This window comes from Manihot esculenta, chromosome 13 (assembly GCF_001659605.2).
Source record: "Manihot esculenta cultivar AM560-2 chromosome 13, M.esculenta_v8, whole genome shotgun sequence".
Taxonomy (NCBI): Eukaryota; Viridiplantae; Streptophyta; class Magnoliopsida; order Malpighiales; family Euphorbiaceae; genus Manihot; species Manihot esculenta.
The window spans coordinates 14,828,937-14,901,025 of NC_035173.2; the positions used below are offsets into that span (position 1 = coordinate 14,828,937).

The 72,089-nt window shown below is 34.4% G+C and overlaps 4 protein-coding genes, 2 long non-coding RNA genes and 1 other non-coding gene across 8 annotated transcripts; all 7 read right to left on the minus strand.

Moving 5' to 3' along the window:
- Nucleotides 1-4,545: 4,545 nt before the first annotated feature.
- On the minus strand, nucleotides 4,546-5,852 carry LOC110629333 (50S ribosomal protein 5 alpha, chloroplastic). Of its 2 annotated transcripts, none has more exons than XM_021776247.2 (3): nucleotides 5,691-5,852; nucleotides 4,968-5,334; nucleotides 4,546-4,821 (listed from the first exon to the last, which is right to left on the minus strand). In XM_021776247.2, exons 1-2 carry the CDS (start codon nucleotides 5,782-5,784, stop codon nucleotides 4,991-4,993), a joined length of 438 nt encoding a protein of 145 aa, XP_021631939.1. In that variant the 5' UTR covers nucleotides 5,785-5,852; the 3' UTR covers nucleotides 4,546-4,821; nucleotides 4,968-4,990. The 2 variants fall into 2 exon arrangements, with proteins under 2 accessions (XP_021631939.1, XP_021631941.1); XM_021776249.2 differs by having other exon boundaries at nucleotides 4,546-4,839.
- A 2,637-nt stretch (nucleotides 5,853-8,489) lies between these two features.
- Nucleotides 8,490-8,638, minus strand: LOC122721663. Its single transcript, XR_006348367.1, has one exon. It is a non-coding gene; the product is annotated as a small nucleolar RNA snoR145 (small nucleolar RNA).
- Nucleotides 8,639-18,799: 10,161 nt separating this feature from the next.
- Nucleotides 18,800-20,515, minus strand: LOC110629590 (U-box domain-containing protein 27). Its single transcript, XM_021776624.2, has one exon. The coding sequence runs from the start codon at nucleotides 20,341-20,343 to the stop codon at nucleotides 19,087-19,089; it is 1,257 nt and encodes a 418-aa protein (XP_021632316.1). The 5' UTR covers nucleotides 20,344-20,515; the 3' UTR covers nucleotides 18,800-19,086.
- Nucleotides 20,516-27,438: 6,923 nt separating this feature from the next.
- LOC122721613 lies at nucleotides 27,439-28,679 on the minus strand. The gene is made up of 2 exons (XR_006348302.1): nucleotides 28,616-28,679; nucleotides 27,439-28,028 (listed from the first exon to the last, which is right to left on the minus strand). It is a non-coding gene; the product is annotated as an uncharacterized LOC122721613 (long non-coding RNA).
- Nucleotides 28,680-28,882: 203 nt separating this feature from the next.
- LOC122721497 lies at nucleotides 28,883-29,700 on the minus strand. The gene is made up of 3 exons (XM_043949336.1): nucleotides 29,369-29,700; nucleotides 29,119-29,236; nucleotides 28,883-29,023 (listed from the first exon to the last, which is right to left on the minus strand). Exons 1-3 carry the CDS (start codon nucleotides 29,698-29,700, stop codon nucleotides 28,883-28,885), a joined length of 591 nt encoding a protein of 196 aa, XP_043805271.1.
- Nucleotides 29,701-40,170: 10,470 nt separating this feature from the next.
- On the minus strand, nucleotides 40,171-40,462 carry LOC122721626. The gene is made up of 2 exons (XR_006348330.1): nucleotides 40,363-40,462; nucleotides 40,171-40,277 (listed from the first exon to the last, which is right to left on the minus strand). It is a non-coding gene; the product is annotated as an uncharacterized LOC122721626 (long non-coding RNA).
- Nucleotides 40,463-41,769: 1,307 nt separating this feature from the next.
- Nucleotides 41,770-44,460, minus strand: LOC110629188. The gene is made up of 4 exons (XM_021776100.1): nucleotides 44,015-44,460; nucleotides 43,057-43,920; nucleotides 42,815-42,972; nucleotides 41,770-42,551 (listed from the first exon to the last, which is right to left on the minus strand). The coding sequence occupies exons 1-4, from the start codon at nucleotides 44,458-44,460 to the stop codon at nucleotides 41,770-41,772; spliced, it is 2,250 nt and encodes a 749-aa protein (XP_021631792.1).
- Nucleotides 44,461-72,089: the final 27,629 nt, after the last annotated feature.

Sequence of the window (72,089 nt, forward strand, 5' to 3'; positions counted from 1 at the left end):
AGGCTAATAGAGCTTGAGGCCTCCCCACTCCCGAAACGTTCTCGTAGTGCCCAATTGAGTAACTTGGAAAGCGGAAGTATAGAAGCATGACGAAGTTTGGCACGCATGGATGCCTTTAAGAGAAGGGTTGAGAACCTTGCGGCCATGTTGAATGTCTATGCCATTCAAGAGGAGATAGTGTTGGAGATTGACTCCGTTTATGAGTGCCTTGAGGCACTAGAGAGGGAAAATGAACATTGTTGGTGGTGATAGCCAAATTATAGAGAGATTGAGCCCACCTAAAAACCTCTTTGTATGCGAGTGACATCTGGTGGGGTGATCTTAAGAGTAAAATGATGAAAGGGGAGGCAGTGACTTCCTAATTGAAAAGCGGTAATCTTGAGAGTAAAATGATGAAAGGGGAGGCAGTGACTTCCTAATTGAAAAGCTACAAGGAGTAGCACGAATAGGTGTGAGGCAGAGAAGACAAAAAGCGTATACATTCTGGCTATAGTGGCCATGTTAATCAAAGGTGTTGCACGCTCTACTAAGGGCACTATTGAGAGAGGGGTAATGACTAGGTGCTACATACTCCCTTTTAGTGATTTTTGGAGAGAGAGAGTAATGACCTCGAGGTATAGTGATCAGGGGGAGGATGAGCCAATAGAGCTTGAGGCCATCTAAGAGTCCTGAGTTCATTTCCCTCAAAATTGAGGCAAGAGGCCTCCTGAGACAAAATTGAGGCAAGAGGCCTCCTGAGACAAAATTGAGGCAGAGGCCTCCTGAGACAGAATTGAGGCAGAGGCCTCTCATGTAGTTTGACAGGAATGGTTGAGGCAAGAGGCATCTTGAGACAAAATAGAGGCAAAAGGTCTCCTGAAACAGAATTGAGGCAAGAGGCCTGTTGAGACGGAATTGAGGCAGATGCCTTTCAGGTTGTTTTTTATTTTATATATAGGAATGGTGCAAAAATATTAGGTATGACATAGGAGGGACAATGAGCAGTACTTTGAAAGTGAACCAGATGAGCAATCATCAATGGCATGAATTACGTGCTAATGCCTATGAAGTAGGCAAGGGTGGAATCTCAAAACCTCAATCCTTGTCGCGGGTTGGAGGTAAATAATTTTCTCTTCAATATGAACTTATTTATTAACATTATTGAGGATTGTGACTGTGCAGACATATAGAGAATAACATTTATGTGGTCAAACTATAAAGCTAAATCTGTTCGAAGAAGGGAAGTGTAAAATCCTGTGGATAAAGAATGCTCACACTTTACATGAGAAAAGGGTGATGTGTAATGAAAACTTAATGAGAGGGAACACTCGCATCAAATGGGCATAACTTTTCTTGTGTTTCCTGTCTTAACTGTGTGGTTGAACAGGAGAAAGAGACCTTATAGCCAAATAAAAGTCTTGCACGTGGGACAATGTGGAGGACTGAGATAGGTCAAGAAGTACAGATTGCTCAAGGCAAGCGATGAGGCAAATCAATTTGGTGAGTTATGCTGAAGTGACATTTGGGTAAACTAATTCCTAGATAAAGAGAAAGGAGATAAAGTGTGCAAAATGGTAGAGCTTACGAAGGGGAGGACTGTAAGACGTACAAAGGAGGAGGAGAGTGTTGAGTGAGTTCTTTTGAAAGTGGGGACATCATTTTCATAGGAGGATCCGCTGAGCTTCGCTACATGTGGGATAAGGTTGTGTTGTGTCGAGGAGAGAGGTAAAAGGCAGTTCAAGTCTTAATGGTCAAGTGCTGTTGGCACACTTGTTGATTCATACTGTGTTTTGTTTTATATGACTTGCTATATTAATTAGTATTTGAATCTAACTTGGTTAGTACTAACCTTTCTTGTGAGACTATTACAGGTGAATCATGATGTCATGTGGCATAGGTTATGCCGGGGGATAGATTATTGAGGCACAGAGTAAGGTCAACATTTAAAGACAAGCAATGGTGAGACAAGTTAAGGAGAAAAGAACCAATGATCAATGAGTTCAGGCAGTAAGTTCGTGCAGAGGAGTAAAGTGACAACTTCTTACGATATCTTCAGCAGATTAAGGAATCAAGGGCGAAACATTTACCAACCAGAGATAGAGCTTTCGTAGTTTCATCATCAATAGGAGCTAGAAGCCCACAAGGATCAATTGAGCGAGACACCAATAGCTGAATGACTTCATACCAAAAACTACGACGATCCAACAATTTAATCAAGCAAGATTGGGATCAAGTCACAGTACGAGAAGGCATAAAAGCGTCGAACTTGAAGATTGAAGAACCCCAACAAGCTCAGTCGACGAGGACGTCGACCGTTTAAGTGGGAGAGTGTCACAATCATAGAGTTTCCAGGGACCAAAAGTATAATTTTCCAACATTGGAATTCCCAGTAAGTAATATTGGGATAAATTAGTGGAAAGATAAGAGTCGAGACAATTTGTTGTAATTCCTTTCCATGTATTTATTTTGGGGGTGTCATATGAAACATGTTGATATCTCCTTCTGCAACAAGCCTATTTGTTTTTAAGACTCTTTAGGGGGAGTAACTAGTTGGCCACCAGTGAGGACTGAGCCCAGCTAACCATCGTAGGCCTACAGAGATCCTAAATAGTGCCTCCACTCCTTGTAGATCATCCCCCAGTCTATAAGTTTTGAGAGGATCGTTGCTACAATTGTGTAATGATTGTTTTACCTCTGGAATAAAATAAGTAGCCCATTCATTAAATCACGATATTGAGTTGCCATGTTTGATGTGTTGGTGTTGCTGTGATTATCGATTAATGATATTAGATTAAATATTTGTAGTTTAACCTCATTTTTATGATAACAGGATGGGAGGTCCTAACCCAAATATTCCGTTGGGCAAGTAATTATGAACAGTACAGGAAATTCTAAATAAAGAATCTAAGCATAAACACCGGCAACTCGAGAGGCAAAATTGGAGGAATTTTGGCCTCCAAAACTATACTTGAGTCTGAGGATTTGGACTCAGAAGATGAATAAGAAAAAAGGCTTCAATGTAAAAGTTGAGATTCTTAAAACCATCTAGACAACACTACAAAAAAATTTGGAAGTTGCATCAACTTCCTATCTAAGATTTATCATCATGAATTACGCTGTATCTACTTACCTAGACAGCAACCCCAGGTCCCTTGATTATTATCAGAATCCCTGAGCACCAAAGTATTGGTCATTGCATAAATTTCCCAGCTCTCTTAATATATATTATTAATCATCAATTCTATGAGCAATCGAACCTTTAAGTTTATTGACAATTTGTGCAGTCCAGAAATTATGGAATTAATATATCTAGAATCAAACTTTAGTGTAAATCTCTACTTGAAGCTTCTATAGGAAGAGATGTAAGAATAAAGATAAAGCTGTAATCAGTTAGTTTTGGAGGGAGTTTCAGTTGTGCCAGCTGGCTTTAGAGGGAAGAATCTTAAGGTTGTTAAGAGTATGTTACAATAAGGGGAGTACTGCTATAATTTGTAAAAGGACTCACGAGTAAAGGCATTCAAGTATATCCAATAATATCTCTACTTTCCCTCTCCTAAATTTCTCATTCTCTCCTCTCTTCTTCCTAAATTCTATCTCTAATCTATCTCAATTCTTCTCTTCTTCTCTAATCTTCTTCTACTGAGTGCAATCTTCTGTTAAGGACAAAACCCTAACATGAGTTGAGAACAAGAAGAAAATACAACAAAGTGCATCAAGGACCGACCATGGTTTCATATAAAAAGTTTGAAATATAGTTTTCATAAATGTTCTCAATAAGCCTTAGAGGTGGTCAATTTCATCCATGTAATCCCAGACCATAAATCTTCTACTAGTTTTGCTAGCAGTTCATCCTTTCCCCAAGCTCCATATTTTCCCTCTCCTCTCTTTCAATACTCGTATTCTTAAGGAACCAAAAACAAGAAAATAGCACAAAGTGCATCAAGGACAGAGCAAAAGTTCATAGAAAGTTTGAAATTTTGATTTTCAAACATGCGCCCAACAAGCACCAGACATTGTTAATTTCATGTATATAATCCCTAAAATGCATTTGCTAAAGACCATCAAGGTTCTACTAGTTCTGTTAGCAATTCATTGTTTCCCCAAGCACCGTAATTCACTCTCCTCTCTTTCAATAATCTTATTGTCAAGGAACTTCTCACATTCTCTTGTTCAAATGTCCAAGTTGGAAATGATGAGATTCCATGCTCCAACTCAAGGCTAGTGTTATGGAAAGTTTATATATTTTTTATGATCCTAATTAGTTGAAGAACCCTTTAATGTATGATATCAATTATGATGCCATATATGGCTTGGGTCTTCCATTATAAATATGAAAATGCCTATGTATTCTGAGGAATAGAATACTATTAAATAAAGATATAGTCATTTGAGGTTGTGTGTTTGTAGATGTAAAATCCCATAGCAACCCACATAAATCTTCTGTCATTTTCTTTTTCTTCTATATTTCTAATTTTAGCTGTCAGCATTTTCATCTTCTAATTTCAAAAATGTATAGACTGTTTCCCTTTTATCAATCTACCAACTAAAATCTAACTTATCCACATCTACAATCAACCGTCGGTTCCATTTGAACCCATCAAGCAACATTGACTATTGTCCTTAGATGTATATCAGCCAATTACAAATCTTTCTTTTACATGATTTAGCACCAGTTGTTTCAGGGATATAACGTACCACCTGCCGATTCTAACTTTATAGTTCCTGATCTAACTCAATCCACTTGATTCTCACTACATCCAAGCACTTAGTCTGCAATTTTCCAGGGAAAGTCCACCTTAAACTCGCAGAGCTTCAGGAATCTCCTGAGTTTCAGTTGTCTCCCTATATGAGCAAAAAAACCTAAGTTTTATTATATAGACTATAACTTCAGGAAAATGTGAGAACTTAGAACATTCATCAACAAAATCACACCAAAAGCTGCATAACCAAAATACATGGAATAAGGTCCCAGAAGGCCAGCAATATACCTAAAAGATAAGAGGATTCAATATCAAACATTCTTCAACTTGTTTGCCTTTGAAGGTGGCCATTGTCCCTTTTTCCTCATCCTTCGCTTCCGAACAAGTTTCTTTCTGCGAAGCCTTATCTTCTTTGCCAATTTCATCCTCAACTTCTGCTCAAGCTTCTGTTGTAGCTTTGCATCAAGAGGAATTTTCTCCGATAGCAAATTCTCTTCATCATCACTTTCTGACACAGACTCCCCAGCATCAGAACCCGTCCCCTTAATATCCGTCGATGCCTTCACAGTCACCGTACCCTTTCTCACAGTCGAAAAGGAAATTCCAACGAAGGACTTCGAGAGCAGAGAGACGGATTTCAAGTGCAACCTGGAAACTAAAAATTGAAAAACAAAATCTGTAATCCATAAATGGGTTTTTACAGGTGGATACAACGGTGGGAAATGCAGAACGGGAGACTTATTTTGTGCTTCAAAAAGAACCCAAAAAGGGGGGTTACAGAAAACAGCAATTGAAATTACAGGTTTTCCATAAAGCAGCAACCACAGATTGTACATTGTTTGAACCAAAACCAGCAATACTAAGTGAAAATGCGATCAATATAACAAATGGGTTTATGGTTTTCGATCAATATGTCAAATGGGTTATGACGTTTCTCTCTTTTTTCTACTCTTAAAAATCTTATTATTTCCCAAAAGCACAGGTTTTAAGCAAAGGAGAAAATAGAGATACCTGGAGAAGTAGAAATGGCCTTCGTTGATAAAGGTAATGAAGCACAAAGTGAAGGCAGCAATGGAGGGGGAGAGATTATGGTAAGGACAGCCATTCTTCTTTCGTGTCTGTTTCTCTCCCTCCCCACTCTCAGCTTAGAGGGATATAGGATCTTCACATTTTGATGGGGAACAAAGCTTATCCACAGATTATTTTGGGCCAAAGCCCATCCACAGTAGTAATTTTGATAAATTATAGCCCTGTCCTGTTTTTTTATAATGGAAATAAGTTAGAAATATGTTCTTATACTTTTTATGAGGTGAAATAAAATTTTTTAGACAAATAATCTCATAATTTAAGATTTAAAGTAAAATATATTCTACATATTAAAATATTAATTTTCAAGTAATTTTTGGGTTGCTATTCTTGATTTCTTATAATTTTTTATTTTTATTTTTATTAAAATAGTATATAAGTTTCAATATTTAAAACATTAAAATTATGAAAATAATATTTTATTATTAATATTTATAATTTTAAGATATACATAACTATAAATTTAAAGTTGTAAGTATAATCTAAATAATTAAAATTGACTTATTTAATTCTCAATAAAAAATAGAGATATAAATAGATAAAATATCTGCAAAAATCACCCTACTCAAACTTCAAACTCAATTAAACTTCCTAATATTATTTATTAAAATTTTTCTAAAACTATTTGAACCGGTTTCAAATATGATTAAATTATTTAAATAATATTTGAATCGTTTTAATTTTATATATTTTAATTAATAATTTTATTAATGATTTTCATTTTAAAAAATTAATGTTTTTTAAAAAATAATAGAGAATTAAATTTTAAATTTAAATCCGTTTCAAGTTTATTATATATTATCTAAATTAATCCTATTAAGTTTAGCAAGGTGGGATGCCTAAAAATTGGCAATCGGTTGCCATTTATATTAAAAAATATAGATGTAGACTTAAACTTATTGAGACAAACAAATATGAATTATCTTCATTATATCTTTCATTCACAAGGAAAAGATTATTTGGTTGCTTTATTTTGGAGTGTACAATTCTGGTTTTGATTTCAATTAAAAGTTTACTTAGAAATTAAAATCAAATCAAAATTTGATACTGTGTGGGTTCGGCTCTTTGTTATTTTGAATTTTCGATATTTTCGATTCTTCAATTCTAATTTAATTCAATTTATTACGGATGATTTATATAATTTTTTCATGAAAAAGTCATATTTGAAATGTCATTTACATTTTAAACTTAATTATTATTACAAATTATATTATATATATAATACACATTTAAATTATTTGAAAGTTGTATGATATAAGCAAATGACATTTTTTTAACTCTTGATAAATTTTAAAAAGTTGACTTATGCTCTCGATAAAATTTTTGGTTCAACAAACTCCTTAATTTCCGTTCACCTTCCGTTGAATGAGTAAGAAAGAACCCATGAGTTCAGCCATTCCTTTGAATATATTTCATGTCAAGCTCACATAGGCTACTCAACCTCATTGCTGGCAATGTCACTCCTTAATAATCATCCACAAATAAATACGCCTATCTCCCTTGTTCTCTCATTCATCCTCTTGAAAATGAAAAGAAACTTTGAAAGAAAAGAGTTGGCCAGCAGAGGATGCAGGTGCCGTAGGAGTGACGAAAGGAGCTCCATTTTAGAAGAGGATAGGCGATTTTTGGAGGTTTTAAGACAAAGGCAGCCTCATATTTTCTTGCAAAGAGGCAATACATTTATCGTGTTTTTATTTGGGGAACTTGTTCATAGCACGCACTTGGACGACTTGCTCAGGGTATATCTCTCCCTTTCTCTCCCTCTCTGCGTTTCTCCCCCTCTCTCTTTCTCGAGAGTTGTTAAGGTGTCTCAAATTTTCCATCCATCATCTCATGCTTGTTAATATTCATAGGCTGAAAGCAGACTTAATTTAGGACGACGCTAAGCACATCCTTGGCATCCCCATTAGCTCGTAGCCTAGGAATGACCTATCGAGTCCCTTCGAGGATAATTATCAGTATTCGGATAGAGTTACAAATTACCTCGCCATATCCAACTCTCAAATTACCAGTCATTACATGGCAAGCCAGGCCCTAACATTCACATTCAAAAATCAACCTAGAATCTTCGTATAGAGGCTACCATTATCAGCGCTGAAAACGTATCGCGCCGTTACTGCAATTTCTGCGGTAACAAAGAGACCCTCAATCATCTCATGTCCTCAAGTAGTTGCTATTTGGATCCATTCCCCACGAAGGACTAATATGATGAATTGTTGCTCTGAATTATGAATTTTCTCTAGCAATGGAGTTCATTTCCTTATTAACTTCTAAATTTATGTAAATCTTGATACTCCAAATCCCTTAACTATACATGTATAATCTTTTACTTTGTTCCGCGAGAAAACAGAGGATTATCCATTAGAGCCGGCTAAAATTTGATTCAGGAATTTCTGAGAAAGTTTCTGATCCACCAACACTTAAACATAATTTCGAATAAAAATTTAATAATATAAATTTAAAGGTGTGACCTACATCATTTTAACTGTCATTCATTAAAATATCTGCCCAAATCACCGTTGTTAAACAAGGCTTGTGGACAAGAAAGGTCTGGTTAGGCCTTAAAATACATGCCATACCTCATCAATTCAATCAAAACATGAAAGAGAAGATGGCAAATCATCTTGTCGAATTAACGAAGCAAATTCGAAAGATTTTGAAAGGCATATATGAGCAACCTATACTCGAGAACAAATGAAAATAAGAGGAGTTAAACATTCAAGTATAGATATAGCCGAGGGTTCCAGATGCAACAGAAATGGAAAATAATTCTGGGCATCCTACGATTCGGCAAATTAATCTGCGAAGGTTTGTATTATAGTTCGAGAGGCCTCAATTCAGAGTCTCTTACCTCTCTGCTGGGACCTTCGCTCATAAAATTACTATATTTCATAAAATATACACATTCTATGTGTACGACAAATCGGATCTAAGAACCAATCATTTCAAAGAGATCACAGCTCACCAGATCCTCCATCGACACCGATCTTCGAAGGTAAACTTGGATAAGAGTGCATTTCTCATTGCACCCCCTCCATAGGTCCCCTCGTTTCCTCTCTAATGGAAAATTATTGAAGAGAAAAGAAAAAGAAGAAGAAGAAGACATAGAAGAAGACGCTCAGTGAATACGAACCAGAACTAGAGATTCATCTTGCGGTATGGTTATGAAACCATCACACAATCGATAATGAGATTTCTCAACTCTATTATCGTCATCGCATCTCTTCCATTCTTTTTATCTCTTACGACAAAGCCGCCGGAAGCGGCGTATAAGAGGCGGATAAGCGGCGTAACCCTAGATGCTAGCGCTGGGCTATGTCCTAAAGCAGTGAATATAGGAAGAACGGTATGGTTGTCTTTTATAGAGGGAGTTGCTGAAGCTGGGCCAATATTTCTCGTGGCTAAGTCCATCAAGTTATCAGCCTCTTCGTATGGGCCCCAAAACCCATATGGTTATTGACGACCGTTGGTTTAACGTTTTGCTGGGCTGTTTGGCAAAGTTCTAAACACATGAATAAAGAGAAACTTATTGAATAACAATATTGATCCTTATTGTTTTTTTTTTTAAATATCGATCCTTAATATTAAATAATAATTTATTTTAAAATATTAACTACAAAATAAACGAAATAATTAAACTTACAACAGGAGTAAAATGAAACAATCTCCATATTAGTTATTACTGCTCTTCATTATTAGTTTCTAGATCCTTTTATCAAGCCATCCTTCACTCTATGCAATGGCAACATTCCACATATGTACAGTTTGTGTGGTGGATGCACACAAGGGCAAATGGGATATGGCCTGAACAAAATAAGGAAATATAGGCAAAAAAAAAAAATCTAATTTTATATTTGAAAGATTTTTGCACGTATACACGTTTAGGGAAGATTCTAGACTACAACAACTAAGATGAATTCTCCAAAACAAATTACAGAAAATTTGTTACAACAATTCTACAAGTTACACTATTTTTCATTAACGGGAAAGAATTGCACCTAGCTGATTGAGCTAAGAGAAGGAAGGAGAGGAGAAACACTGGAAGTATTACGCACTATTTTACTTAAATAGTGTATCCCATTTTGGCTTCCCATCAATGCATTGTGTTATTTATTTTGATATTTGTCTTATCTTTATGTTCTGTTTTAATAATTTTGCAGCCCCCCAATCCTTCCGCAAGATAGAGATGGTTAGAGGCTAAGGAGGTTTTTACGAGATTTAATTTTTAAAATTAGGACAACAAAAATTTATCTCTAATTTATAATTTAGCATAAAATATAGAAAAGAGAGAATAAAAAAAAATAGAATTTTTATTTTATAAAAATGGAAGCTATTTATTAAAAAAAATGAACTTTGCAAGCGATTATAAAAATTTTAAGATAATATAATAAAATCACAACGGTCAAATTTAATATTAAATTTAAATATCAAACATGTAACTGTGATGTTCATCTGCTAGCTTAGAAAATCATTCCACATCGGCGGAATACAGCAATTTCGAATTGCGGAATAGACAATTTCGAATTGCGGAATATGACAATTTCGAATTGTATATAATAGCTAGCACGAAACTACTAAATAACTAACTTGGGTTAATCATTTTGAATTAAGTGGAAAGTGGGTCTAAAAGTTATTTAGGTCAATTTGGGCCGGACTGTTTCAATCGGTATCAGCCACCTTGAGTCAGACAAATTGTACGGAACTAGTAGACCTGTCAGGAAAGAGCTACCCGTGTGAGACGAGGTTTAACCGCCCGAAATACTAACGAACCACAATACCTAAAGATCCGGTCGTGGTTAGCAATTGTATCTGATTTAGTTGCGATGAAGATGTCGCAAATTTAGTAGAGGAGAGTGTGATGTTCACTTGCTAGCTTGGGAAATCGTCCTACATCGACGGAGTTCACCCGCTAACTTGGGAAATTATCTCACATCGACGGAATACAACAATTCCGAATTATATACACTACAAGAAAATTCGTTACTAATTTGTTTAGTAACGGATTTATATCCGTTACTATGAATATCGTTGTTAATGCAATAGTAACCGATTAGCAATTTATTATTAATTTTGTAACGGATTAAGTAACAGATTTATAATGGAATTTAGTAACGGATTCAAAATCCGTTACTAATTTATATATATATAAATTAAATAGAAATTCATTACTAATTTGATAAAATAAAAAATATATTAAATATAACGTTATTAAATCTGTTGTTAATTTTTAAAAAATATTTAAATTATTATATTAAATTATTAATTTATTTCATTATATTTTACATTAAATTACTTTTAAAAAATATTTATATTATTATATTAAATTATTAATTTATTTTATTATATTTTACATTAAATAATAATTTAATTATGGTAAACTATTAATTTTTTTCATTGTATTTTACATTAAATATTAACTTTAATATTTTAAATTTTATTAATTTTATAAGAAAATTCTTATAAAATTACATAAGAAAAATCTAAAAAATAAAAAAATGTGAGAGAATGGAAAAAAAAATGAGATACAAAAGAGAAAATAAGAAAAAAAAAGAAAATAGAAGAAAATAATGATAAAAATGGAGAGAAAATAAGGAAAAAGAGGAAAATTAAAGAAAATGAGAAAAAAAGAAGAAAAAAGAGAAAAAAAAAAAGAAAAGAAAATGAGAGAAAGATGAAGAAAAAATGAAGAAAAATAAAGAGAAAATGAAGATATATAAAAGAATGAAAGAGAAAAGTTAGAGTATATATACATGGGAGAAAAGAAAGTAAATGAATGAATAATGAAAGAAAAAGGAAGGAAAAATGATAGAAAGTGGAAGAGAAAATAAAAGAAAGTGAAATAAAAATCAAAAGATAAAAGGAAAATTAATAATGAAAGAAAATTGAAGTGAAAATTGAAGGAAATGAAAAAAAATGGAAGAAAATGGAGTCGATCATTGAGAGAAGAAAATAAGATAAGGGAAAAATGAATGAATGAGGAGAGAAGAGAAGAAAGAAAATGAATGAAATGAAGGGAGATAAGAGAAGAAAATAAGATAAGGGAAAAATAAAGGAATGAGGAGAGAAGAGAAGAAAGAAAGTGAATGAAATGAACGGAGATAAAATGGGTGAGTGTATAAATACATGAATTAATAATAGATTTAGTAACGGATTGAATCTATTATTAAATTTTAAAAAAAATGAGGGCGAATTAAAATAAAAAGACGACATTATTCTTTAAATTTTAGTAATGGATTTCTTAATCCGTTACTAATTTTTAAATTAGTAACGGATTCAGTAACAGACTTTTTTCATTACTAAATTATAAATAAAAAAGGTGGGATTTTAAAATAATAGCGTGGTATTTTATTCTCTAAAATTTATTAACGGATTATAGAATCCGTTACTAATTTTCGAATCAGTAACGGATTTAATAATAGATTATATCTGTTACTAACTTAAAAAGAAAATATGAGATTTTAAAAAATAAAAAGTCATTTTTTTGTTAAAAAAACAATAACGGATTAAATCCGTTACTAAATCTGTTACTAATTATATAATAGATTGCATTCTGTTATTAAATTCGTTATTATTTTATTCATTTAATTTATTTATTTAGTAACCGATTTAGTAACAAATTTAGTAACGGATTGAGATCCGTTACTAATTTTTAGCTAATTTAGTAACGGATTTCAAAATCAATTATTAAATTTGTAAATAATTTTATTAAGCAACAGATTTAGTAACGGATTAACAAATAATAAAAATTAGTAACGGAATACAAAATCCATTACTAATCCATTACAAATTTATAACGGATTTAAATCCATTACTAATATCTGTTACTGTTCCGACAAATTTTTGTAGTGATATAATAGCTAGCACAAAACTACTAAATAACTTGAGTGAACCATTTTGGATTAAGTGGAAAGTGGGTCTAAAAGTTATTTGGGCCAGTTTGAACCGGACTGTTTCAACAACAGTAAAAAAATCTCATAAATAAAATTTTCAACGACCATAAAATCTTCAACGAACAGTCCCATTTTAAAGAGAAGGGATGTAAAGAGAGGAGCATTGAAAGCCTTGGTCAAGATATTAGCAAGGTAAAGGTGGGAGGAGACATGGATGGTTCGAATAAAGCTAGCCTTGAGCTGATCTTATATAATATGATAGTCAGTATCCTAGTATTTTGTGAGCTTATGAAATATTGGATTTGTTGTTATATGTTGGGCAGCTTTTTTGTCTTAATAGAGCAAATTTGGTAAGAAAAGAATAATTTGTAAATCAATAAATATATATATGATCCATTGTAGCGCGCAAGAAGTGGAAGCCATACTTTTATAATATGCTTCAGTAGAAGAGCGACTGATTATGCTTTGTTTTTTTGGTCTTCCAGGGAATGAGAAACAAGTCTAAAAAAATATAAAACGGGATTAGTGATTTTCTAGACATGGTGCAAGTTGTAAAGTCCGTGTCACAAAAGGCTTTAAGTTTGAAGATTTGAATTTGCTGGGAAGAAGAGCCTTTTGGAGAGGCATCCTTTCAGGTACATCAAGACATGTAATATTGTCTATATAATGATATGTTTGATCAAGCCAAATTTAGACCCATTTTTTATGTTGATATTTATGTTAATTTACACATTTTCTATCTAATTTTGTGGTTTTGATCTTATTTTACAGAAAATGGTATAAAAGGGTAATTTGGTAAAAATGGCCTTAAAACTGACCAAAAGAGAGTAAAAGAAAACAAGTTTGATTTGTCCAAGTTGTTTACCCAAACCGAGTTGCAGCTGAAATGGGAGAGGAATGAGGAAAGCACAGACTTGCTGTTTGACCAGCTTGTTTGCCCAAGCAAACTGGGCAAACAGACCCGCAAACAGAGTCTGCGACAGCAGACAGCAGAATAGCGAGAAATTCAAATTTTAAAACTTCAAGAAGTCTTTTCCTCCCCAAACACGTGAAGACAGCTCAGCAAATCTTCAAGACACCTCAGCACTCAATCTCACATATCTAGGAAGCCAAATCTCAAGAAGATACAATTGCCTTTCAAGAATCCAACCCCAAATAGGAAAAGAACTCCAACAAATCAAGAAATTAAGGGCTGCACATATTCAGCTATAAAAGGACAGCAAACCAGCAAACAAGGATCTTCCCATCATCGGAATTGAGACCAGCAGCTGCGCGCCACACCATCCAGCCCCTCTCCATCTTCTTCTTGTTTTCTTTCTTTATTTTTATGTTTGTTTCAGCCATGAGTGGCTGAAACCCTTTTTCTAGTTCAAGATTAGGTGAAACTTCAAGTTGTTTATGGATTGGGAGATCTCACATTTCTTTTCGTAAAAAAGTTGTGTTCATAACTAACTATCACAATCTCGTAGATACTCAAATATCTTACGTGATAGTTTGTTTTGATAAGGAAAACCGAAAAATCTTTTATCTATAATAGTTACAGATAGACTGCAGATCTTTTTTAAATATTATTATCTTATAATAATAATTAATATTAATAATAATAACATCTTTCTTATTATTAATCATACTAATGGGATTTTAGACCATTAATATGATATAGCACATCAACAATGTTCTTTTGTGTATGATCCAATAGACTCACATTAATTGGCAATAGACCCAGTCCCACAACACCCAAAAATCATAAGCGGCCTCTAACAAGACATTATGACTACCCAACTAATATGAGAATCGGTAGTCCGATAAAATCTAATAAATAAAATATGTATTAATCCCTTTGTCACACGATATCTAGTTTGAACATAAATCATGGTCAATGTCAAACTTATAATGTTCAAACTTATGATTTCTCGATCTCTAAGTAGACTGATAAAATCAAATGATAGTGATCACACTATCAATTCATTTGAGCACGGCCATGCATTTCTCAGTTTCACTTATCGAGGGGTCCAAAAGATATCTCTCTCACAGAGAAGGACAAATTCTATCTTGATTATTCAATATCCTCTACATAATTTCTATTATGCTCAATCATAACCTTTATGATTGTCCAATTAAAGACAATATTTGGTTATGTCAAAACATAACAGTCCTTATGTTGGAAACTATGACAATCTCATATCAAAGGATTAAGACATAACTACTTTGAAATTCACTTATGACAATAACCCATGTAGTGATCTCAATGCAGGTCCATTCAATACTTTGTTCTCTAACAAGTATCTATGATTATTAAATTATATCAACATATACATAATCATCTCATCATTATCAATCAATAATCATACTAGTTATATTTTATTATTATCAACATAATAATAAGTAACCCGAGATATTAATCATTATTATATAACATGCAAATAAATAATAATCATAATAAAACTGCTTTTATTAATAACCAAAATGACATACAAAAAGGTCCAAGATAATGGTTTAGGGCAAATACACTAACATGTACAAGAAGACCTATTTATACTTATCTATAGGTTTAACCCATATATACAGCACGAACTAGAAGAATCCAGAAGAACAAATTCTTTAAAGAATCTAAGCTAAACTAACGCTTTATCTTTTACAAGAATAATATGTGTAAAATAATACGGTGCCATTTAATCAGGTTGTTACACCGGTCATCAGGCTATGTACTGTCCATAAAGTGGTACGACCATTTGGTCGTTGTTCCGACCATTTGCTTAACAAGTCGTCCCACTAATTGCTTAGTTGTTGGTCCGACCATTTACTTATCAAGTCGTCCCTCTGACTACTTGGTCATTGGTTTCACCATTTGCTTATCAGGTTGTCCCACCGACTACTTGATCGTTGATTCGACCACTTGATTATCAGGTAGTCCCACCAATTCCATTTGCTTGTTAGGTCGTCCCACCAACTGGTCGTCATTAGATCGTCCACTAAATCGCCAGATCGTCAAGGTGTCTAGGTTTGCACCTCGACTTAGGCCGTCTTGTCTAATTGTCTGGACCAGGTCATATCCTTCTTTTGGGATGATCGTCTTGTCATCTTGTCTGACCAACTGGTCGTCACTGGATTGGCCAAGTGGTTGTCTTGCTAAACAAATAGTCGGCCTTATTTCAAGTGGTCGTTTTACTGACCAAATGGTTGTCATAGCAGTCGCCTGACTGAATAATCATATTTTTCTGCATAAAAATATAAATTACTGAACTAAATCCTAATTTTTATATTTATTGTAGTTAAAAGAGACATTGCTAAAAAGAACAAGAATAGAGGAGCAAAACTAGGATGGAGATTCCTTTTTCTGCGAAGTTTACCTGTGCTTTCTTCCCATTGAAACCAATTTTATTGATCTCAAAAATTGTTTTAGTTTTTCTAGTATAAATATTATTAATGGAGTTGATGATGTAAGGTCCCACTTAGAAAATCCAATACCCATTAGCTCTTTTAAGTTTTTGGAAAAGATATCATCCAATACAACATTAAAGAATAATAGAAGCTCTCTCATCGTCAATCAAATAGAAAAAGCCATAAGAGATGTATATTTTGACCCAACATGAAGAATAATGACACATCCACTAAACAACTACCAACAATTTGCAACCCTCCACACCATTTCATTAATCTAATACACATTTAAAACCCACCCACCAACCTATAATGCTTGGAAAGAGAATGAGAATAATAATAATAATAATAATAATATATTTTTTTTCATGTCATCTATTTTACTTTTTCATATATATTAGAAAATATAATATTTTTATTAATATTTTAATTATATCTATTTTAAATAGATTAAATTTTATTATATATTAAAAATATTTTATGAGATGTTTTAATATAAAAAAAAGTAATAAAAAAGAAAAAGTAGAGGAGCTCACTCAAGTGCTTAGACAACTATCGTTCCCAACTTTGTATGTGCATATTGCAACCAATCACTTGCCCTTTTCAGGACACAAAAAGCCCACTGCAACAAGAAACCAAGCATTGGGTATTTCCCTTTGTTTAAAAAAATATTATTTAATTTACCTGATTTAGTGAACTAATCAAATCGGCCTTTTATTCAAAAATACATTTCTTACTTGATATCATTTCAAAATATTAATTATTTAATTTTATTAAATGGTGAAAAATTATAAAAATTAAATTATGTTTTAAAACTATAGTTATTAATTAAGATAAGCATTTTAATCATCTTAAATAATTGAAGTAATCATTAAATAATTAATTTTAATATTTATGTTATTTTATATTTTAATTTAAATATTTAAATTTTATATTAATTAATTAATTTAATATTTACCTTTGATCGTAATATTAATTAATTTTAAAATTAAAATTAAAAATAAATAATGTAATTATTAAATATATAATCTACTCTTCTAACAGTAATTAATTTTATTTTGTAGTAATAATTATAATAATTTTATACTCTATATATTATTTAATTTAAAATAGTAGCATTTATAAAATAGCCAAGAATAATCTGTTATTGAATCTTTAAAATAAAATTTATTTACTATGAAAAGTAGAGACTTCGTATTTAATCGTTAAATTATTATTTTTTTATAATTAAATATGTTAATTAATTATAATTAAATATGAGTTAACATTAGTTTATATTTAAAAAATAATAAAATATTATATATGACATACCACTTGAAATTTCATATTTTAATTTTTAAAAATTAATAAAATTCTATTAAAATATAAATATTTAGTTAATTTATTTAAAATTTAAAATATTTAAATTAAAATACAAAATGAAGTATATATTTAATTTTTTTTCAATCAAATACCCTTAATTTTTATTAAAATATAATAACTAAATAATAACTCAATGATTCTAGAATTACTTTTAAAATTGAAAGTCTCGAATTCAAATTTTAATAATTTTTAAAATCAGTAAAGAAGATACGTTGAATTATTTCTAATATGAATCTTAGATTGAGCTTTACAAGAGGGGATTGCATGAGGGGCCAATGTTTCCACTTCCGTAGAAAGATTGTAGTGGTCAAACCCTTGTGTATCTCTGTTCTAAAGAGATTTCTTTTGGGATTGTGGCTCCAATCCCTATCACTCCTTTCTGTAATCAAACAAATTTTAATTGAAAGAAAAAGGAGAGATAGATGTGTGAGCCCTTAAAAATAAAAATAAAAATAAAAGCAAACCCATTTCAGCAATTGCGGCACTTTGTCCCCTGTGTCTTGCTCTAAGCATTTTCTTTATATGTGTATTTGCTTCTTCTGCAATTAATCAAAGAAGAAAAAGTCCGTTTTGTAGTCAAAGTTTTAATATTGTTTGTTTTCTTCCTCTTGCTTTGAGTATTCAATGCCAGCTCATGGGTTTGCTTAACATATTAATATATACTCTTTCCTTAGGAATAGCACGTAACCCTAGTTGCTCATTTTTCACTTCTTATCTCTTTATGATTGCTATCTTTTTTATATATATATATATTTAAAATATTAAAATGATACTCATAAACTTCATTTAATAATAAATGTATTAAAGTGAAACTAAAAAATAATATAGCTAAACGATTTCTATATATTTTTATGGTTAATTGCATTAATTTTTTTTATCATTTTTTATTTCAAAAATCATATTTATTTATGGAAACATATGAATTTCAATCATATAAGTATAATATTCTTCCGCCACAATGTGTTAATACTTATTCAGGCACAATTTTTTTAATTGTTCTCAACTTATTTTAATTTTTTGTAATATTTTGATTTACTATGTTATGAAATATATAAATCAGTGTGTTCATAAGTTGACTAGTGAAAAGCAACAAAATGGAATCCCAAGAAGAATTCGATGAACCCTCGGCAATCTTTTCTTTTGACTTCCAAACTAAAGAAAGGGCAAAACTAAAGAGTTGAGTTGTGCTTTTTGATGTGATTATTTGAAATTCAATTTCATTACTTCATCTGGTAGAACTGGGTCTCTTGTGTACCATTGCTTCTGTTCCATTGTAATTAAACTATGAAAGCGAATTTGAGTTTTAGTGGAAAAAAAAATAAAAAAAACACAGGACATGAAATATAGACGAATTTGAAAAAATTAATAATTCATGCAACAAGACAAAGTTTCGTAAAATTAAAAATACAATTTCGTATTGGTTATTACCTTGAACTTTTTTTTGTTTACAGAATAAACAAAGAAAAAGAAGTTATTTTTCCTATTCAAAATCAAACGAATTTGATTCTCTCTTTTATATTCACTAACCAAATATATATATATAAAAAAAAAGAAAAATCCTTTTGGATTTACAATATTATGGTTTCTCTACACTCTCCTTCTCTACCTCTCAAAATTTCTTGCACCAAAAAGAGAGAAAAAGAAAAAGGTTAGAATTTGCATATATCCCATCAACATGATGCTTTGAATCAAAACGGCATAATATGGGTAGTCTTTGTATCATAACTGGAAAGGCATGACTTTGAATTCACCCTGAATATCTTCAATAAATCCCCTGCCATCTGCCTCACCGCCGGCGAGCAATTACTCTGCATAAGCAATAATATTTTTGTCAGCCCGTTGCTATTTGTCACCGCCTCTCTCGCTTTCCCGTCCCTAAATAAATAACACATGCTCCACAATATCGTCACCGCGTGCTCCGTCGCCTCAGCTGATACTTTGAACACCTTCTGAACCACAGCTTCTATGCACGCCGTATCATTGCACATCTCTACTCTCCCCTCTTTGCAGGACGACACCGTTTCGAGCAGCTTCAATGCCTTTTTGGTGATTAAGTTTGAGATTCCTGTGTTTGGCTCTGCCGTTAGTATGTTTTTTAATTCTGGAATTGTTTTCAGATGAACTAGCTTTACTTTGACGCGTTTTGCCTTTGAAATCGCGATTAAACATGACAAGCTCGCGTCGATCAATGTCGGATCGTTTTCTGGACCTATTGATTTTACCAATTCGGATAATAATTCATCCTTTTCGGCGATCGACAAATTCGATTCAGCATCCATGGCGATTAATTCTAGAATTCTCACCGATCCAATTCTGGAGTGTACTCTTCTTCCTCGTTGAAAAACGAGAAGGATAGAGGACAAGAAATCGACATGCTTGTTCTTCAATGGCAATGTCATTAACTGCTTATAATCTTCAATTGTGATTACGATCAAATCTAAAACGCTAATTACTTGCTCGATGAAGTCAATGCTTTTATTATCGGCAAGTAAATCAACAAGCATTGGCACGAATCCGGCCATTTTTGCTAAAAATTCCCGATTCTCTAGCGATTCTTCGGCGAAACACAGAATTTTCGATAAAGCATCGAAACAACAGTGATCTGGTTCTTTTTTCGTTTCAATGTCTTTAACTATGCACTTGATTTCATCCTGTGAGGGAACTGAGTTAGTTGCTGAGTCGACTCGGTGGCTACAGTGGTTCTGCACAGAGTCGGACCAGATCCGGATGAGGCGTTGCAGGGTGCGGTTGGGAACCAACTCCTTGCTCTGAAGTACCTGCATGGTTGCAGGGCAAGTGTTATTGCCGTTGTCGAGCCACCGTTGTATGCTAGTGCGGTCGTAGGTGACTCCGGTGCACAGACTAACGGGGGATTTCATCACGTCCAGCGATATCGGGCAGCGGAAAAAGCTAGGTACAGTTATGTACAAATCATCCCTCACCATTGTTTTGTTTGGTAAGAGAGAAAATCAGTTGAGAAAGTAAGAGAAAGAAGATAGTGAAAGAGAGAAAGAGAAGCAAGAAGGTGGAGGAGGTGGAGCAACAGGAAGGTTGGGTGAGTTTAAAGGGGAGAGAGAAAGAGTCAAAGGTATGGTGACGTCACCATTTACTTTCTTGCAAGGATTTTAATGTTATTAATGATATTCGGGTTGGATTTTGGTCTTTGGTCAAAGGAAGGGTTGTTTCTTTAGTTGGGGGGAATCTTTTTTCTTTGTCGTTGCGCGTGTAGCATGTGGATGGTATCTCATTAATGTAGAACCGTCGGATCATGAGAAAAAGTGTGATTGGGATGATGGAGCGATGAGATGGGGGAGAGAGTGCACGGATGGAGGAGTGCAGATAAATAAATGCGTATGATGAGGAGGGAAACGTGGGGTTGGTGATGAAAAAAAACCAACGTGGGGTTAGTGGGTCCCAACGAGCAAATGAAGGATTTGGGAGTGGGACCACAGAGGGTTAGGTTGGTCCGTCGGATTGCAGCGTTTGTACGTTGAGTAGACAAAGAAGCAAGAGAAAGAGACGCAAATGATTGTGTGGAAAGGGGCATTTTTGTAGTTTTATTAATTCCTGCCTAGCTTTTTTTTTTTTTTTAAATATAATTTTAATCTTTTATTTTTTTTAACAATAAGTCAATAATCAGTAGTTAGCCGAAAAAAAAGACATTTGATACTCAGTTTTTTTTTTTTTTTTTTTTGAATTACAGTATTATAACAGTTAACAATTAATGAATGTCATGATGAAAGCGTAACAAGTAAAAGGTTATTTTATTTAAATACTTTCAAATAATTGTATAAAGTATAATATACATTCTATTATTGTCTCAATGTGAAATGAACATTTACGTATTTCGAAATTTAGTCTGGTAAAAAGTGTATTTTAATAGATTTAAAGGGTTTAAAATTCGACTCCCCACCCCTATGTAAAAGAAAAAAAATAAACATTTACAAGAGTAAAAATATTGGAAAAAAAAAAATTCATCCAGTCCAAGCCATCCTCCATTGGAGGAGATGAGGAGATGGACATGAAGACGCAAGTGTGGAAGAGGAGAAGATCGGGATCCGGGGACGAGGAGAAATCTCATCATATAATATAATAATCCCACGGCTATATGATTGCAATTTCATCACCACCGAAAGCGTCACGCTACCCATTTATAATAACACTAATACTAATATTAATAATAATGATTGTTATTATTAGTAGTAGTGTATTTATGGGAAAAAGAGGTAGCTGCCTAGCTAGTTATCCCACTTCAATTTGTTTACGCTCATTTAAAGGTGGCAATGGTATTAGGTGAAATTATGGCATACGTCTGCCACAGTGTAGCTCTAACATAGCCAACTATATGAAAAGTAAAAGGTTAAAATTGAATTCATTCATTTCATATTAAAATTATATTAATTTATTTATGATACGTTAATAATTATATTGTATCATAAATTGGCTCATTAATTTAATTTAATATATTTTATTATTTGTGTTTCATATTAACCCATGATTTCTCAATTCATTTTTACTCTATAACCCACAATTATACTATTACAAAAAAATAAAATGTATTATTTAAACTCGATTTTTTTTATAAAGTTAGGTTGATTTTTTAACTTTAACTTTTAAACTTGTTTAAATTTTATTTTTTAATATTTTACTTTCCAATAAGCAATGTTCATATACTTAGTTATCTAAAAAAATTCTACTATACTCACATATATAAATTGATTTATATATTTAATTAATAAAAAATGAGCATTTCATATTAATATATAGGTCTCATTTTATTATATTTTAAATATTTTTTTTAATTTTAAATTATGTGTTATACTTTTATTGGACAAATGTATACACCCGAGTGTGTAGTAGAATTTTCTAAATTATTTATATATGATTAATAAAAGATGCAAGTGATCTGACCTGGAAAAAAATGCTTAGTAGATGTGTCGTCTCTCTTTGGTACCACAACAAACACTTGACCTCTCCACCTTCCTTGACACTCTCCTTTGCTCTCATGTCATACAACTCCTTCCCATCTTCAATTGTTGCATCACCCAACGGGCGCACATCAAACCTATCACCCCAGCACTGCAGTCTCCTAAGGCATTCACAAATGGCATTGTTGGCCCGCTTTGCTTTTTTAGCCCCGATGTTATTATGGAGAGGTTCATGGGCTTCAATCAACTGAAGCTTGGCAATTAAGTAGACAATGTCTAGGTGGAGATGACATTCCAATGGAATGGCATTTTAATCGGACTAAATGCAGCGAAAATAATAAGAAAAATAAATGAAAATAATAAGAAAAATTTTTAAATGAATAAAGTAATAAAAATGAAAAAAATAAATATCTTTTATTTTATTTATAGCTAAATGTGAGATCGTTCGTCTCGATTGGACCGTTGCAAATTACAAATTGTCTAAGTATATGGCCTCTAATGATATTCACATGAAATAACAATCGAAAAAATTTAGAATAGTTCTAAGAGTTGAGAAGGAGAAAGAATTTAGTGGTAGCTCTCTATCTTTTCTTACAAATTCTATAGACTCTTAAAAAGTTCATCTTTCGGCTCTCATAAGAGGCCCTTTTACACTTAAATCCTAGAATTTTATTATAATAATATTTATTTATTTATTTATTTTTTATCTATTTTAGACAATTTTAATTAAGTTTCTATTTTATTAATTAGGTCAAAATCATAATTCTTTCAAATTACAATTTTATCTTGATGTCATAAAACTTATATGCAATCAAGTCCTACTTGATTTAACTTCTCATCTTATTTTCTCATACTATTTTTTATGTGTGTGATCTATCAGATTCCAAATATATTGGCAAAATATAATTAACTCATATATTAATTTGAAGGTAAGAATATTGTCTAATAACATGCTAAAACTATCCACATATTTGAAATGTCAATAATGGTTTGACTTAACTTTTCCATGCATGGTTTCTCACTATAATTAATATCCCTTCATCACAAATGTCTTGATTTAATATTTAATGTATAGAGCGCGACTGTTATATTAAATCATAGTAGTCCTCATTTATTAGCCTATTGAATGAGATTTCAAATATAATTTGCTAATTTCATTTCACTTTGTGCAAAAATTTCATGATCAATGCTAGTAGAGAACAAATAGAACATTAATTTCCTAAGAAATTTAGGGTGATGAATCCTATCTCAATCATATAAATACTTCATACAGTTTCTTTTATACCAAAGTCATCCCCATTTATTACTCAGGAATTAAGTAATATGTAAAATGAATAAAAACATATAAGTCCCTATATAAGGTGACTTATTAATTTCAAGTCAAAGGACCAATCACAACCATCACTTGAGTAATTTATAGACACATATTATTCTCCATATAGATTTATTAGGCGAGTCAATTCAGTGTACTTGTTTATAAAATAAGCACCTACATACTAGTTGTAGATATCTCATATATCTCAACTTATGAAATCGATTGCTTTCTCTAAATTGAAAGAATATAATATATACTAGTTTTAATAATTTTAATCACTAGAACATAATATGTACTAGTCTTTTTAACTCTAATCACTGTCCAAATAATGATAAGAATATTGACCAGAAATATTTAAAGATATTACTTAAATGTTTAAATGTTCCTTACAACCAAGGCTTATTTGACCTTACAACCAAGGCTTATTTGACCAAGTAAGGAGATGGGGCATTCTTTATAATTTCTAAAGTTTAAGGGAGAATCCTAGAAGTCTAAATGGATTAGATGAGTACAATATCTCCTTGATTTGGAGAGATATTCCAACTATGGAGATATGGTTGGCTATGGAGATATGGAAAGGAGAGTTTGATTTAAACTAACTACGGTTAGGCTTTCTTAGCATATTTAATCTTCAAACTTTCGGTCACACCAATAATAACATGATGTACTCAAGCCATTGGACAACCATACTTAAACTTAGTAGTGAAAGACATCTCAAAGACTCCAAACGACATTCCAAAGCTCTATATGCAAAGCACCATTGACATCCACATCTTCTTCTTCCTTCTTATTGCATATCTCATGTTCTTGTTTTTAGTTTGTTTAGTGAGGCTTAATCTGTAAGGTAATAATATTTCAATCTAATTAACATGGCATAAAATAATCATTCTTCATCTATTTTGATTTGTTTTACATGTTTAGAGTCTCTACTAATATATTTGGTAAGGGATTTTGAAGGCACTCTGGGTATGAGATTAAAAGACCTACCATCAAACTACCTGAGTTTTTATCTCGATTGGCAGGAGCAATAGACTCTTGTATTTTTCCTAGATTCTTCATTAAATTCAATGCTTTTTTTTATTTATTATCTATTAAAATCCTATTTTCTGCTATTAGTTATAGTTTTTAAAAGTTACATAGGTAACAGTTATAAGTCTTTAAAAAAAGTTTCTACACTTGATGTAACTTCAATGACCTATAACTTATTCTTTGAGACATTTTTCTTTTGGAATTTATTAATTTTAAAAGCTTTTTGGGAAGTGCTTAACAATATTTATATTTTGAATTTTTACGTTATGGCCTCTAGCTTTATGTTAAACAAGATGTACAATCGGTACCCATAAACTGAGTTTTCATTTGGGATAGCTAATTTCTAATCCAATATCTCTTGATTTAAAATAGCTTTTGCTTTGATTATTCTTTCATTATTTTATTTTATATTTGGCTAATGTTTCTACAAACTTTTACAATTTTATCAAATCATTAACCTTGTGAATCAAAATTAAGAATTTGAGTGCAAGAATCTAGAAACTATTGAACTAAAGCTATGGTAGGACTTTCTTTACTCCTCCAAGTTCTCTTTTTCTTTTTTTATCTTTCATTGATTATGTGTTTTAATGTTGTTTTAGCTTCATGCTAGATCTCTTTTCGTTCTCTTTGGTTAAATCCTAATTGGTTTGGCATTTCCCTTTCCTTTTGCTTATGACACTAGGATTTCATATTTTTATTGAGTTTTATTTGTGGAATGCTTTTAAATTTTTGTTCTTTCTTTTATTTCATGTTTTGTGAGTTCTAAGTCATAAATGAACAACCTGTTAAATTAACATATTTTATAGAGAGAGATGTGACAGGATAGACTGACAGAGTTTCTTCTGAAGATATGCTAATTAACATAATAACCTGTTGAATTTTAAAAAATATAAATATATGTGGAAAATTGCTCTATGCCAAACATTCATAATTTTATCATAAATACATTCTCGTTCTCACTGTGAGGATAAAAAATAATATATATTTACTACTTCAAAAATAATACTATCAACCTAGGAAAGTATAAATGTATATACATTCATTCCAAAATAATTAAAGCTTACAAAATAAATTCTAGTTGGTCCGACCCCACTAAATTATGCAGCTGGTGAAGTGGATGCCAGGTCAAGCTCAAAAATAATACTACTAGACTGAATCACCAGAAAGAATTTGAAATATTAAAATATGAAGGGTGAGCACAACTAATCAGTAAGCAGATAAATAAATAAAAAAAGGGGAATAGACAAGATTTTTATACTTAATAGTAGTATCACATAACACTACAAGAATTTACAATTTTACCAACGGAAATTTTCATTGGTAAACATTGATTTTCCGTTAGTGGAATTTTTCACTAACGGATCTGTGACAGATTCATTCCGTTGGGAAAATCCTCGTTGGTAAATTATTCACTAACGGAATTTGTATCTATTAGCGACACTAACGGATCACCAACGAAAATTTCCGTTGGTGACACTAACGGATTTCTTGGTTAGTAATCCGTTAGTGAATAGAAATGGACACCAACGGAAATTCCGTTGGTAAATCATAAAATTGCAAACTCATTCATTTATTTTCATACATTATGCATTATGCACCTGTTATGCACCTGCACCTGTACCGTGTACATTCATATACATCCATCATTATCCTTCATCATACTAGACAATAATAATACTATAAACATAATAAACAAAAGTACTCATTAAAATATATTTCAAACTTAAATAATTTGTACTACAATTATAATTTAAAATAAAAATTAGCAACTGGTCATAACAAAAGATACATACTAAAGTAAACTAGCTAGCTCATCATCTGTATCATCATCACTGTCTGTATGATGATCACCAATGATAGGGGCATCATCATGCCGCTGCTATGGAGACGGAGCTGGAGGTGCCCTAGGAGCAGATGTCTGAGTGGATGTCCCAATACCCAGTTGTGCCATCATTCTATGCATAAACGTCTGCAACTCATCCAGCACTGTAGTAATTCGATCATTCTCTGTCTCTAGCCGATCAATTTTATTCTGCATCACGTTCATTGCTTCAATTATAGGAGGATCCACTGGGGGTGCAGACGTGTATGATGCAGAACAATGAGATGGCTCATGAAAATACACTATAAAAAAACAGTGATTTAGCGACCAAAATTTTGGTCGCTAAAAGGCAGAATTTGGTCGCTATTATGAAATAGCGACCATTTAGCGACCAAAATGAAATGGTCGGTGTTTGGCCAGTCGCTAAATTTTTGATGATAATCTGAAAATTGGTCGCTAAAATAGCGACCAATCAGCGACCAATCAGCGACCATTTTTTGGTCGCTAATTTGGTGTCATGGCAAATTAGGTATTAGAAATATTAGTCGCTGTGTGGAAATAAAGTGGTCGTTAAATGTTGGTCGCTGTTTTGGTCGCTAATTTAGTCGCTATTTCGTTGTTATTTGATCGCCTCAGGAAAGAGCATTTGGTCGCTATGTGGAAGTAAATTGGTCGTTAAATTTTGGTCGCTGTTTTGGTCGCTAATTTGTTCGCTATTTAGTCGCTATTTGGTCGCATAAGAGAAGAGCGATTAGTCGCTATTTCGTTGCAAATTAATAGTAAAATTAAAAAAATATTTATTATTTAATTTGTTTTTGTGGCTGATTAGTCACTAATAAATGCATTTAAATCTGATTTATATCATTTTTTCAATAAATTCATAAACCTGCTATAATATCAATATTTACACACACATTTCAATACATAAAATATCAAAGACAATATATACACATAAACTTCATTTCATAATTCTGCAATCTAAAAGTTCAAAACATTACTATAGTTCAACACTAAGAAACTTAAAATATCTCAAAATATATAATGGATCCAAATAGTATCAAATTCATATCATAAAATATATTATTTAAGTACGTGAGAAATGACATCATGCTAATCCATATGTGAATCACCAAGGGATCTATGAGCTGGAGGAATATCAGACGATGATGGCATCAATGAGGAAGACTGTTGTCCCATCTTCGTTGTCTGTAGTTCATCACGCATTTGAGCTATCAGCTGATTTTGGTCTTCTACAAGTTTATGCAAACTATTATACTTCTCTTAAAACTTTGCTTCAATTTCCTTCTTCCATTCTGGTGATTGGGATGATGGAACATTTGTTGATGTTCCCCCAGTTCCTGTTTGAGAGAAGGCAGAAGAGGCAGCACTACCTAAACCATAAACTCGACTTCCTTGCCATCCTCCTGCTGCAGTAATGAACAATTGATCCTCATTAATAGTTCCTCCATCTCCTTCCACATGATCTGATCCCACATACTGGCTTGAATGTTGTTCTTTTAGCTTCAGATAATTTTCCTAGAAAATCACAGAATAACAGTTCAATTTGAATACTAAAGTAAGGAAAAAGGCTAACACCTACAAGATATGACAATTATAATACCTGCAAGATATCACATTTATAATACTTGCAAGATATCATAATAGAAAAATCAATCACAAAACTGAGAATCATAACAATTTCCTTGTGAGAGTCACCTAGATATCAGAATCATACTTGCAACTGAAAATCAATCACACAACTCAAAATCAATCAACAACTCAAAATCAATCACACAACTGGGAATCATAAACAATTTCCTTGTGAGAATCACCTACATATCAGAATCATACTTGCAACTGAAAATCAATCACACAACTCAAAATCAATCAACAACTCAAAATCAATCACACAACTGGGAATCATAAACAATTTCCTTGTGAGAATCACCTACATATCAGAATCATACTTGCAACTGAAAATCAATCACACAACTCAAAATCAATCACACAACTGAGATATCAGAATCATACTTGCAACCGAAAATCAATCACACAACTGAGACATCAAAATCATACTTGCAAGATATTACTTAGAAAGACAACTTGTTTATATAGAAACTTACATAAACAATTTCAGCTCATTTATCAACAAATTTGTTGCGATCACTCTTCTTTGTATGGGTATAGAGAAACAACTCAGCTGCTGTTGGAGGAACTTTGTATGTCTTAGCATTTTGTATGCGTCTAGCATGCTCCTCATGTGTTATGGACCCACCTGTATGTGTAGAAGGACCAACTCCTTCACCTCCCTTCTCTGTTAGGCGGTTCTTTGAGTACTTCATTGACTTTGCTACATACTCTGGAGTACTCCAATCTAAATTCCATTTATCTCAAACTTCAATTGATATATAAGCACTCCTCTTTTTTTTCTTCTTTTCATTTGTCAGAAAGTCTTTGTATCGGGTAGCTGCTTTTTTATTCCATGCCTTCCTCACTATTGCAGCACTTCCCTCATCCCAGTGAAATTCTTTCTGTAAATTAATTTAAAAAACACATGTACAATACAACATAGATTATAAGACATTTTATCTTTGTTAAAATGTAAAATATATTGCGTACCTCAAACTCTGAAATAAAAATCTTTTGTGGATTGTGAGATATTCTTCCAAGAAGAACCCTCCTCGACATTGTACTTTTGAAAAATCTTTGTGCAGGCACTAGATGTCTTCTCAGAAGGCATAAGACTGTAATAATTTAATAATGCGAGCATAATTTATAAATATTCAATATAATTATTTTTAAATAATTAACCAAAATGAAAACTAATAACAAAGATATGTAATACAATGATAAGTAATGTTATACATTATATTTACTTTCCACTTGCATGCACATAATAGTAGGTCCTAGTAGCATATGATGAGGATGAGGATGCAGATCGACTAGCACTCGATCCAGGAACAGAACTTGAAGAAGTTGGGGCAGTGGGGACAACTGGAGCAAGTGGAGGGGCTGCAGGGGCTGAGTATGGTATAGGGGTTGTTGGAGTAAGTGCTGGGGCTCTAAAGTCAACTGAAGAAGGTGCAGTGGCTATAATGCCTCGACCACGAACAATTTCTGGATCACCTCGGCCTCGGCCTCTACCTGTACCCGTTAAAACACCACGATCAGCATTACGTGCATCTTCTTTACCTTTACCCTTGGCCATATCTGCACAAAAAAATATCCAATAGGAGATTAGTATGTTGTAAAAGTAAAAATAATCAACAATAATAAAAAAAGATAATTCGAGCAAAAAAGTTTACTATACAGCTTAGAGTTGACTAATCTAAGTAATATTCATCATTGTCTGAAGTTGAATAATGATATGTCTCATCTTCTTCTTCTTCTTCAACTAATTCCGAAATCAACACTTCACCACCCGTTGGATCATTTAATGTCTCAGGTAATCCTTCTTCATTTAAGACTAAAGGCTGCAAAGTTACAGTATCTTCTTGATATGCATCTGTTGTTGACGCTGTCGAAGGTACAACAACATTTGGTAATTCAATCACTGGCCTGCCTTTAATTTTTATCACAAATTGCCAATCAGACCTTGATCGTCTTAAAGAAGGATAAGGAATGTAATAAACTTGTTATGCCTAGCTAGCCAAAACAAATGGCTCATACTTATGAAATCTCCTTCTTTGATTTACATCCACAATATTATACATTAAATGAATTTTCACTCCAACATTTAGGGTAGGATCAAACCATTCACAGTGGAATAGAACTGTCCGCTTCATAGGTAAAGCCGGGTACTCTACTTCAAGAACCTCTATCAACTTACCATAGTAATCACTTGATTGATCACTATAGTTCGTTCCTTTAATGCATACATCACAATTCACCGTCATTCGATTAGCACTTCGTCCCTCAATGTGAAATTTGTATCCATTTACATAGTATCCTGTGTACACATTCACTGTATTTAGAGGTCCTTTGGCTAAATCTTGGATGAGAGGATTGTTCACTGTGTTGGTTGGTTCATGTACCTATTACAAAAAGTGAACATATAAAATTAATTTTGATTCATTCACCAAATTCAGCGTAGTATTGCGAGTATTATAAAGCTTACGTATGCTTTGAACCATGTGGAAAAGTTATTCTCCAATGTGATGTCTACCTCCCCATTGGTAATGTTAGGTGATATCCTCCGTAGTTCCTCAATATATATTCTTGCATTAGGAGAAATTATACAACTTTGGTTATTTCCATGAATATATATGCATTTTAGAAGAATATTAAATTTATAATTTGGCGGTGAACTTCACTTACTTGATAAATGGCGAAACTTCTTCACAATTTAGTAAGATATATAAATGAGCTGCATTTCTTTCATCCTTTGTCAATATCCTTTTCTTTGATTGACCTATGGGTCTACCCGGATATTTGAATATTGATAAATTTCCTTCAATCTCCTGATCTTCCACTACGCAACCATCATCATTACGTGGAACCCGTCGATGCCTTGTAGAAACATGTGACTCAAAATAGTAAGCACAAAAAGAAGATGCTTCTTCTACCAAGTATGCATTAGCAATTGATCCTTCAACTTTGTCTTTATTTTTAATATTCTTCTTTAAAATTCCATTATACCTGTATTACATAATTAATTAGCATACAAATTAAGCATATTAAATAATTGATATTTTGAAAAAGCAGCAGTGATTAATTATTACCGCTCATAAGGATACATCCAACGATATTGCACTGAACCCCTAATGCGAGCTTCATATGCAAGATGAACTGGAAGATGTTCCATCGAGTCGAAGAAACCCGGAGGAAATATTCGCTCCAATTTGCATAGTATAACCGAAATGTCCTCTTCAAGCCTTTGCATATCTTCCTCCTGTAAGATCGTACTCGTTAGTTGCTTAAAGAAAATACTTAGCTCGGTAATTGCTTCCCACACTCTCATTGGTAATAATTCACGAAAAGCAATAGGCAACAACCTTTGCATGAAAATATGACAATCATGACTTTTCATTCCAAATAATCTGTACTTGTTCATGTCGACACATCGAGCCATGTTAGACACATAACTATCAGGAAATCTGAGTCCCTTCATCCATTCACAAATAACTTGTTTTGCCGGTTTGTCCAATGCATATATTGCTTTTGGATACCTGCCAGTTTCTGCATTAACCTCCAACTCAGGCCGCCGACATATTTCCCTCATATCTTCTCTTGCTTTTGCATTATCTTTTGTTTTACCCTCTATATTCATAATGGTATTGAACAAGTTATCAAAAAAATTCTTTTCAATATGCATTACATCAAGGTTGTGTCTAATAAGCAAGGAACTCCAATAAGGTTGTAACGACCCGAAAATCGGACCGCTACCGGCGCTAGGATCCGGGTCGACTTAAGGCCGCCGGGACCCGTAGCAAGCCAAACATATAACCTGTAAACCTGTATAATCCCATACATGATCAACAACAAGCATAAAAATTTAAAACCTTTCTTTCAAATATCCAACTCAACCTGAACATATACTGTGCATAGTCATAATCATAATCATGATCCCTCTGTGGGATCTCAACAATGCCTCAATGGGCAATACATCATGAGATGAGTTGGCTTTCATAAACATTATAAAACATAACTATAGATCATGTATCAAAAGGGATAACAATACTCATAGGGTCAAGCACATCTATAACCTCAATATACCTCATTACATAACATACTGTAATATCTTACATTACATCATAGTACAATTGTCATGTCCACAATCTAACTATTACATACACATACTTCAAAACTCTGGCTAACCTCCTGGTCTACCCTGTACCTGCACATCTGGGGTTAGGGGAGAGGGGTGAGCTACAAAGCCCAGTGAGCAGAATAATGAAATCATATATTAAAATTTCATGCTATCATGAAATGCAACACATCACAACAAATCACATCTCGGATGGTATTGTCACCAATAGTCCTCTACATAGTCCAACTGTGCCGGGACGTAGAATGGGTACAACCGGTCTTTCTCTTACATAACATATCATAACATACCAATGTGCCAGGGACGTAGAATGGGTACAACCTGGACTTCCATACCATCTCATGCCATAACCTCATCATATCATATGAGGACTAAAGGATCATCCAATAACCAATCCACATCAACATTATAAATGCAATGCAACATATTCGTGAATACTAATGCAAACAACCTACTATATCTCATGGCATTCGTGATGCATGGATCATGCTCGAAATTTATATTTCAATTATTTTAAAACTTAAAGTTTATTCCACTCACCTCTGGCTAGCTCTGACAAACTCTGTAGCAGCCGGCTCACTGCTGGGGTCCTCGGTTCCTCGGGTCCGAACCTATACAGGTGGACTCCAATGAGGGACCAAACATACAAAAACATAACTCTAATATACTCCCCAAAAACCCCCTAAAACATCATAAAACAACTACATAAAAACACGCAAGAAATGGCTGGACAGGACACTTTCGGCGGCAGGTTCGGCGGCCGAAAGTCCCTCCAGAGCCGAAAGTCAGGCAGGTTCGGCGGCACCTTCGGCGGCCGAAACTCCCAGACAGAGGCGAAACTCATGCATGTTCGGCGGCCGAAAGTGCCAGACAGAGACGAAAGTCTCCTTTCGGGGGCAACTTCGGCAGCCGAAAGGCCTGCCTCCCTAGCCATGTTCGGCGGCCGAAAGCTCCTTCGGCTGCCGAACCTGGTTTCTGCCAAAGGGCAGAAACTTGGCTCCTTTGTGCACATTTGCCTCCTAACTCTTCCAACATGCATAAACTTGTTCTAAAACATGCATACACACCATATATCACACCTAGGGGTCTCAAACTATCAAATACCCCAACTACAACACTTCAAACACACACAATCAACATACATTGTTCAAATCATCATCAAAACCCATAAACTCAACTTAAAGCCTAACATGCATCTCTACCCCATAAAACAACTTAAAACTTACTTAAAACATACAATGAGCTTAAGATCGGCTCTTACCTCTTGAAGATCGAGGGAGAGAGACCTAAACTCGGAGATCCAAGCAAATGAGCTCCTGAGTTCCCAAAGCTCCAAAACTTGTCTTAAATGCTCAAAACTTGCAATGAGAGGTGAAAACTCAAGAAAAATGGAGGAGATTTGGAGAAAGAACACAAGATCTGGGGAGAGGGAGGTCGGAAGCTAGCTATGGCCGAAAATGGGAGAAAGCTCGCCCATTTCGGCTAAGTGACCCTTTTATAGGTGGCTGGCCAGGCCACGTTCGGGGGCCGAAAGTGCTTCCGCATGCATGCCATGTTCGGCGGCCGAACTTCACTTTCGGCGGCCGAACCTGAACTTCCCTCACTCATGCTTTCGGGGGCCTAACGTGCCTCCAAAACGCATGCATGTTCAGCGGCCGAACTTGACTTTCGGCGGCCGAACCTGGGTTTTCCTCCAAAGGCTTTTCATGCAAAAACAACTTAAATCTTCATACTTAAAACCATGAAATACCTTAAAACATTTTATGAAAACATGTTTCTACCCTACTAGAGGCTTCCGACATTCGAGATTCCACCGGACGGTAGGAATTCTGATACCGGAGTCTAGCCGGGTATTACAAAGGTAAATCCCAGAATATGTTGTGTTTCCTCCATCCACATGTCTTACTAATAACAGCATTAACAACATCTGAACCTGGATCTGTCACTCTCATTAATCCAATACTCTCTATCTCATGCAAAATTTCCTCTCCAGTCCTTACTAAAGGTGCATGTTCAGTTACAACTTTGTTTTTTCTAAACCATGATTTATTCTTCCGCCATGGATGGTTATGGTTCAAAAATTTGTGATGATTGTCAAACCAAAATTGTTTGCCACCTCTTGGCAAAGTAAATGCATCAGTGTTATCCATACAATATGGGCATGCAAGCCTTCCTGCAGTGCTCCAACCAGAAAGCATGGCATAAGCAGGAAAGTCACTAATGGTCCATAGCAAAGCAACCCGCATGAGAAAATTTTGCTTCTTATCCACATCATATGTCTCAACTCCCATGTTCCATAATTGTTTTAGTTCTTCGATTAAGGGTTGTAAGAATGTATCAATTTTAAATTTAGGATTATTTGGGCTCGGAACTATAACAGTGAGAAACATATATTCTGACTTCATACACAGCCATGGCGGAAGATTATACGGTGTCAGAATGATGGGCCAAGATGAGTACTGTTGGCCAGATTGTCCAAATGGTTGGAATCCGTCAGTAGACAATCCAAGCATCACATTCCTTATCTCTGATCCAAATGATGGATAACATGCATTGAAGTGTTTCCATGCAGGAGAATCAGATGGATGATGCATGACCCCTTCCTCATATTCATGTTCAGCATGTCATCTCATATGGGGTGCTGTTGCGTCTGATGCATAAAGCCGTTGTAACCTTGGAGTGAGAGGAAAGTAATACATCTTCTTATATGGCTTCTGAGCAACTTGCTTTGTCAAGCTGTTTACCGTGCATTTATATCTAGGAAGCTGGCAAAACTTGCATTATTGTAACTCAGCGTCACCAGACCAATATATCATGCAATTATTTCTGCAACAATCAATCTTTTCCACTGGTAGACCTAAACCCTCAATTAACTTTTTCGTTTTGTAAAAATTATCAGGAAGCACATTATCTTCAGGTAGAACTTCTTTCAAAAACTCGACAATCTGATCAAAACATTTTACAGAGAAATGATGCTCCGATTTCATGTTCATCAAACGTGCCATAGCAGACAGTTTTGTGTGCTTATTGCATCCTGGCCATAACTCTTCACTTGCTGCTTGTAACATTTCATACAACCTTTGTGCCTCGGCATTAGGTTCCTCCTCCATGAATTCAATTTGAGGCGGTAAACCAAACCCTTCAAGTACCATTTCATGGTATCGGCCATTAGCCCCAGTTTGAAAATCGTTTTCCATGATAGTTTCAGACAATAGCACACTAGAGGTTCCTTGATCATCCCAACATTCACCATGTGCTGTCCACCTGTAGTAATTAGGGACGAAACTATTTTTCATCAGATGATAACGTACATCGTCCACACAGAGGAACCTCCGATTCGAACACCTTCCCATACTATAAGGACATCTTATATTCATACCATCCATACATTCAGGATGGGTTGAAGCAAATTGTATGAACTCCTCTAAACCGTTTAAAAAATCAGTATTCAACAACCCATCCTTGAGCCTATTATACATCCATTGTCGATTGGCATTCATTTTTCTACACAAGATATATGTAGTAAAAATATATAAATTAAATTCATAAAAATGGGAGGAGGAATTAAAGTAAATTGAGATAATTTTGATTATGATTTTAATTACAGTCAATCAGTCAAGTGTTGTTGTGCAAAACAGTAGCTCAGACTGCACTTGCAGCAAGTGCTGTTGTGCATAGTCCATTGGCTGCAAGTGCATTGCTGGGCAGCATATGCACCTTGCTGCTGCACTGCATAGCAGATGCTTGCTGCTGCACTTGCAGCAAGTGCACTGCTGCACAGCATGTGCACGTTGCTGCTGCACTCAGTGCTGCACAGCATGTTAATATTTAGTTGCTCTTCATACACCAATAATAAGTACAAGGTTAAGGGGCTTTTTGTCAATTTAGGGTTGGGAGACTTTTTATTTGTGTATTTGGGGTTATGATAGAAATATTTGCAGATTTGGGGTTGGAGTGACAGGTGGCAGCCGAAAAACTTACTTGGCGCCTGTTAATAACAAACGGACTATATATAAAAATATTTAAAATTATAATATTATTCTGCCATTTTATAATTATAATATTATTCTGCCATTATACTTTTAAATATATATAAAATCACTTCACTGAATTAATTACTTAATTTATTTATTTTTTCTTTGATAAATTATAAATAATACGCATAAAATATTTAAAAATTATTGTATTATTTTGCTATTAGATATTATATAAAAATATTAAATTACTTATAATTTATCAAAGAGAAATAAATAAATAAATTAATTTAATTGCATGATAAATTAATTAACAGTATAATTTTATTTTATCTTTTATTTTATCTAAATATTAATATGTATTTTATATATTAATATTTAATATATTTTATTATTAATATTTAAACTAAAAATATTACTGACTCTATATAATTTCAGTGTTATAAATTGACAAAAGCCCAATGTTAAGCCCTTCCCATTTGCTTATCCTAAGGAGCCTATAGCTTGAATCTCAAACAACTCGAAGGCAATCAAGTAGTTAAAATGAATCTGCCTTAGGTCTCACTCAGTAAACGGTTCATCTAGCTATGACTGACCAAATGAGAAAGTTTCTTTAAATGTTACAATTTTAGACACAATCCAACTAGAATTTGAAAATATCCCTTAAAAAGCAGGATCCATTAGTTAGTTATCTTCATATTCCTCAAAAATGGATAAAAAATGTCCTATTTACATCCATATTAACAAGATTTTGGCAACACTCAAGGTATAGTATCTTCAACTCATAAAACATTCTCTTCTATTTCTAAAAGTACTTTAAAAAATAATATTATTGACTAGATGATCGGAGTGTCATTTTACTTCTTTTACATATTAAGCACTTGGTCAACAAGTCTAAGAGAATACTGGAAACTTCAATTAGTAAATAAAAACAAGTGAAAGAAAATTATTACCTTCTAAGTCTTGAGGAAGGAATGCAATATTAGGAGTAAAGAATTCCAAACTTTGGCCAAGAAATGTATGCAACCTTCAAGATGAGATTTAAGAGATTAGTGAATTTTTATTTGGAGAATCATCGAAGAACTAATAACTAAGAAATAAAATGGATCAATTATGGAATTACTGTTCATTTACTTTTTGAGACAAGTGCATCAGAAAACAATTTCCTCCTTTAAATATGCATCATGTTTTTGAATGAACATAATCTACATTATTATGAACTTTCTGCTAAGGAATTTAATTTAACAGACTTTACCTAACAAGATAATAATGTATTTCAATTCAAGAGGTGCTTTCCATATCTAAATCACGTTACTTTTGATATAGTTTCTAATTTTTTTAGGCTCAAATAATGACTCTTTGTGCATTTCACAAGATTAAGAAATCATTAGTAAAGGCCACTGCTCTTATAGTTTAGTTGGTATTAGATTAAATGTGTAGATAGAAAAGATATGAGAATCAATTGATCCTACTCATATTAATATAAATCAATCCATTCATGACAGAAACAAGAGTAACTGTATCAAAAACACAAACAAGTTAGTAATACATCACACTTAATAAATCAATAATACATCAGACTATAACTTTACAAACTTTAATTGAAAGTGGTCCTACAAAGTTTTCAAGACTAGAGAAAGGCTGAAAACCTTCAAAAAAATCTAGAGCCCAATGCATCCCATAAAACCAAAGAATATTTCACCAAAAATTTACACTATACAATTAGAAACAACAGAGCCATTATGTTCCACCACATCAGTGCATGAAAACCAAAGAAACAGCAATCAGAAATGCGAGAATCGCATGAGAAAGGAAAAACTAGGCTCATATTCCATTGAAATTATAGAGGCACTGATTAAGTATATCTACTTGAAGATTAGGACCAAAACCACAGTATAGAGGCAGCACCAATTCCGTAATAACTTCATTACACATGATCCATGCAATAGAAGAAGCACCAAATGACACAAATGAGCCAATCATGCTCCAGCCAATCAATCAGAGAAAACCTAATAGAGATTTTGATTTTATTCCTTGGATTCAGTAAGCAAGTCTAAACTTGCTTCACATTTTACCTTAATCACAAAAATATAGAGAAAAAGAAATGCCTAAAAATTGGCTTACTTAAAGTAGTAGTTCCTTTGTCTTATAACTTTAAGATCCAAACAGCCGTGACTAAATTGTGGGTTTTTAACTTGCACAAGAAATGAAAATATCTATTGTGAACTAACCTTAATCAAGTTGAATTATTGAACCACAAAATGCAATCTTTCCAATTTTTTATCATCACTTGCATCGTTTTCCCAGCACCCAAACAGAAAAAGCTAAGGAAGTAAAATATAAAAAGCAAAATTTCCTCTCAAAACAGAGGAAAGAAAGGCCCGTCGCAGAAGAAAACCCAAAAGTCAAGAAACCAAAACAAAGAGACATAGACAAAGATTAAGCAGAAAGAAAAACACAGATACATGTAATGAACAATCACCCAGAAAAGGGAAGGGAAAATGAAATTTACTGTACCAGTAACACCCAATAATTTTAACAATAATTAGAATAAAACTCAGAAAAATAAATAAACAAAAACAAGATAACCAGATCAACGAGTAGTAAAAGATCTGGGTTGGAGGCAAAATCCTTATTGATTTTTACTCCCAAAAAGAGGGGGGAGGGGGGGGATAGCAAACCAGCCCAAAAAGAAGCAAACCCGTGACAAAGATCTTCCTCCATGTGATCAAACACGCTCATTATATCCAAACAAAAGAAGTTTATGCATAAAAAAAAGTTAATATATAGAGCAAGAACACTAACACAGAGAAGCAGACACGTACTTGATCAAAAGTACTAGTCACAGAAAAGAAGCAAGCAATGTTTTTCAAGGTTGCAAGAGAATCTAACCGCTCACTTAGTTCAGCTACGAAAAAGCAAAGACAAGTTTCACAGATCTGTATAGGAGATGTCGCCGGTGCCGACTGGGCTGCCGGCACTCTTCAGTGAAGTGGGGGAGAGAGGCGTTGATTGGGAATTATGGGAAGGGAATTGGGGGAGAGAGGTGCCGACGGAGAGAGGGAAGTGTGACTTGAGCAAAATGGAAAAATAAATGAGGGATTAGGGTTAGTTTTGTTAGTATAGCTAATTAGGGATTAGGGATTAGGAATTAGGGATTAGGGTTAGTTTTTTTAGGGATTAGGGATTAAGGATTAGGAATTAGGGATTAGGGATTAAAATTAGGGATTAGGGTTAGGGATTAGGAATTAGGGATTAGGGATTAGGGATTAGGGATTAGGGATTAGAGATTAGGGTTAATTTTGTTATGAATTAGGGATTAATTAGGAATTAGGGTTAGAGATTACAGATTAGGGATTAGGAATTAGGGTTAATTTTATTAGGGATTAGGGATTAATTAGGTATTAGGGATTAGAGATTAGGATTAGGAATTAGGTTAGAGTATCCCTTAAATTGTCAAAACGACGTCGTTTTGTATACCGAATTGAAATCACTTAATTTAAAATTTTAAATAAAATAAAATTTAATTAAAAATTAAATTAAAATTTTAAAAATAAAATGGTCGCTGATTGGTCGCTGATTGGTCGCTATTTAGCGACTAATTAGTTTAGTCGCTAAATATGGTCGCAAAATATTCCCTCCCAAAAAGTTGTCGCAATTTCGTTGCAAATATCTCGCGCCATTAATTCCCGCTAAATTTAGCGACCATTTTATATTTGGTCGCTAAATAGCGACCAATTAACGACCAAAAATTGGTCGTTAAGCTTTTTGTTACATAAAAATATTATTTCATTCATTTAATTGCAAAATGGTCGCTGACTGGTTGCTATATAGCAACCAAAAAATTTGGTCGCTAATTTTGGTCGCAATTTCACAGTTTTTTTTATAGTGATATGCTGAAGCTTGGGATCCTAACCCATAAACTCAACTCTTTTTCTGCCCGCCAACCGCTTCGTAGTACAGCTGGGCCTCATTTATAGGCGTCGGCTCATTGCTTCCCTCCTGTTGCTGTGTTGCAGCCTCCTTCAGTTGTACGTATTTATCCTGCATTATAAATTTAAAGTAACGTATAAGTAAAACAATTTAAGTAAATTAAAATTGTTAATAACTACATTTAAGATTAACTTACATAAATAGCTTTTGACCTCGCATCAACAAGCTCCTCCGTCCCCTTTCTCTTATGTGTGGCCTCAAAAAGCTCATGAGGATGTGGTTCTCTGCCTAGTTTTTCTCTCTGTTACCAATTATAAGAATTGTAGCATTTATCATCGAAACAAAATATTTATAAGAAGATAAATATAAAATAAAAATTTTTACTAATACCATCCTCCGCTGGTGGGTATACTGTGAAACTGAACTGCATGCATGCCTGGAAATGCCAGATCCTGACCCTCCAGCCTCACTGCGCCTATTGGCAGAAAACTTGTCACACTTCTCTTTGTATTCAGAAGTATTCCAAGTTTCCTGCCACTTCCTCAAAACAGAATCTGGTATAGCAAGATTCTTCGTCTTCCCTTTCCTGATTTCCCATATTAAGCCCCTGTATCTCTCAGCTGCCTTTTTCTGCCATGCAATTTTGACCAAGCTATCAATTGCTTGGTCCCATATGAAGTATTTCTGCAAAAAAGATTAAAGTATATGAGTAGTTCGTAATTACTAATTTCATATTATAGGTCAAAATGCTAATAGAATTAGGCATCACCTTGAATTCCTGCCAATAAAACTCCTTGGTGTCATTTGGCACTGTCTTCCAACAGTGCCCTTCCGCGACCAATCTTTCTTTTATTATCAGAGTAATCCTGCTACTGCACATCTCCGACGGATGTAAACTACATGAACAACAGTGAGTTAGTATAGGGTAACATTGAAATTAATCGTAATTAAAAAATAATTAACTATTACTTGTTATTAATGAGTGAAATGGTCTATCAAAATGACTGTGTGCTGCCTACAGCAGTAGTCGATCCCGCTGATGCTGGAGCAGATGCTGGAGCAAATGGAGTAGATGCTGATGCGGATCCTGTCCCTCTATCTGATGCAGTAGCAGAAGTGGATGCAGGTTGAGGTGAATGTAAATGTGATACCGCAGGTCGTGGAGCTGGAGTATGTTGGTGAGGACAATGAGTGTGACGGTGAGGAGGTAGAAGGGGATGGAGAGGCAATGCATCGGTACATGGTGGAACTGGTGGACCTGATTGATCCCTATGACATGGCTGTACACCAGATGCAAGTGGTACCCATATCTGAAGCTCCGTATCCCCAAGTCCCGTCGATGCCCGTGGTAACTGCGGCTCATGCTCTTGTCCGTCATCTGCATTTGCCTCCTTTTGGCTTGTACTAGAAGGAAGTCGAACCGGTCCTCTGGGATGCTTAACCCTTCCACATCCCCTCATCTGTGAATAAATTAAAAATAATCAATGCAAAAAATAATACAAAGTTCATAAACATTAAATTAAAAACATACAAACGTAGTAAGTTACTCACTGAGAAGTAATGGAAGTATAAAACTCCAAACTGATTTACAATATAAATTAATTTAGTCTGATTCATACGAATCGCACTCATTATCACCATCTGCATCTGCATCTGCATCAGAATTAGGGTCACTAAGAAACTCATCTTCATCTGTCGAAACATCATCATGAATCTCAGTCATTCCTCCACAAGGATCATTGAGGCAGTGTTGTTGAGTAATATCATCTAGATTTACTTCAGCATAATCAATCTCTTCCTCTTGAAAAGGTTCATATGTCTTTGAAGACGTTTCAGATACTTCAACAACGGGTCTATCTTTAACTTTCATCACAGCCCACCAATCATTTTTGTCATGATGCTTGCTCGGGTATGAAGCATAAACAACTTGTGTTGCCTGAGAGGCTAATACAAATGGCTCGTACTTACTGTATCTACGCTTGTTGTTGACATCGACTAATCTATACTCTCTATGCATCTTGGTGCCCGTATTTGGTGTTGGATCAAACCAGTCACATTTGAAAAGCACAGTCCGGTTAATTGGTAACCCTGGATACTCCAACCGCAACACCTCAACCAACTGTCCATAGTAGTCACTTTCTTTAGAACTGTAATTACTCCCTTTTATACATACACCAAAATTCATTGACTTACTACTTGAATTTTCATTGATTGTGTTGAATTTACATCCATGAACACAATACCCATCAAAAGTTGTGACACTTCTAAGTGGTCCCTTTGAAAGATCTTGTATAATATGATTTTCTACATTGTTCTGCAACTCATGCGCGTACTTGTAAAACCATTGGCCAAACTCTCTCTCCAGTTTTTCATCAATAGCTGCATCTGTGATATTTGCTTGTGCCGACTTTACTCACTCTACATAAATGCTATACAAACAAATTAACAAGTAATGTTTAACAATATTATACAATATAAGAGGTATTAAACTATTAATATAACTAACAATACTTACTCAATATATGATTTAACCTCTGGACAATTTAAGAGAATATATATTTGAGCAACTTGTATTTCATCTTCAGTCATATATCTCGATTTTCCCTTTCTGAGTGTTCTACCTGTGCATTTGAATATGCTTAATGTACCTGGTATATCATGATCGGAGACAAATTCATGCAAGTTGCGTGGAACCTTTCGATGTCTGGTCATTACATGTGCTTCAAAATAATGCGCAGAAGCATTGCATATTGAACCTTCAACCCTTGCTTTATTCTTGACATTGTTCTTTAACTTTCTTAGGTATCTAGTGTGTGGAAACATAAATTAGAAATGTATACTAAGTAAATCATCATGCTGAGCAGTATACGTAAAGAATTAGTAAGTGTACCTCTCAAATGGGTACATCCACCGATATTGTACTGGTCCTGCAATTAATGCCTCATATGCAAGGTGTACTGGTAAATGTTCTATCGAATCAAACATACTTGGAGGAAATACTCGTTCAAGCTTACAAAGGATTACAGGAATTTGTTCATTTAACCGTTGCATGTCCCAATTAGTAAGTGTAGTTGAAGTAAGTTCTCTTAAGAAATTGCTAAGTTCTGTTATTAGTTGCCAAACATTATTCGGTAACAATTCTATGAGAGCTATAGGAAGAATTCGTTGCATGAAAACATGACAGTCGTGGCTTTTCATACCAAAAAGTCTTAGCTTTCGACTATCAACACATCTCCCTAGATTGGAAACATATCCATCAGGGAATTTCAGTGTTTTAAGCCAATCACACAGTATAATCTTTGATTGCTTGTCCAAACAATAACTTGCTTTAGGATATTTTATGCTAATTGGGTCTTTCTTTAATTCTGGTCTCCTACATAATTCATTTAAATCTTCTCTTGATTTTATATTGTCTTTCGTCTTCCCCTCAATATTCATCACTGTATTAAAAATATTTTCAAATACATTCTTTTCAATGTGCATTACATCAAGATTGTGGCGAATCATATTTGTTGACCAATATGGCAAATCCCACAGTATGCTCCGCTTACGCCAACCAGTTGTCTTTGAAAGCCGACCATTTATTTCATGACTGTCAATATCTATTATCCGCATCAACCCAATTTGTTCAATTTCTTTTAGCAAGTATTTCCCAGTTCTAATTGGCGGCGATGACTTGGAGACAGTTCGGTTTTTAATAAAAGATATCTTGTTTCGACGGAAAGCATGGTCGTCAGGCAAAAACTTCCGATGACTGTCAAACCATGTTTGTTTCCCCCCTTTTTAATGTAAATGCATCTGTGTTTTCCATACGGTAGGGACATGCAGTGCGTCTTGCTGTGCTCCACCCTGAAAGCATTGAATAAGCAGGGAAGTCACTAATAGTCCAAAGTAAAGTAGCACGCATAGTAAAATTGTTCTGTTGGAAAGCATCGTAAGTATTGACACCAATTTCCCAAAGTTCTTTCAATTCCTTCACTAATGGTTGCATGTACACATCAAGCTTCTCTTTTGGATTCTTGGGACCAGGTATAATAATTGTCAGGAATATATACACGTCTTTCATACACATACCTGGTGGCAAATTGTATGGAGTTAATATTACTGGCCATGAGGAATACTGTTGCCCAGATTGACCGAATGGTTGAAATCCATCAGTGCAAAGGCCGAGTCTTACATTTCGGGCCTCCATTGCAAAGGTTGGATGAGTTTGATTGAAATGCTTCCAAGCAGGAGCATCTGAAGAATGACGCATCACTCCATCATCATTTGCATGGTCATTGTGCCAAGTCATATACTTAGTGTAACATCCCAAAAATAAATAAAATAAAATAAAATAAATAAAATAAAGTAAAAATAAAAACTTTTAAATTTTGGTGTAAATATTGGTTATTAGTAAAAGTTTTTGTGTTGAGATTAATGGGATGGTTTATGAAGTGTTGATCTGAATTGAAATTGTTTTAATGTTAAAAGAAGTTTGGGGGTTGAGGTTGAAGTTTATAGAAGTATGATATTACTATTCACAGGTGGAATTAAGTCAATATTTCAGGGGGAACTCTGCCGGATTTTCGGTAAAAAAAAAAAGTCATGAATTACATGATATAAATTAAAGAAAAGTAAAAATAAGAGAACAGTTACAAAATGTGATGTCTCCTGTTCGGTTAATTAAATGACCGGATAGGGGTGTTACACTTAGCTGTAACACACGATGCATAAAGTACGTTGCAAACGTGGTGTAATGGGGAAGTAATACATTTTTTTGTATGGTATTAGACTCTTCCCTTTCTCCACAGTGTGCTTGAGGCGTTTGAACCTTTCACGGTCACAAAACTTGCATCTGGTAAGTTTTTGATCATTTTCCCAATAAATCATACAACCATTAACACAACATTGTATCTTTTGTACAGGAAGCCCCAATCCTTGAACTAGTCTCTTTGTTGAGTAAAAGCTGTCCGTCATGACATTGTCACTCTGTAACATCTCCTTCATAAGTTCACAAATTTGATCAAAACACCGTTCTGAGAAATGATGTTCTACCTTCAGATTTAGTAAACGTGAAACAGCCGATAATTGAGAGCGAGTTTCACATCCAGGCCATAGTTCTTGCTTAGATGCATTTAACATATCATATAGTTTCTGTGCAGCGGAGTTTGGCATCTCATATGTATCATTATGTATTACATGACAGCTTGTTGCATCCATGATTATGTCCTCAAACCGATTGAAATTTGGGTGATTAACACTGTCAGAACCATAAGACATGTCTAATAGTGTATCACCAGATCCGCCATGCACTTCTGTTTCATCGTGCAAAATTATCTTGCAAATACCAAACAAGATAATTTTGCACAAAACCATGCTTCATTAAATGATATTTAACTGTATTTTCATCTTTAAAGCTACGGTTCTAACACTTAAATCGATTGTATGGACAGTGAATCTGATCACCATTTAAATATTCTGGGTAGTTCTTAGCCTTCTCTATAAATTCATTGATACCCTCTAAATATCTGGGATTCATTAAACCATCTCCGAGACGGGCATACATCCAACTTCTTTCAGCAGTCATATTAACTACAATAAAGATGCTGATATGAAAACAAAAAACTTATAAACCATATCTTCGAACAGAGCCTGAAAACCAACAATTAAATTATGCATTATATATAAAATATGTAGTAATTATATCATGTGTAGACATTACTGAATTTCAAAGTCAAATCTAAATGATAACCTGATAACGTCATTAATTTTGGAACTAAACATAAGTAAATTTGAACTTGCTTGATATCAATTGCAGTCTCTTCTACTGGAGGGGCAAGTGGCGGGGCAGTATAACCAGGTTGGTAAGGCTGTTAATGAGAAATTTTAGCAATCAGTACATGTATTCAGCCATCATCCATATCAAAAGTGCTTCATGTTTGGAATATCTACCTATCCAAACACACTTAGTTAAAATTTAATAGCTTAATACATTTTCATCATATCGGTAATTCCTCATGTGATGAAAAGAAATATTATTATTGTGAACCACACTTGGTAAAATTCAAACACATGCACAAAAAAATTTGACAATGCAATTAGAATTCAATTCTAAAGTAACTTTGAAAACTTTAAAATTGGACATTCCATGTGAATATTCACCATCAATTCAAATCCAATAAATGTCATGAAAAAATTTCTCTTTCACAAAGACATGACTTTGAGGTTGAATTGATTTACAAATTTGCAGTGCACCTGCTGTGCACCAGCAGGTGCAATTTCTACCTGCTGGTGCAAAAGTGCAATTTCCAGTGCACTTGATGAAATTCCCAGTGCAATTTCCAGTGTTCGATGAAATTTTATTAATACAACTAGTAGTTTTGCTTTAAAAAAAAACTACAGAATTCTATTGTACATGTCAGCTATCTATGAATAACAGAATTACAGCTGTAATTTACAGAATGTGAGAAAGGCGTGTTGGTGAATGAGTATTGATCCTATACTTCTCAGATATCCATACTACTTTTCATTTTTTTGAAAACTTTTGTTTTATTTTCTCTCTTTGTATTTGAAAAATAAATTGTTACAGAGTTAGACAAATAAATTTCACTAATGGATTAGCAACTGAATTTCTTCGCACCATTAACGGATTACTGATGCAAAGTTCACTAATAAATTCGTGACCAACTATCTATTGGTGAATGTAGATTTGTTAGTGAATGGCTGCCAAAATGAATAGATTGTTGACGGATGGCCATTTTTGAAAGCAATTAATTGCAAGGTGCACTGCAAATTAATTTCAAAAAAAAAATTTGCACTTGCTGGTGCATTGCAAATTAATTTCAAAAAAAAAAAATTTGCAGCACTCTCAAAAATAATTTGAAATAAAAAATTGATTTGCTGACAGCAACAAGTAATGAAAGTTTCTCCCATTAATTTAACTACAAACTATTGTGAACATGCTTAAAACAATTCACAACAATTCACAAAAATCAAGCGGGTGTAGAGTATAATTTCACAAATTTCACAAAAATAAAAAATTTCAAAAATATAAAATAATTCACAATAATTTCACAAGACTGGTGTACATGCAAGAAAATAGGGCACCTGTGGATAGTGAACGTAGATAATGCCAAGACCAGAGGGAGAGAGGGGCTCACTCGTGGACTGTGATGCCGAGGGCGGTAGACCGTGGATGGCGGCGGACGATGGTTAGCAGAGGCGGACGATGGTTAGCGGCGGCTGATGATGGATGGCGGCAGCGGTGAAAGACCCAGAGAGGTTGGACGCTTAGAGAGATTTTGATTTATCAATCTCACGACACTCGTGGACTATGATGCCGAGAAAGGACGCACCTGTGTACGGTTGATGGCAGCAGACCGTGGATGGCGGTGGACTATGGTTGGCGGCTGCGGACGATGGTTAGCGGCGGCTAATAGTGGATGGCGGCAGCGGTGAAAGACCCGGAGAGGTTGGACGCTCAGAGAGATTTTGATTTCTCAATCTCACGATTTAGGGATCCCATTTACTGTTATTTGGGTTAAAATTCACTAACGGATCCGTTAGTGAAAATCCATTACATTAAAAAATAATTAAATCACTTACGAATTACTAACAATAAAAATATCCGTTAGTATTTCACTTACGGATTATTAACGGGTATCACTTTCATTAGTGGAGAATACTGTGTGTCCTGTTCCGTTGTACATACCGTTAGTATCACTAACGGACTTCAATCCGTTGTTGAAGTCTGTTAGTGATCAATATAAATCTTATAGTGTAATATGCTAAAATGAGTCACCTGTCATCTGCGTGCTATCTAATCGATGCATATACAGAATATAGTCGGCTATTTATTCAGTTGTATATAAATTTTTTTCAATTTATTTGAAAAAGCATAAATTTACTATTATCTATTCTATTTTTTATAATAAAATATCACATATAAATATACATTTAATAAAAAATACTTATAAATTTATCCACCCAGCTGTACTAGAAGCAGAATAAAATTTAGGTAGTTAGAACAATCCTATAATGCAAATGTGGAATGTGAAATACATTATTAATTTATAAATATTCTAATAAAAATTTGGCATTAATTTACTAATATTCTAACAAACATTTGGCAGAGGTATTTGTATACCCAAAATCCATTATTAAACTTGAACTAAATTCTATTCACACTGCGTCAGCCCATTTAAGGGATAAAATAGTTTAATGAGTATTTGCTCTATTTACGAGGATCAAATCCTCGAAGAGAAGTGTTTTACTACTCGTCCCAACACTCATTATGTAAAAGATTTTTTTTTACTATGAAAAAGGGAATACCTTTTGCTTTGGCTTGGAGAGCTCCAGAGCAAGGAGATAGGACTTTAAATCCTCTCTTTTTTTTTTTTTTTTTAAACTAATGGGCTCCACACTTTTTTAAGTCTTATTAAGAATTTTACATGGACATCTTGCTAGGTTGAATCCTTCCTTCATGGACTAGTTTAAACTTTTAAAGTTGTTATAATATCCTTTAACTTTATTATATAAGTCTAATGGGGCTTTATGAAATTTGCCCCTTATTATAATAAAAAAAAACTCACGAAACTAAAAAATTTTTTAATTGCAAATCAAATTATAAAATCTTATTTTAGAAAACAAAAACCAAAGCAAAAGTGCAATTGTTTTAATAATTTAAATAGAAACGTACTTCATTTTGCTGTTAGCAGCATTCATATAATACAATCTTATATTGCATGCCAAAAAAATAAAAGAAATTAGCTTTTTATTCTTATTTTATAAATGACTATAAAATTAAAGCAGTAACTTTTATTGAATCGTATCCTCTTTGATAAAAAAAATTATGTCCTCCCATAAGTAAATGAATAAATAAATAAATAAAAATAAAAATAAAAATAAAATTATGAGAGCACAATTTCAAATGATATTAAAATTAATTGCATTAAATTAATATAAATTTATGTATTTTCTATATGCATTTTATTTAATTTTATATAAATCTCGATATAATTATTTAATTTAGTTATTATTACAGTCATGTAATTTATATTAAAATCAACTAATAAATAAAATAAAAAATTATTATCAAATCCTTAAACTTTTAGAAAATTCACTAATTTATTTTTATTTCAAAATCATTCAATTAAAAATTCTTATAATTTGTAAAATCAAATTCTTTAATCTTCTTGTCAAATAAACCAACTATTAATCAATCTATTTTAACCTTAATCAAATAGATTAAATAGTATCATTACTTAAAATTAAAAAAAAATGAATTAAATAGTTGTATTTTATAAAATATAAAGATATTTTAATTGAATAAATTTAAAATATAAACCAACTAGTAAATTTTATAAAAATTCAAGGAGTTAACAGTAATTTGATCTAAAAAAAAAATTGTTTGGAACCCATCTCTCATTCTCTCTCCATCTTGCTTGCAAAAAGAGGAATAGTGGGCCTTTGAAAAGTTAAAACAGTAGGGGGATAGAGACAGATGCCGAGGCAATTTGTACCTGTAGATCTTGCAATAGAAAAAAGGTCTTCTCAGATTTCTTCACTAACTGTTCCTTCCCCATTCACTCCTCTGTCCCCTCCACACATATACATACACACTGTTACACGCGCATTCTGATTGGTTAATTTAAAATTAAATTCACTGTTTTTTTAAAGTGATTAATAAAATTCCATCGAGTAAAAAAAATATTATTTAAAAAAATAGAAATAATTATATTTAATAAATTATCTAATAAAACTATGAGAGGGATTATTATATTTAATAGATTATATAAATAAAATATGAGCGGTTAGAGTACCACGATAATAAATTTATCTAATAAAAATATCAACTTTAAAATCTAATGAAATTTACAACCATTCAAAATCAAATTCAGTTCAGAAAAGTCTAAATGCGAAGATCGAAAAGTTTGAACTACTTGTAAACAGTCTATAAGAATGCAGTCATTAAAATGTAAAAATTATATCATAAAAAAATAAACAGTGACGGAGAACTAAAATTTCAATAATTAGCGGCGTACTATTACTATTCGAGAAACCAAAAACATCCTGTTAAAATATACTCTCAGAATTTTTTACAATAAAATCGTAACTAATAAAATTTTGAGTTTGAAACTAAACTCCATCAACTGAAATTATTCGAGTTTGAAGATGACGCATGAATTTGGAGAGGAATGATTTCAGAATTACGAGTAAGATTGAAAGAATAAAACAAATTCATACTCGGATGTAAAGTAAATTAAAAAAATTTGATAAAATTACAATAACATTTTCATAAATTAAAAAAATATATAATTACATATACTTTGAAAATTTAATAAATTATGTAAAGATTTCCATTTAAAAAAAAAATAAATTATGTTAAGATTTAAATGTTTGAATTAGATTATTGGAGTAATTTTAATATTATGCTTTTTCAAAATAATTTTAATTTTTTTACCAATAAAAAATAATAATTTTAATTTAATAATATTAAAATCACAAAACTAAATCAGAATGCGCGTAGAGTACATGTAGATGAGTAATTAAAGTACGAAATCAAACCCCAGCTAAAAGGGGAGGGTGAGCAGAGAAGCCCAAGGACAAGTTTTCCTGTCATGGGGACCTAAACAGTGGTTGCTATTCCTTATATTCTCGGGCATTAATAGCCGGTGGGACCAATTACTCACCCAACCCCGAGAAAATATGACATAGTCCAAACCTTCTATCTAACCTTTTTTTTTAAAATTTTTTTTATGTAATAACGAAATTAAATAATAAAATATTTTTAATTAATATTTACTTCATACATAATAAACAAAATAAGAGTTTTCATTCCCATGAAATCAAAAAACATAACTTCTGCACTTCCTAGAACATTGAAGTTTCTAACCATACAAAGTCTTAAATCTTTTTTCCCTTGCTTTTCTCTTATTGCCATTTGACAAAGAGAGTGGAGAAAAAGAATACCTTTTTCTTTCTTCTTTCTTTTTAACTTTCCTTTCTTTCTTCTTTAACTCCATAAGACCCATTCAAAAGCTTCTACCAAAACCCTTTTTCGTTTTCAACTTTCTGCTTCTGAAAGCATCTGAATTCTTTTAAAATTCTCTTTCTCTTACTAAACCATATTTACACGCAAACCCAGCCCAATCCAACGGTTCAATTCAATTTAAACCACATGATTCTGAATTCAATTGCCCATGTTTCCTGCTTTCACCACCTTTTGCTCGTTAAAATTCTCTCTAAAACAGCCCATTAGTACCTTTCTCTGCTTCTTCTGTGTGATCAGCTTCTAGCAGTAGTTTTCATTTCTATTATGGTTCAATGTAGAAGACCCTCTTTAATTCTACTGCTTTGGATCTTTTTCTTGTTCATTTTCTTTATTGGTTACTGTCATGCATCAAGAGCCGCTAACGTTTTCGATCCAAAGGCCAAGTCTCAGCAGTTGAAGGGGCACTTCTTGAATTTCTTGCCTAGACATTTGCCAATTCCTTCTTCTGGCCCTTCGAGGAGACACAATGGTATTGGGTTGCAAAGTTGGAGGTCACCTTGAAGATTTAATATCATTTTCTAAGAAAAGGTGATTCTCTTTTATCTTTCAGTTTTTTTTTTTTTTTTTTTTTTTTTTAATTTTCGTTTTAATATTCGAAATTCGATGGGTTCTGTACATGAGGTTGCTAGACAAGATAATTCTTTTTTTCTTTTTTTTTTAAAAATATTTTTTTTCTGATGTCTGTTTTTTTATAACAATGTTTAGTAAAGAAAAATGCATACTCTCCTTGGGTTGATCTTATTGTTATTATTATTATTAGATATGCAATTTAACAATTGCCATTCTTATTTTACACATTTTTCTTTAGCCCTGAAAGTCATGAACAGCATTTAATGAGTTTTAATTCTTTTTTTTTTTTTTTTTTTCTGGATAATCACACAAATAAGGAAAAGGAAGGTTTATTAGATATTTAGCATTAATTTTATCTCTTCATTACAAAATAAACCTTTTACGGTTACAGGAGTGATCACTATCTCATTCAAACTGAGAAAATTTATTCGAATTAATTTAAAATTTTAATTTCATTTTTTATTCATTTCATTTTGATTTGATTTTTAATTTTAAAAATTTTAATTATTTTAGTTCTGTTCGATTTTGATAAGAAAAAAAATTAAAAAATCAAACCGAACCTATTAGCGATAATAATATATTATTTTCAATAATATAGAGTAATTAAATTATATTAAAATTAAAATATTTTAATTAAATTTTAAAATATTAAAAATAAAATATAAAAAATAAAAAATTTATTAAAAATTAAAATCGAATTGAATTGAATTAAATCGATTCAATTTAATTTAATTTTTAATTAAAATTAATTTAGTTTAATTTTTATAAATACTAAAATTTTAATTTTTAATTTATTCAATTTTAAATCAAACCCATCCAACGTTGACCCCTTAAATTAATCCTATCATTTAAATTAATCCTATCATTGGGTTAATTAATATTAAACCAGCGACTATAAAGACGTCATATTTTACAGAATAACAATTATAATAATAGTAAAAATTCCAAATTTTGATGAGTTAGCACAATATAATATAGTTGGTAAAGTAGAAAACTTGAAGGACTAGAATGGAAAGTTTCCATATCAAGTCACATGTACTGCCGTAGAAAATAGGCAAGTAAATCACATGGTTGCCATGTGATTTGGTTTTTACATTTTTTTTTGTGGGTACTGAACTCTTGATTTGATTTGTGATACAATAGGTGATAAATAAAAAAAAAAATATTATTTAATATATATATATATATATAAAATAGATAAAAATTATAAAATAAATAAAGTAATTATTATATTTAATTATATTTTTTATTTTTTTAAAATAAAAATTTATTTATCTAAAGCTAAAATATGCTCAAGTTACAATTATTATCATAATATTAAAATAAATTAAGTTTGTTTCAAATAACATTTATTTTTAAATTAATTTAAAAAATAGTAATTGGCAAATTCCAGACTTATTTAATTATTAACCCAATTTCAAAATGATTATGACGAGAGAATCGAAACTTGTGGGAATTGTGGACAATAAATTAATTCTGCGCGATTTTGGGCTTTTTCCCTGCGTTTTGGGGCATCGATCAATTCAGCTTGGCACGGGGACTCGATTGCTAGGTTTCCATAGCATCGTTTTAAAGCAACCACTTTTTATAATAAAAATATTATTACTATTTTAATATTATATTTTTAAGAGCACATTTATTTCATTGAAAATATTTTTTTAAAAAAAAAATTATATTGTTTAGTGTTTAAACATTAAAAAATTAATTAAAAAAATTAGTCAATAAAAAATATTTTCCTTATTAAAAAAATATTATTTTTCATATTTTAAAATCTTTATTAAAATCTTTCTATATGAAAATTTATTAGCAAATTTTATTTTTAAATTAAAATTAAATAATAAAAAATTATTTTATTAAAAAATATTTTATATAAAAAAATATTTAAAAATATTTTCTAAATACAAATTATTTTTCGTAAATAAATAAATATTAAATAAAACTCCATTTGCATAATAACTTGTATTTATAAATTTTTTTTTATGAAAAACTTTTTCTTGTGAAAACTATTTTTTAACAAGATAATTTATTTTTTATTATTTAATTTTTAATTTTAAAAAATAAAATATATTAGTAAATTTATATATAGAGATTTTAATAAAATTTTTAGAGGGTGAAAAATGACTTTTCTTTTAAAAAAATATTTTTCTTAAAATAATTTTATTTTTTTTATTAAAAAATATTTTTCATTAGTTAAATTTTTTAAGTGTTATCGTCTAAACTAACATAATTAAACAGAGCTGTATATTAGTTGAGCTGTAAATTTCTGTTAGTTACTGTATATTAGTTGAGATGTATATTTCTGTTAAAGTTTTGTTAAAATTCGTTAGTCCAGTAAACTCATGCAGCACGTGCTGGACTTGTATATAATGGAATAAGATTGCTGTTTTAAATGATATGTGGAAAAGTTATCCAAGTATTGAATTCTCTTTCACAATATGGTATTAGAGCAAATACTAAAGTCCTCTTCTTGATTTTTTTTCTCTCTTTCGATGGCAAATCAACCTCTACAAGTTGTGAATCAACCGAATGATTACCTTCAAAATCTTTCAAACCCTTACTACCTTCACCCAAACGAAAATTCAGCTCTAATTTTTGTATCTCTACCCTTAAATGCAATGAACTATCATCTTTGGGCAAGAGCCATGAAAATGTTGCTCCTGTCCAAAAATAAAATCAAATTCATTGATGGAACTTTACCAGCCCCTGCGAAAACAAATCAAATGTTCCTTGCTTGGAAGAGATGTAATACGACTGTGGTTTCTTGGATCACGAAATGTCTTTCCCCATCCATTATTCCAAAGATCACGAAATGTCTTTCCCCATCCATTATTCCAAAGTATTATTTGGATTAACAAAGCTTCTGAAGTATGGAAAGATTTTAAAGAAAGATTTGCACAAGCAGATATGTTTAGAATCTCATATCTTCAAAAAGAAATCTATGCTTATAAACAAAGTGACTTAACTGTTCCTAAGTACTTTATTGGCCTTAAAATCTTGTGGGATGAAATATTGAATTATAGACCTTTACCTACATGTTCTTGCATCAATCCTTGCAATTGTGGTGCAATCATTACTTTTGAAACCTATCAAAAGAATGATTATGTGATATGATTCCTAAAAGGTTTGAATGAAAAATTTACTAATGCAAGATCTCAAATTATGCTTATGGAGTCTTTACCATCAATTAATAAGGTATTCTCCCTGGTTGTTAAACAAGAAAGACAAATGAATACAGGGATGATTTTCCTCCTGGTTTCAAATTTAAAAACTCAGGGTCTTCTAGTTCATCTGCACACCAAGTTACTATTGAAGGTCCTACAACCTGTGATATTCAAAGTATGACCACATGCACTAATTCTAATGGTCTCCTAACATCCACATCCCTTACTCAAGATCAGGTTCAACAGCTACTAGCTTTGATCCAATAGCCAGATTCATCAGCAATACCACACAGCTCCAACCAAGTAATTACTTGTAAACAGAATACTTCTCTTACTCAAGGTAATCATATCTCTCTTAATTGTTGCTCTAAAATATCTGCATGGATCTTAGATACAGGAGCAACAAACCATATTTATTTTTCATTGTCATCTTTCTCTAGCAAAAAATGAATCAAACCTCTCTCTATTAGATTACCAAACGGCAGTAAAGTGTTAGCTCATTACTCCAGCACCATTCATTTTTTTCCTGCATTTTATCTTTTAGATGTTCTTTATATACCAGACTTTTAGTTTAATCTTATCTTAGTTACAAAACTGACATCTTCTCTTGATTGCTGCTTAGTATTTCATAAAATGTATTATTCTATTCAGGAAAGCAAGTCTTTAAAGATGATTGGTACAACTAAGGTCAATGAAGGCCTTTATGTCTTGAACAATTCGAAAATCATACATAGAACATTTGCAGCAACCTCAAATCCTTTTAATATATGGCATTTCAGACTTGCACATCCCTCGGCAACAAGACCTTCTACACTACATACTCTATGTCCTTATATCCCAATAAAATAAACTTTACTATTTGTGACATCTGTCACATAGCAAAATAGAGGAAGTTGCCTTTTTTTGATAGTAAAACCAAATCTATAAAAGTTTTTGATCTTATTCATATTGATATTTGGGTCCCCTTTCAATTATATCAATCACTGGACACAAGTATTTTTTTATCTATAGTAGATGACTACAATAGATTCACTTGGATTTTTTTGATGAAAAATAAATCTGAAGTTAGAAACATTTTACATTCATTTGTTCAAATGATTGAAACTCAATTTAATTCAAGAATCAAAGTCTTTCGAAGTGACAATGGTCCAAAATTTAGTACGAATGACTTTTATGCAAGTAAAGGAATCATGCATCAAACATCTTTTCCTGAAACCCCTCAATAGAATGCCATTGTAGAAAGGAAACATTAGCACATCCTCAATGTTGCCAGATCTTTATTGTTCCAATCTAAACTTCCTAAGTTGTTTTGGTCATATGCTTTGGTCATATGCTTTGGTCATATGCTTTACTCATATTGTGTTTATAATTAACAGGGTACCTACTCCAATACTTTATGAACAATCTCCATTTCAGAAGTTGTACATGAATCCTCCTAATTATTCTCAGTTCAAAGTCTTTGGCTCTCTGTCAACTCTTGCCTCAAACAGATCCAAATTGGATCCAAGAGCAAGAAAATGTATTTTTCTTGGATATAAACCTAGCACCAAAGGTTTTCTACACATGGATCTAAACAATAGAGACATGTTTATCTCAACAAATGTTAATTACATGGAACACATCTTTCCTTATTTAGAATCACAGCCCCCTATTCAAATTCCTTCCCTTCTTGACTCTCCTACCAATGCATATGATGATAATAGTCTTCCAGATGTCTCAAATTTACAGCCTGCAACTCATCTCCAACCTTTGTCTGAACCTATAAGATCCTCTCACAGGACAAAAAGGACACCTTCTTATCTCTAGGATTATCATTGCAATTTGACTTCAGCCAATGCCTCATATTTCACCTAATGCAAAACATCCTCTATCTCATTGATTCTGTTCTGTCCTATAAGTCCCTTTCTTCCTCCCAATTGTATTATACTTTGTCAATCTCTATGAATTTTGCACCAAAGAATTACTCACAAGCAATCAAGTTTGGTGTATGGAGGGAAGAAATGGCTACTGAAATCAAGGCATTGGAAGCCAACTACATATGGACATTAGTCAATTTACCACCTGACAAAGCTTCCATCAGATGTAAATGGGTATATAAAATTAAATATAAGGCTCATGGAACAATTGAAAGGTACAAAGCAAGATTAGTTGCTAAAGGCTACACACAAACTGAAGGCATTGATTTTTTTGATACCTTCTCTCTTGTAGTAAAGATGACAACCATCACGACCTTATTAGCCTTAGCAGCCATACATGGATGGCAGTTACAACAACTAGATGTGAACAATGCATTCTTGCATGGAGATTTACATGAAGAACTCTATATGATTCTTCCTCTAGGTTTTCAAACTTTTAATCATCATCAGGTTTGCAGGCTCCAAAAGTCTCTGTATGGCCTTAAATAAGCTAGTAGACAATGGTATTCAAAGCTTTCCTATTTATTAATCTCTTTTGGTTATAATCAATCCAAATCTAATTATTCCTTATTTGTTAAAAATACATATAACTCATTTATTGCCATATTAGTCTATGTTGATGACTTGATTCTTACAGGTAATGACATAGCAGAAATCAACTTCATGAAGCAATTACTAGATAATGCCTTCAAAATTAAAGATATTGGTGGTCTCAAGTTCTTCTTAGGTTTGGAAGTGCTCAAGTCTTCAACTGGCATTCACTTAAGTTAAAGAAAGTATACATTGTAACTTTTGGAAGAGACAGGATACTTACCTTGCAAGCCTGCCAAGACTCCTATAGATTGCTCTCTTAAACTCTTAAAAGATAAGGGAATTCCTCTTACTAATATCTCTTCTTACAAAAAGCTAGTTGGAAAATTACTTTACTTAACTACTATAAGGCCAGACCTATCCTTTGCCACTCTTTAACTGAGCCAATTTCTTGTTGCTCCAACTGACCTATAAGAAAAGGCCTTACACATGGTATTGAGATATATAAAGCATGCTCCTAGTCAAGGGCTATTCTTCCTGACTTCCTCTAAAACCAAACTTATTGCCTTTAATGACTCAGACTGGGGTAGTTGCCAAGACACTCGCTGGTCTGTTACAGGATTCAATGTTTATTTAGGTAATTGTCTCATTAGTTGGAAATCCAAAAAGCAAAATACTTATATTATTCTTCTCCTGAAGCAGAATATCGAGCCCTTGCTTCCACTGCTTACGAATTACAATGGATATTGCATCTTCTGCAAGACCTTTACATCTCCCATTCATAGCCAACCATTATATATTGTGATAATCAATTTGCTCTCCACATTGTCAATAATCCAACATTTCATAGTGCACAAAACATATTGAGATGGATTGCCATATTGTACGAGATAAAGTACAACAAGGTTCCCTGAAGCTTCTTCTTGTTTCTTCGCACGCACAGTGTCACGGTTTCATATTTTAGCAATTGCCTAGAACCGTGCGGCATTTGACTTGAACACCTTCAAGCCAAGTTAGCCTTTAGAATCACCCGATATCATGTGAACATGAATACCCTGATTAGTCAAGGTTATAGAAACGGACAACGAAGCCAACAGGTAGCATTCCATCAGAAGCCTCACAGTAGGCACAAAAGATAAGAACTGAACATGAGAATTCATGAACAGGCTACTTATTTTATTCCAGGGGCAAAATAGTAATTATACATTATCATCGATGCAATCGTTACAATAATTCTCACCTCCCTTGTAGACAGGGGGGACGGTCTACAAGGAGTGAAGGCACAACTGAGGATCTCCATAGGCCTACGGTAGCCAACTGGGCCCAGCCCCAGCTGGTGGCCAACTAGTCACTCCCCCCTAAAGAGCCTTATGAACAACTAGGCTTGTGGTAGGAGGAGACATAAACATGTCTCATATGATACACCCCCCAAATAAAATAAATACATGGAAAAGAATTACAATAAATGGTCTCGGCCCTTATCTCCTACTAATTTCTACTAATTTATCCCACTATTGCTTCCTAGGAATTCCAATATTGAAAAATTACAGTTTTGATCCTTGAAAACTCTATGACCTTGACACTCTCACATTTAAACGGTTGACGTCCTAGTCGACTGAGCTTGTTGGGATTCTTCAATCTTCGAGTTTGATGCTTTTAGGCTTGCTCACAATGTGATCCGATCTTAGTCCTACTTGATTAAAATGTTGGACAATCTTAATCTTTGGTATGAGATCATTTAGTTCTCGGTATCTGTAATACCCGGCTAGAGTCCGGCATCGTAATTCTACTTTTCGGTGGAATCCAGAATGTCAGAACCCTCTAGAAGGGTAAGAACACAGACAGTATAGCAGGCTTGCTACGGGTCCCGGCGACCTTAAGTCGACCTGGATCCTAGCGCCGATAGTGGTCCGTTTTCCGGGTCGTTACAGTATCTCCCCCTTAATTGATCTCTGTGAGCTACTAGCTCTTACTGATGATGAAACAATGAAAGCTCTATCTTCGGTTGGTAAATGTTCTACCCTTGATTCCTTGGTCTACTGCAAAAGTTGCGAGAAGTTGTTATTCACTCCTCCGCACGAACTTATTGCTTGAACTCGTTGATCGCCGGTTCTTTTCCCCTTAACCTGTCTCAACATTACTTGACTTTAACTATTGACCTTACTTCTTGCCTCAAAAGCCTGACCCTATCATACAGCAAATCCACCAACCTGCATACACTCATGCCCTCCCGACATCATGATCAATCTATAAGAATCTCATCAGAAAGGTTAGTACTAACCACGTTAGATTCTAATACGAATTAATATAGCAAGTCATTTAGAATGTGATACACTATGAATAGCAGGTGTGCCAACAACACTTGACTACTAAGGCTTGAACTGCCTTTACCCATCTCTTTGACACAACACAACCTTCTTCCACTTGTAGTGAAGCTCGGTGAATCCTGCTATGAAATCAATGTCCCCACTTTCAAAAGAGTTCACTCAGCACTCTCTTCCTCTTTTGTACGTCTTATGGTCCTCTCCTTCATGAGCTCTGGTATTCTGCACACTTTACCTCCTTTTCTCTACTTAAGAATGTAGTTTACTCAAATATCTACAAAAGATGCACATTACACATAAAATATGCATGACGACTAAAAGTGGCATTTTCTTATTGAAACCTATGAACAATAGAAATCTACTCAAGACCATTATTAAGATTGACTATACATGTAACGACCCGAAAATCGGACCGCTACCGGCGCTAGGATCCAGATCGGCTTAAGGCCGCCGGGACCCGTAGCAAGCCTAACATACATCCTGTATACCTAATAAATCCCATACATGATCAACATATACATAAAACTGTAAACTTTTTCCTTCCTTTACCAAGCTTAACATGTGCATGCACATAACCATAAACATAAACCACACACTGGAGCCCTCATCAAATGCTCCAATGGGGTATCATAACATACATTAAGCTTGGTTAAACATGAACATCATAAAAACATTTTATAGATCATGTATCAAAGGGGATACCATACATATAGGGTCAAGCACAATTCTAATCCTCAATATCATTATTACATGACTATTCAATACTTTACAATTCATCATGTCCACATCTAACTATTACATAAACATAACTTTACTCTTCTTGACCTCCTAGCCTATCCCGTACCTGCATACCTGGGGGATTAGGGAAATGGGGTGAGCTACTAGAGCCCAGTGAGCAGAATAATAAAACATTTAAAACACATGCTATCATGGAATGCATCACATCACAGACAAATCACATCAAGGATGGTTTTGTCACTAATAGTCCTCTACATATCCAATAGTGCCAGGGGCGTAGAATGGGCCTCGACCTGGTCTTTCTCTTAACATAACATACATAACATAACATTTCTATAATGCCAGGGGCGTAGAATGGGCCTCGACCTGGTCTTTCTCTTAACATAGTGCCAGGGGCGTAGAATGGGCCTCGATCTGGACTTCCATACCATACCATATCATATCATATCACATCATATCATACGAGGACTAAAGGATCATCCAACGCCCATCCATATCATCATCATATTATGCAATGCAACATATTCGTGAATTCTAATGCAAACAACCTAATATATCTCATGACATTCGTGATGCATGAACATGCTCTAAAACTGATTTATTCACTTTGAAACATAAAGAGTTATTCTACTCACCTCAGGCTAGCTCTAAAAAGACTCGGAAGCAGCTAGCTCACTGCTGGGGTCCTCGGTTCCTCGGGTCCGAACCTACACAGGTGGACTCAAATGAGGGACCAAACATACAAGAACATGACTCTAAACAACTCCTCAAAAACCCCCTAAAACACCTTAAAACAATCATAGAAAACATGCAAAGGAAGGCTGGATAGAGCACTTTCGGCGGCAGGTTCGGCGGCTGAAAGTCCCTCCAGAGACGAAAGTCATGCACCTTCGGCGGCACTTTTGGCGGCCAACGGTTCCTTCCAGAGACGAAACTCATGCATTTCTACCCCACAAACTTTCATAAAACTTATTTAAAACATAAAATGAGCTAAGGATCTACTCTTACCTCTTGAAGAACGAGAGGAGAGGCGATCTAACTCGGAGATGGGGGAGATCTAGCTCTTTGAACCTCCAAGCTCCAAAACTTTCTCAAAGCTCACAAATCTTCAAAAACCAAGCAAACACTTGTTAAAACTTGAAAGATTGGAGGAAAATCGTCAAAAACAACCATGGGAGAGCATGGACTCACCGTTGGCCGAAAATGGGGAGAAAACTCGCCCGTTTCGGCCATGGAGCCCTTTTATAGGGGCTGGCCAGACCACCTTTCGGCAGCCTAAAGTGCCTCCAAAACTCATGCAAGTTCGGCGGCCGCCGAACCTGAAACACTTTCGAAAGCCTAACTTGCCCCCCTAAACTATCCAATGTTCGGCGGCCGAACTTGAGGTTCGGCGGCCGAACCTGGAAATGCCTCCATGGTCTTTTTCATTTAAAATTCAGTTTCTTTCTTACTTAAAATCAATAAAACACATCAAAATATTTCATAAAAACATGATTTTACCCTTCTAGAGGTTTTCAACATCCGAGATTCCACCGGACGGTAGGAATTTCGATACCGGAGTCTAGCCGTGTATTACAATACATGAAGTAATTAATACCATCATTATGAATCAACACTTAGAAATTACTAGAAGATACTCCCTTTTACTATACTGCTTTCATCACAGCTCACAACATCGACCTGCCTCATCAACTTGCCTTAAGCAACTCGGTTCTCCTCCCCGTTGGTCCACTTATGAGAGCTTTTGTTTTTGCCATGAGGTCCCTTTCCTGCCCAATGACAAAGGTAGGACTAAACTTGTCCTTTTAATACTACACATTATCTTTCAATCCCTTCTACGGAAGTTATACATTATATGTTCACAATATCTGTTAGCACCAACTTATCAAGTCCCACATCCCGAGGAACCTGACTCAATATGTAATACCCGGCTAGACTCCGGTATCGGAATTCCTACCATCGGGTGGAATCTCGGATGTCGGAAACCTCTAGAAGGGTAAAAATCATGTTTTTATAAAATATTTTAATGTATTTCATGTTTTTAAGCAAGAAAGAAATTGAGTTTTGAATGAAAAAGACTATGGAGACATTTCCAGGTTCGGCCGCTGAACCTCAAGTTCGGCTGCCGAACATTGGATGGTTTAGGGGGGGCAAGTTAGGCTTCCGAAAGAGGCAAAGGTTCGGCCGCCGAACTTGCATGAGTTTTGGAGGCACTTTAGGCTGCCGAAGGGTGGTCTGGCCAGCCTTATATAAGGGCTTCATGGCCGAAACGGGCGAGTTTTCTCCCCATTTTCGGTCAACGGTGAGTCCATGCTCTCCCATGGTTGTTTTTGATGTTTTCCCTCCAATCTTTCATGTTTTAACAAGTTTTATCTTGGTTTGAAAATATTTGAGCAAAAGAGCAAGTTTTGGAACTTGGAGACCCAAGGAGCGAGATCTCCCCCATCTCCGAGTTGGATCGTCTTCCCTCTCGATCTTCAAGAGGTAAGAGTAGATCCACACTTCTTTTCATGTTTTAGTTGAGTTTCATGAAGTTTCTTGGGGTAGAAATACATGTATAAGTTTATGTTGAGTTTTTGGTTTATGTTGTGTTTATGAGCAATGTGAGTTGTATATGTATGTTTGATGTGTTGTAGTTGGGGTTTAGGATAGTTTGAAGCCCCTAGGAGCTTATGTATGCGTGTATGCTTATTGTGGAAGTGTTGGTTTTGAGTTGAATGAGTTGGGAGGCATTTGTGCATAAAAGAGGCTGAGTTCTGCCCTTTGGAAGAACTCAGGTTCGGCAGCCGAAGGGACTTTCGGCCGCCGAACCTGCCTGTGGAGGCAAGCCTTTGGCTGCCGAACCCTGCCCCCGAAAGAGGACTTTCGGCTCTGGAAGGGAGTTTCGGCCGCCGAAGGTGCCGCCGAACATGCATGAGTTTCGTCTCTGGAGAGAACCTTCGGCCGCCGAAAGTGCCGCCGAAGGTGCATGACTTTCGGTTCTGGAGGGACTTTCGGCCGCCGAACCTGCCGCCGAAAGTGCCCTGTTCAGCCTTCCTTTGTATGATTTATATGATTGTTTTAAGGTGTTTTAGGGGGGGTTTTTGGGGGGTATTTTAGAGTCATGTTCATATATGTTTGGTCCCTCATTTGAGTCCACCTATGTAGGTTCGGACCCGAGGAACCGAGGACCCCAGCAGTGAGTCAGTTGCTTCAGTGTCTTGTCAGAGCTAGCCTAAGGTGAGTGGAATAACTCTTTATGCTTTAAAGTAAATAAATCAGTTCTTAGCATGATTCACGCATCATGAATGCCATGAGATATATTAGGGTGCTTGCATTAGAATTCACGAATATGTTGCATTGCATAATATGTTGATGACGTGGATGAATGTTGGATGATCCTTTGGCCCTCACTATGATATGATATGTTATGAGATGGTAATGATACGGTGAAAGACCAGTGAGGCCCATTCTACGCCCCTGGCACTATGTAAGAGAAAGACCAATGAGGCCCATTCTACGCCCCTGGCATTAATGGAATGTTATGTTATGTTATGCTATGTAAGAGAAAGCCCAGTGAGGCCCATTCTACGCCCCTGGCACTATTGGAATGTGTAGAGGGCTATAGGTGACAAATTCATCCTTGATGTGATTTGTCTGTGACGTGATGCATTCCATGATATCATATGTTTTAAATAAAATGTTTTATTATTCTGCTCACTGGGCTCTAGTAGCTCACCCCACTCCCTTAATCCCCCAGGTATGCAGGTACGGGATAGACTAGGAGGTCAGCTAGAGTAAAGTCATGGTTATGTAATAGCTAGTGGTGGACATGATAAATATTGAAATGTAATGAATAGTATTAAACAGTTATGTAATGAAATGATGTTATTGAATATTAGAGTTGTGCTTGACCCTAGTTTGTATGTTAATCCCTTTTTTTTTTTACATGATCTTTCAAATGTAATGGTTTAATGATGTATTATGTAGACCAAACTCACTATATGCTATGTTACCCCATTGGAGTATTTGATGAGGACTCCAGTGTGGGGTTGATGTTTATGTTTATGAGTTATGCATGCACAGGTTGAGTTTGGTAAATGAATGAGAAAGTTAAAATTTTTATGTATATGTTGATCATGTATGGGATTAAACAGGTTTACAGGATGTATGTCAGGCTTACTACGGGTCCCGGCGGCCTTATGCCGATCTGGATCCTAGCGCCGGTAGCGGTCCGGTTTCCGGGTCGTTACACAATACTACACAAAATATCTCAGAAAATGAATAACTAAATAAAGTAAGATAAAGAATAATATCAGGAAATACAAAAATATTATACTTATCTGATATGAGAGGGTTCCCTCTCATTAGATTCCCTTTTCTTGTACTGAATTATCATTAAGGAGAACAATATCTCATATTTACCTTGAGCACTACACTCTTTTGACCAGTTCCATAGCCCTCACTTCTGTCAGTTTTCCCTTATCCTCCTTCTTCCCTTTTATCGTAGGATGAGTGAATTATTTGTTTTCATAATGCCATTGCTCCCAACGGCATTCGATACAACTCTCGCTCAACGTTACCCTACATTTCTCTTAGTTGTCCTATCAAAACGTTTGCTTACCTCAAAGAGAACAAATATGTGCTCGACAATCATAGTTGTTGGCACTTATCATACACTATTTTCATACTGTTGTAATTGTTATTTTCTTTTTGTCCCCTCTGGACTCCCATCTATTCCACTTTTGATCTATCCCCTCTCATCCATACCAGTGTTTCCCATGAATCTCTTAAAAATTTTCTTTTGCACCAACAACGCGGCACAACATACCAAGAATTATAGAAGCAATAACTTGCTCACTAGTTACGCATCACAATCAAGTAATTTGTAAAAGAATATCATGACAATTGATAACCACTTTACTCATTTCTCATAATTACCACATTTGTTATTATCATCATTTTTTTTTCACTTACGCACGAATAGACAACACTTCATCGGATGCTACTTTTTATTGAGTTTAGTCTTGCACCATCTCGTGCTGGATAGCCACTAGTTTCTTCTTCACTACTCTCGACTACCTTTCCTTTATCAAGGGACAATTATTGATCGAAACAGAGATAACTTGTGTCGTTCTGGGAGATGCCCTATCTATTGACGTCTCGGGTTCACAAAAAGGAGAAATTGCTAAGTACATCTTGCCTTTCGATGTCCTCGATTAAGCGAGTTTGTCAAAGAACATGCTCACATTAATCCCTGCACTCAAGTTGTTTGTTTTATCTCTATTTCCTCATATCACCCACTTCAATTTTAGTCGTGAGTCTAACAGTTATGTAAACAGTCCACGAATCTTGTATCTGTGCCCGCTTTATAGTATCAACTCCGATATACCTACTACTAGGCAACGATATGTTGTTCTATACTAGCTTTGATTCTCATTTCTCCTCTTAGAGTCCTCAAGAAGACTTTAAATATCTCCTCCTCCATCTTATGTCCCTTATTGGATACAACACTCCCAGAATATTTCCCTCATGCTCGATCCCTTCATGCGAACAATACTACCTTAGGCGGGAAGGAATAAGAAAGCACAAACCTAGAGTTGAAAACTCTGTGATTTATACCTTATGTTCCCTCCTTCCTTACTCACCAGGTCCTTCAAGACCTTCGAGGCATTTCCGCATAAGCAATTTGTAGAATAATATGGTTCTCTTTATAGAGAACACTTCATACTGCTTAGTTACGCCACTTCTATGTCATCTTATTTACCACATTTCAGACTGCTCCCCCACCTACTACTTTGGCCCATCTTCTTAGGTGGCTATCAATCAGATATCAGAGTTGATCATCTCTTTAACTCATTGGTAATAGAACCAACTCAATCTTTGTCACCCCTTTCTCTACACCATATTCCTCCAGGTTTCGACCTTTTTCAAGAAGGTTTTTAAGCTCAGTCATGTCTCTTGAATTTGTTGTCACAATCTGCTTACTCTATTAAAAATCAAGTGCCACATTCTTTTGTGTCAACCACAGATATTGAAAAGTTCCTTTATGTACTTTCCTTATGAACACCTTGTTGCAGTTTACCAACTCTCTTGAATAACAAATGTGACATTTTTGCAATAAAATTAAAGCTTATCATTTTATATCCCACTTTCTCATGTATAGTGTGAACACTCCCTATCCATAGGACTTTACACTTTCATTCTTTGAATAAATTTAGCTTTATAGTTTGATCACATAAATGTTATTCTTTATATGTCTGCACAGTCACAATTCCCAATAATATTAATAAATAAGTTCATATTAAAGAGAAAATTATTTACCTCTATCCCACGACAAGGATTGACGTTCTGGGATTCCACCCTTGCCTACTTCATAGGCATTAGCTCGTAATTCACGCCATTGATAAGTGCTCCTCTGGTTCACTTCTGAAGCATTGCTCATAGTCTCTCCTATGTTATATTTAATATTCTTGCACCATTCCTGCAAGCTAAAAAAAATACATGAGAGGTCACTGCCTCAATTCTATCTCAGGAGGCCTTTTGCCTCACAACTGTTCGTGCTACTACTGCTCGTAGCTTCATAATTGGGAGGTCACTGCCTCCCCCTTTCATCACTTTATACTCGAGATCACCCCACCGGGTGTCATTCATATGAAAGAGGTTTTTGGTGGCCTCAATCTGCCGACAATTTGGCTATCATAGCCAATAATGTTCATTTTTCCCTCTCTAGTGCCTCAAGGCCCTTCTAACCCGAATCAATTTCCAGCGCCTTCCCCTCTTAGGTGGCATAGACATCCAACCATGCAGCATGGTTCTCACCCTTCTCTCAACGGCCTTCGTGCGTGTGCCAAACTTCATCATTCCTTTATATTGCTTGTAGATCTTTCTTACTCTGATGCCAATTGTCATGGTTTCAGATTTTAGCAATCGCCTGGAACCGTGCGGCACTTGACTTGAACACCTTCAAGCCAAGTCAGCCTTCAGAATCACCCGACACCCTGTGAACATGAATACTCTGACTAGTCAAGGTTATATAAACAGACAACAAAGCCAACATGCAGTATTCCATCAGAAGCCTCACAGTAGGCATAAAAGATAAGAACTGAACATGAGAATTCATGAACATGCCTACTTATTTTATTCCAGGGGCAAAATAGTAATTATACATTATCATCGACGCAATCTTTACAATAATTCTCACCTCCCTTGTAGACAGGGGGGACGGTCTACATGGAGTGAAGGCACAACTCAGGATCTCCGTAGGCCTACAGTAGCCAACTGAGCCCAGCCCCAGCTGGTGGCCAACTAGTCTCTCCCCCCCTAAAGAGTCTTAGGAAGAACTAGGTTTGTGACAGGAGGAGACATCAACATGTCTCATATGACACCCCCCAAAATAAATATATGGAAAGAAATTATAATAAATTGTCTTGGCCCTTATCTTCCTACTAATTTCTATTAATTTATCCCACTATTGCTTTCTAGGAATTTCAATGTTAGGAAATTACAGTTTTGATCATTGAAAACTCTATGACCTTGACACACTGCTAGCAGACATTCACACAAAACCTCTCGCAACTGGTTCCTTCAATACCTTAATCCTCAAACTGGGAATGACAAATATCCATTCTTTAACTTATTGGTTGTAATTCCTCAGCCAAAAATAACATAATCAGCATGAGCTGTATATTAGTTAAGCTGTACATTTCTGTTAGTTACTGTATATTAGCTGAGATGTATATTTTTATTAAAATTTTATTAAAATTCATTAGCCCAATAAACTCATGCACACGTGCTGCACCTGTATATAATGGAGTGAGAGCATGGAAAAGTTATCTAAGTATTGAATTCTCTTTCTCAATACTCAGTATTTTAAACGTTAAAAAATATATAAAATATTTTTTGTAAAATAAATGGAGACTAAATTTATAAAAGAATTTTTTTTTCAATAATATATGCATACTTATATAATAATAATTCTTTTAAACGGTTTCATTAAAAAATAAGCCCTCTTTTAAATTATATTTATTATGAAAAAAAAAATTAAAATTAAAAATTAATAAAGTGAAAACTTCAATCTCAATCAATATGTAAATTTTTCTTACCGTTTTTAATTTAATTATATGAAAATTATATCTAAAATTATTAAATTTTTAAAATTTTAAATTATATAAAAATAAAAATTACTTCTAAACAATATAACATTGGTAAAAAAAAATAATTTTTATTTTTATTTTTATTTTTCTAAATTTGACTGTAAGTTATTACTAAAATATTAAATAATATAAAATAAACTGAAAATAGTGTACATCATACTCTCAATTCCTTATAATTGACTCTTTTATTTAATTTTTTAATAATAATTTTAGGAGAAAATTAGATAAAAAATAAAAATTATTTTTTTAACATCAGGTTTGATTATAAATACAATATGAAATTAACGACTATTATAATTTTGTTATAAATGCTATTATTATAAAAATGGATTAAAAGTAGTGCGCGAAAATTATTTAATTTTTATAATTTTAATTTATATATTATTTATTCTCTATAAAGTTAAATATTTATAAAGTTTAATTCATTTAATTTTAATTAAATTAAATTAACTAATATTTTTTTTATAAAAAACCTAAATAATTTGATTCTACAAAATATGAGTAGGTTTTAATTAAGTGATTAATTAGTGAATTTTTTATAAATTAAAAAAAGGAATTCTCCTAAAATAAATCTGGTAAGTTAGTTGATATACTTTTAAATTTTAATTCATCGATTAAAGTTTGTTTCAAATAACATTTTATTTTTAAGTTAATTAAAAAAAAAACAGTAATAATTGGCAAGTTCCACAAATATTATTTATTAACACAATTTCCAAATAATTATATGATAATGATGAGAGAATTAGTTGTAGATAACAAATTAATTATGCGGAATTTTGGGCATTGATCAACTCCCTTCAGCACGAGGAATTGATTACTAGGTTTCCATAGCATAATTTTAAAGCATCCACGTTTTATAATAAAAATTATTATCAAATAAATGTATGAACACTTAAATCAATAAGAATCAATCTTTTAAATGATTCCAAAAAAAAGAATCTCTCGTTTTAAATTATGTTTATTATGTAAAAATTAAAATTAAAAAATTAATAAAATGTGATAATCTCATATCCAGAAAAGAAAAATCTGACCTTATAAGGGGTCTCTGTCTTAAAAATTAAACTTAGTTTGTGAGGAGGGTGTCTCCTTTTTTTATCCCGCCTTTCCCTTGGCGTGTCACGACCTTTCTGCCACAGGACCACACTTGCTGTCATATGGGTCCGTACGTACGGATAATGCGGCGACCCTCCCTGTGTCAGGCGGCCATTTAATTCCCTCCGGCGCGTGAGTGGACAGGGTTGCGAAGTGACCAGACCTATTGTCCTTTCTTCTCATGACAGGGTTGGAGAGAAGTGGACTGATCCAGGTGGAGATCCGGTCTCAAGACCCACTGGGCTGGGCCGGTCTGACTGGGGGGTCTGGATTGACCCTAGTTAAGGCTGAGCGGGCTGGTCCTGGTTCATTCAAGAGACTGGAGGGCTTCCAAGTGATGGGCTGTCGTTATGGGCCTGACCCCAGACCGGGATGGAGAAATTCAGCGGTCATCAATTGCCCCTTTACCTTCTTATCAGTTATTGCCCGACTGATGAGGGGGTAAATACCGAGAATCATTATGACCGCGCCGTTTACGTACAGTCTGCTTCAAAATATCCTTTCACCTTATTACTGTTTCAAATTTCGAATTCCCTCTGCCTTCTCGAAACTCTTGCTCTCCTTTGCTCTCCGTGCGATTTGCTTGTTCCGCCCTTCTGCTTTCTTCGCTTTTCTCTGCTCATCTGCTCCAACTGCTTTCCAGGTACGTCTCTTCTTCCGCCATGGATAGCTCTAGTCTCCCCGATGTCGTCAATCTAGAGTCTAGCGTTACCCCGTCCAACATCAGAAACTTCATTTCCAGGGAATACCTGGATACTCCTCTCTTTCACATCCGGGCTCCTTACCGGAATGAGAGGATCGTTCTTCCCGATCCTCCTCCCTCTGGTCTGGTTGACCCTCAAAAGGACGTAAGTTTGGTCTTCTTTGCCAAACAGCGGGAATACAGTTTGTCGTTTCCCTTCACCCCCTTCTTTATCGAGGTCTTCCGGTATTTTGAGATTACCCCTTGAATGTTGACTCCTAACTCCATTCTCTTCATGTCTTCTTTTGAATCTGTTTGTCGGAGCTGAGGGTTCACACCCACAGTGCGCCTATTCGTCACTTTCTTCAGGCTAGTCAAGGCAAGCCAAAAGTTCTACTACTTCGCCCCTTGCGGAGGGTTGTTGATTTTTACGGGATATAAGGACTCTATCAAAGGTTGGGTAGAGGGGTTTATGGTGGTGGAGCTGAAGAAAGAGACTGGACTGGTTTGGGAGCTCGATCTCCCCTGGGAAGATGTGTCTCTGGGTTGCAATGACCTGCCCCAGTTGAACCTTACCGATCAGGTGGGGTTCATTCGACTGACTTCTGCAGAAAAGAAGTATGACATCGAAAAGTGTTTGTATGAGTCCAATCTTCGGGATATCAAGGCCGCAGGTATTTTATTCTATTTGCCTGCTTTGTTTTGTTTTTGTGATTTTTATTGAGTGCTGTTCTGACTTGTCCTGATTTTGGATTTTTGCAGCTTCCGGGGTGAAAATGGACCAGATCAAGCCTCCAAAGAATCTCACACTATCCCGGGAGAGCATGAACACCGCTTTGGACGCCCTCCTGGCTGGGCGGTCGGTGGAAGAGACTACCCAAAGGGTGGCTGATGCCATCTCTTCCAGGTCTGCTAGCCGACCTCCTCCTCCTCCGGTCGCTTCTCAAGCTCCCAGACCGAGCTCTCGAGGGGTCAGGTCTTCTAGGCCCTCCAGCCGCAGTAGGTCGAGCTCGGCTTCCCAATCAGCTCGGGCCCCCTAGTCCCCACGTGCTTCATCCGAAGGGGCGAAAGAGGCTCCTAAGGCCGCTCCTAGGCCGGGTGGAGACACCAGGCGGGGGAGGACGAAGCCCGTTTTGCCTTCTGAGGAGATTCCAGAGGGGAGATTGAAGGCCTCCGCAACTGAGGAGAGGGCTCCGGAGAAAGGGATGGAGATTATCCCGGTGGGCAAGGGTGCCCAGGAGGCCCCTCTTGGGGTTGCCCCTACCTCCGAGGGAGCGGGGCCCAAACCCATTGATGGTGGGGATGTTGTGGAGAAGGTCGGGGACAAGCGTCTTGCTCCGCCCGAAGTGCCTGCCCCGGTTCCCGCTCCTAAGAAATCTTGGGCTTCTAGGAGATCTGCTCAAGCTCTGCCTCCTATCGAGAAGAAGAAGGAGACTGTCGTGGTGCCTCTGCTGTCTGCTCTTGACAATGACATTCTAAATGCAGAGGACATCACCCACCAGTCTCCCGCGAGCGTAGTCGCAGAAATTATCAAGGAGCGGATGTTTGGCAGTGTCACAGAGGCTTCGGACCCACGCTTGCTTGCCCTTACTGGTCTTTTAGCCAGTTCTACTAGAGAGTAGGCAGCGTTCCGGTCTCGACCTCAAGGAGAGCTCGGAGACACGATCAGGGAGATGATCCTGATGGTAAGCCGTCTCTTTTGTTTTCATTTTGGCTTTCTTTGTTTATTTGTTTTAACG

Coding starts and splice junctions, on each gene's coding strand:
- LOC110629333 (XM_021776247.2), bottom strand. CDS start 5,784: ATGGCTGTCCTTACCATAATCTCTCCCCCTCCATTGCTGCCTTCACTT. Junction 5,335..5,690: donor GGCCATTTCTACTTCTCCAG/GTATCTCTATTT, acceptor TTCAATTTTTAG/TTTCCAGGTTGCACTTGAAA.
- LOC110629590 (XM_021776624.2), bottom strand. CDS start 20,343: ATGGTGAGGGATGATTTGTACATAACTGTACCTAGCTTTTTCCGCTGC.
- LOC122721497 (XM_043949336.1), bottom strand. CDS start 29,700: ATGGCCAAGGGTAAAGGTAAAGAAGATGCACGTAATGCTGATCGTGGT. Junction 29,237..29,368: donor TATGTGCATGCAAGTGGAAA/GTAAATATAATG, acceptor AAATTATTACAG/TCTTATGCCTTCTGAGAAGA. Junction 29,024..29,118: donor CAAAAGATTTTTATTTCAGA/GTTTGAGGTACG, acceptor ATTAATTTACAG/AAAGAATTTCACTGGGATGA.
- LOC110629188 (XM_021776100.1), bottom strand. CDS start 44,460: ATGACTTGGCACAATGACCATGCAAATGATGATGGAGTGATGCGTCAT. Junction 43,921..44,014: donor GCTTATTCAATGCTTTCAGG/GTGGAGCACAGC, acceptor ATGGTTTGACAG/TCATCGGAAGTTTTTGCCTG. Junction 42,552..42,814: donor CTCCGATCATGATATACCAG/GTACATTAAGCA, acceptor CAAATATCACAG/ATGCAGCTATTGATGAAAAA.